At 52.8% G+C, this 71,188-nt stretch overlaps 1 protein-coding gene across 1 annotated transcript; it reads left to right on the top strand.

The window, feature by feature from the left end:
• The first annotated feature begins 12,019 nt into the window (after nucleotides 1–12,019).
• On the top strand, nucleotides 12,020–66,720 carry FSIP2 (fibrous sheath interacting protein 2). Its single transcript, XM_036428835.1, has 22 exons — nucleotides 12,020–12,100; nucleotides 13,313–13,414; nucleotides 13,894–14,033; nucleotides 17,593–17,734; nucleotides 20,619–20,729; nucleotides 22,159–22,266; nucleotides 22,893–22,902; nucleotides 25,666–25,755; nucleotides 27,702–27,817; nucleotides 28,669–28,714; nucleotides 30,793–30,944; nucleotides 34,129–34,188; nucleotides 35,734–36,042; nucleotides 36,157–36,761; nucleotides 36,834–42,374; nucleotides 42,435–44,878; nucleotides 47,092–50,471; nucleotides 50,964–56,972; nucleotides 59,511–59,885; nucleotides 62,324–62,421; nucleotides 63,149–63,237; nucleotides 66,584–66,720. Exons 1-22 carry the CDS (start codon nucleotides 12,020–12,022, stop codon nucleotides 66,718–66,720), a joined length of 20,145 nt encoding a protein of 6,714 aa, XP_036284728.1.
• The last annotated feature ends 4,468 nt before the right edge of the window (nucleotides 66,721–71,188 follow it).

Raw genomic sequence — 71,188 nt, 5'->3', positions numbered from 1 at the left:
TTATCTCATAGAATAGACAAAATAGACAGATACTGTTAAATTAAAAGCTGGAGGATCTATCAGAAAAGCATGAGGTAGTATTATACTTTAAGCAGAGCCAGGAACATTGGATCCATGTGAAAGGCCATCATTGCCAATTCAAATTATGTGAAAGCTATCCATCGGCCTTCTAATATTTGATATAATAATACACACATGGCAGGGCCAGGCGCCTTCCCCGGGGAACACACTCGGCATTTCCCCGTCAGGCCACCATGGACCAGACACAACCAGAGGGTTCTGCAAGGAAAGGAAACAACAGGGCGAAAGGCAACCATGGAATGGAAAAGGTATTTGCGAACCACACAAATGGGATCATGATCCAAACTACGTGAGTCCTGCCTCCAGCTCCACAGCAGAAAGATGACTCCCGGCTGGAGATGGGCTGAAGGCAGGAGAGGGCATTTCCCCGAGAAGACACCGCAGTCAGTCCACACAATAGAAGCCAAAGCCACCCTTAAGGTGAATGACCAGGACGACCGGTCACTTTGATGTGCACTGACCACCAGGGGGCAGTGGCTCAATGCAGGAGCTGCCCCCTGGGGGTCAGTGCGCTCCCACAGGGGGAGTGGCGCTCAGCCAGCAGCGAGGCTCACAGCTGGTGAGCACAGTGGCGGTGGTGGGAGCCTCTCCTGCCTCGGCTAAGGAGCAGTGAGCCCAGCAGTAAGGAGCAGTGAGCAGGCACGGGGTAAGGAGCAAGGGGTCCCAGACATCCCCCGAGGGGTCCCGGACTGTGAGAGGAGGGCACAGGCTGGGCTGAGAGACCCCTCCCTCCACAGTGCATGAATTTCATGTACTGGGCCTCTAGGAGGTATATACCAGTAAAAGATACTGAGTGTTACCAGTCCCCAGGGAAATGCAGTCAAAACTACAGTGAGAATCAGCTCACAACTGTGAGGCCATTAGCAAAATAATAAAAGCAAAAAGAAAATCAAACAAAAAAGAAAATAAATGTTACAGAGGATATGGATAAATTGAGAGACCTGCACTCTATTAGTGAGGATGAAAAACGATGTAGCCACTATAGAAAACAGCATGGAGGCTCATGAAAACATTAAAAATAAACTACTCATGACTCAGCACTCACTTCTGATTATCCTGAAGGATCAAAATCAGCACCTTGAGGAGGTACTCATGCTCCAAAGTGCGTGGCATCACTATTCACAACTGTCAAGGCGTGGGAACAAAGTTAATGTCCATCAACACACAAAGGTAAGAAAAATGTGGTGTATGCATACAATGAAACATCCAGCATGAGCGAAGCCAGAAGACAGTAGGCAATAGGAAGTGTCCGTCACGGGAGAGTAAACACAGCAGGTCACTTCAAGGAGGCCTCCGAGAATGGCAGCCCCAGGCTGGAGGTGGGGAGATGGGAGGTGCCCATCGATGAGCACAAGTTCCAGTGATGCCCAATGAGTAAGGTGTAGAGACCCACTGTGCACACGGTGCCCACACTCAGCCACACCGTGCTGTGCACGTGACACCTGCTGAGAAGGGAGATCTCATGTCTGGTGTCACCACCACAATAAGATCAAATTAAAAACCAAACCTGTGGGTAAACTGATGTTAACGAGAGAAAGACATGATAATTACCCATGTCAGAAAAGAGAAAGGGGCCACCAGCACACATCACAGAGGCAGGAAAGGAAAGATGCTGGCACTGCAGGTTATGCAGTTGTTGCAAAGAAAAGGTGTATAAACCTCATTCCCATCTCGTCAACAGCTCAGACACAGAGGACAGTGACAGGAGACCCTGTCCAGTTTTAGGAAGAGGGCGCCTTTCTCCCCCGTTCACTTCTTTTTATTTTCTTACTATATATATATATTTTTTTTTTATTTTTTTTTTTTTTTACAGAAGAATGGAGAAGAATAGAGTATTAGAAACATCGATGAGAGAGAAACATTGATCAGCTGCCTCCTGCACAACCCCTATTGGGGATGTGCCCACAACCAAGGTACATGCCCTTGACCGGAATTGAACCTGAGACCCTTCAGTCCGCAGGCCGACACTCTATCCACTGAGCCACACCAGATAGGGCTCCCCCATTCATTTCTTTGTTCAAGTGTTTATATTATTTATTTAGATTATTACGCAGGAATTTATATTATTCTATTAGTTCTAATCCTATTTAACTGTTTGGGGTTTTATTTGTTTATTTATTTAAATTGTTCCAGATGTGGCCCTTGGAAGGCTGGCACCTGTGTACGATGTAAATGTTTTCATCCTGAAATCCTGACATGACAAATCCAAGAGTCGCTTTTATCTACGTCTATTTGTTACAAAAACACTAAAATTTCACAAGAGAAAACTTTACATTAAACTTGAACTAAAGCTCCACAACGCACTTTTCTTTAAAGGGTTGTGTCTTTCAGAAGCAGATACTCCTGGTTGTAAGCCGATGGCTTTCCATCCGCTTCATTAACAGACTGAGAGCAGGTGCCTCGCTCACCCTGAAACAGTCATTCTGCATAGCAGAGAGCCCGTGTGAAATTACATTTCAAATTCATAAAGAGCAGAAACTTACCAAGAGCAAACAAATGGTAAAACTTATAAGCTTTTTAAAGATTCTCCAGACCCTCACAGGGAGCATGTGTTTAATTTGTTTCAACAAGATCATCTCATTGCTGTTCTCGTGTATGCATGTGCCTGAGTTTTAATATTATGCACACTTTTAGTGTCTTTTAACTTGTATTAAAGAAGTTCGATCAAGTGGAATAAAAACCCCGGATTGAGGATATTCTTTTCTTTCTTTATTAAAAGTAAATGGCTGCCAAGAGTCTGGATGAGTCTCTATCCAACAGGAAATCTTATTTTTAATAAAAAAAGACTTGATAAATCCCATGCTCAGAGCAAATTTCAAAAGCAGTTACTATAGCCACAGAGCCTTTTAGTTCCTGAACCCCCACGGGTAAGTCTTAATAACTTCCTTCTGGCCACAGGTTTCTGCCACTTCTCTGAAAAGAAGCAGGTTTAATAACTGCATTGTAAACTTGGCACAAAAAAAAAAAAGAAAAAAGAAAAAAAAGTATATTTGAACATGTCATGTAGAATTCGGAACTTTCCAGTTAATAAAATATTAATCTCATCACATTTTTGAACACTTCCAATTCTTCAAATGGCATTTCTTCCTCTGTCCTATGCAGCCAAAGGCAACGCCATAACGAAAACCCTGTGGGAGGGAAAGGAATGTTTGGGTAATATAAATAATTCTGAAGACCCCTTCTGTGCTTAATTGGTAGTAATGCTAAAACAATTATGTATTCCCTAAATATAAACATAGTGCCGTGAATAATTTAAACAAGGCAAACATCAGTTCTAAGTTCCCCAACCAGAATTTAAAAACAGGTGTTGTATGATTTCACGTATGTGTGGGGTCTAATGAACAAAATAAACAAACAAAATAGAAATAGACTCATGGAGACAGAACAGACTGACAGTGCCAGAGGGAAGGGGCCGGGGTGGGTGAAAAAGCAACGGGATTAAGAAAAAAACAGTAACTCACAGTATAGATAAAATTATGAGGACTGTCTTTGAGTAGGCAACTGAAAGTGAGTATCTGTTTCAGCCAGTTGTGTGATTTCAATAAAGGAAAGCTCACGCTATAGGTGACTAAACTACAAGTGCCACCTGCCTAAGAACTGCACAGCGGTTTCTATGAAGAATGCTGCATCGAATCAAAGCTCACTCTCCAAGAAGAAAGCTTCTGCATGTTTCCGGGAGAGTGGTAACTACCCATTTCCACAGGAACACGGTACCACGCTTTGTGTAACAGTTCTCATTTCCCTCCTCAGAAGAGCAATTTCAGATTTCAGGTGACGCGCCATTTTGCATCCCTCGAATTAGAGAGTGACTAACGGGAGTTGATGTGATTTACCTTTTAAACATTTCTTAAGTAGTTTTCCTAAGTTTCTTAGAGAGAAAATGTGTTTCACATCAAAAGTTATGCTCCACTCTTCCAGGTGTGGAGAATTGCTGTTCTGATTTTATTTCTTTTACGATAGATTTATGACAGGTAAAGCGGTATCTATAAACCTGTCACTTGATTTCACTCGGTCGGGTAAAGCTTATGTTTGAGGGGGAAAAATCCAAATATCTCAGTTTGGAAATAAAAAATACATTTTATAAGAGGAAGCAGTGTTAAATGTAAATTCTCCTCTCAGTCATCCTCTCCACTAAATGAGTGTTAGGTTTATGGTCAGACAGCACTTCTCCATCCCTTAGGTCATCGAGTAGGGCTCCCTGTATTTCCCAACACGTCTGCAATGTGACAGGGTTATGGGCATAGAAAGCCAGCCACTACCACTTGGCCTGAGGTGCTTACCAAGAGGAAGGAAGAAGAAATTACTCATGAAAGTTAGGTAACACTGACTGACTACTTCGTTATGAATACACAACGATTACAGCCACACGGCCAGCGAAGTCATTTTTAACTATTTAGCGCTATGGATTCAGTGTCCTTTCTTCCTTTCTCCTAGAAATGCCCATTGTCTTTGCAAATTCACTCAAGTGATGGATGTGTTCATTCACTGGACTGTAACTGTTTCTCAATGTATCCAATATATGTGCATCAAATCATCACGTGTACCTTTAAAAAATCAAATTCTAGAACACACCATTTTTACTTGTCAGTCATACCACCTCAATAAAGGTGGGGAAAACAATATAAAATAAGACCATAAATAAATAAAATGCAGATGGCTTCCAGAATAAATCAACATCAACAAGTGCCAAGAACTAAGCTAGGCATTTATTTGGAACTAGAGGCCCGGTGCATGAAATCTGTGCAGGAGCAGGCCTTGCCACCCCCACTGCCTCTGCCCTCGAAGCCCCGGCTTCGTCCAGAAGGTCATCTGGAAAGTCATCCAGACGGTTGTCCCACTGTTTGCCGTTCGGTCGATTTGCATATGATGCTTTTATTATTATAGATGAGTAGAATAATGAAATATTTTTCAAAGCCTGAACACAGATTTTTAATGATTGTTTCATGTAATTATTTTTGTTTCCCCTCTGTGAATTTAATCTGTGAAATGACTCTTATTTGAATTGAGTAAAAAAAACTTCTTTAAATGGCTTTTAAGAGACAGATCATCTAGAATATGTTGTGATTATTATGACAGTGGGTTAAACAAATCTAAATATTATCCTGCCATAAACATCTGGACATCTAGGCAAAACCTAAGAGACCTATTTTAAATTAAAACATGACCTTGTCTTAAAAAAAAAAAAAAAACAATAAAACCCCGTAAATTCCCAGTATCTAACGCCAGAAACCAGGGGGTTGCTGAAACTTGGTGGGAAGCGCTGAGCTGAGCTGAGCTGAGCTGAGCGCCTGCAGCCCTGGCAGAGTCCACGCCAGGAGAGGGTGAGAGCAGAGCGTCCCTGTTTTCCTCCATGCGAATACAGAGCGCCTATGTGCTGACAGACACGGAACCCGTACCTCCTGCAAGATCACTCCGGGAGGCATGTCCCCTCCTGCACGTACGGGGGGCCAGGGCCTCTGCCCCTGCACCCGGGGTGAGCTTACCTGCTCGGAGCTGCGCCTCCCTGCTCCGGGCTCTGGGTGCCTTTCAGGTGGAACTGGTTCCCATCGCATTTCTAAATGCCGGCGGGTGAGGGTGGTGCCAGCAGGTGAGGGCGATGCCAGCAGGTGAGGGCGATGCCGGGGTGAGGGTGGTGCCAGCAGGTGAGGGCGGTGCCGGCGGGTAAGGGCGGTGCCAGCAGGTGAGGGCGGTGCCAGCAGGTGAGGGCCATGCCAGGAGGTGAGGGCGGTGCCAGCAGGTGAGGGCGGAGCCAGGACACTGTAAGGGACACTCTACCCTTCCTTACTCCTATCTTTGGAGGAGCCACCTGACTGCATCCCACACTGAGTGACATGGCTGAGGCCTGGGGTGGAGCCCCCACAGTCCGTGCGCCGACAGCCTGGCCGGCCACACAGAGGACAGAGACAGAAGGAACTGGGGCTCTTTTCTTCTTTGGGGTGGGGGGAGGAGGGTCATGAAAATTTCCTTCTCAAAAGCAAACAAAGGAAGAAAATCACTCCTTTTTAAAAAATTAGTAAAAAGTACTTCTAAAGCCCCCTAAAACAACAGAATAAAGCTATTGGAATAAATCATCAAAGTTGAGGGAGGGTCAATGCCCTGCTCTAAGGGCGCTGTTCCTTTAAGAGAGGAGCGGAAGGCCTGAATGAACACCTGGACTGCACTGGGCCTCCGATCCCCAGGACAGGTGGGCAGAGGTCGGAAGGACTTGCTTCTCCCGTTCCTTTGATGCCATGACCTTGCTCTGCCCATTTCCTTTTGTAAGCCATGTGATAGCTACACAGATAGCATGTGGACAGTGTCACACACACACACACACACACACACACACACACACGTCCTGGTCCTGTGCTGATGAGGAACTTGGAATGAAAGAGGAAGACAGACACGGGCTGCTCTCAGGGATGGGGACCAATAATTACAAACGGAATGAGCGTGCAGTGACCTCCTTTCCCGGCTCCCGGCTCCCCAGCTCCCCAGCTTCCTTCTGGACAGAGAGCCGGATGGGAGGGACCCGCTTGTGAATCTACTCGTTGTCCTCAAGGGGACTTGTGTTCACGCCGTTCCTTTTTTTATGTTTATTTTTATTGATTTCAGAGAGGAAGGGGGAGGCAGTCAGTGAGAGGGGTCAGCATGCTACTTGGAACAGTACACAATTTAAAACTCGTGAGCTGCTTATTGCTGGAATTTTCCATTTAACATATTGGACTGTGGTTGACTGCAGGTGATTGAAACCACAGAAAGCGAGAAAGTGCACATAAAGGGAAACCACTGCACTTACGCCCATATAATAAAAACATGTGTCACGTTCGTTAAAACAGAAAGATGACTAGTGTATCTATTTCATCCTATTGGCCATCTTGTCGACCAGCTGAACGTACTTGCCTTCCCATGCTTCAGTGCCCGTCCTCCACACACCTTCCTGGCTGGCCTGCGGCAGTATTTCATGCCCCAAATACAAGGTCAGGATTGTGTCTCCCTCATCACTGCCCAGCCACCGTCCAAACGTGAGGTGTGCATTCTTGTACAACGCAGTGGTATGGTGAGATATGCGTATAATTTATAGAAATAAATTAAAATATAGATTACCTATCAGAACGCTCACTGTGGCTTTGCCAGGGGGGGAGGCTGCTCAGAAAGGTATGCGACCGGTAGAGTTAGGACACGGCGTTGTCTCTGAGGACGAGTGGCAGACGCGGAGGAGAGCGGTCAGGGCCGGTCGGAGGACAGAGCAGCGATCGGAGGTAATCACCGGCGACCCTGAGGGGAAGGCCTCCGACCAGGGAACTGCAGTCCTGCCTCGCCGCACCTCCGGGTTTGCCCTGGGTGGCCCGGGCCACCATCAGCCGTGCTACTTGGGGGTTCGGGGCCTCACCACGGACTCCCACGTGCCCGAAGCCAACATCGCCGCCACGCCGCGCCCTGGGGTTCCTTGGACAAGCCTCCTGCGCCCTCGTCTCCCGCCCGTGAGCCTGGGCACCCTGCCCTGGGCCAGAGGATGGAGAGCGCCTGGCCTTCCAGTCACCCTGTGCAGCAGTGCAGGCAGTGGGCAGGGACAAGTGCCCCCTTCTTGTGTGTTAATTTTTTAAAAAGAAAAATGAGACAAAGGAAAAGAAAAGAAACAGGAACACAAACAAAAACCCTATCTGGAGCGTTTGGTTAGTTCTGAGAGTCGGGACTGGGGAATGTCCATGGAGTGCGCTGAGGGAAACCTTCACTGTGAAGGGGAACGGAGAAGCGATTGTCAGGGCAGAGAAGGCGCTGCCGTCCAGGGCTCTGTTCCAGGACAGCCGCGTCTTCGACAAGTGGTCCTGGGATTTCAACCTCAGAAAGGCCGGCGGCCGTGGTACCAGCCATAGCCACCCCCCCGTGCCTCCCGCCGTGAGCTTCACCGAGCGATGGAAGCGTTTGCCCTGATTGACTCGCAGCCACAACGCTGAGCCATCTAACAATCCAGTGAGCACAGCAGCGATGGCCACGCCTCCCTCCCAGAGGTTCATCTCTCCGAGACCTGGGGAGGCCACAGGGGCCAGAGCACGTTCCTGTGGAGCCTACTGTTGCGTTTCTTTATTGTGCATTCCTGGTGGTGGTGTTTCAGGACATAAAGAAGTAACTTAGACTTTTACCAGGAGGACCCAAAAAATCAAGGAGTACTGTGAGGGGTTTTTTCTGAGTGGCAGAGAGCTCATTGGCACCCATATGTTTAAAATAAAGCTCACTTGCAGTATACTTTTCCATGAAATTCTCACAGGAAAAGTGCAGTCAGCACAGGAGCTTTACCTTTTCAACAGCAGTAACCCCACGCCTTCAGCAGTAACCTCCAACGGCCACCCATTACTGATCGATTCCAGAACCGCCTCATGCTGTAATAATATGCCAACTTAATTTCATTATTAAGATTTTTTTTCAAATAAATGGAAGTTGAACGAGAAGAACAGATGTTTTTAAATTACATCTTTAAAATATTCTCTATGTTACTTATATGCTAAGACATAAATAACACTAGAGGAGACTTTCAGAATATAATCATTTAAAATCCTCAGTATCTCTGGAATTTCTACAAAGTCAACAACATAAGAATGAAGGGTTAGCCGGTAAGCAAGCCATTTGTTTATCTGACAAATATTTATCAAGCGATATTGATCAGCAGGTTGTGTTCCAGGTACTCACAGGCCACGGCAAGCACCACGGAGAGTCTGGTCCCCTGCTCACAGCGGACAGCCCTGGGCCTCGGGGTGAAGAGCCTGCGGATCCCAGAGGGATCCACTCCTTCCGTTCACAGCTGCCAGGAGCCAGCACCTCCCACGTGCAGGCTGGCATCACAGGAACTCGGAGCACACATGCAATGTGACATGAAGCATGATGGAGAAATCCGGGTACAGTCAGATAAAAAAGATCACGAGCCAGTGGGTGGCTGAGTCGGTATTAAAACTCTCGTTTGTCGGCCAAAACCAGTTTGGCTCAGTGGATAGAGCATTGGCCTGCGGACTGAAAAGTCCCAGGTTCGATTCCGATCAAGGGCATGTACCTTGGTTGCAGGCACATCCCCAGCAGGGGGTGTGCAGGAAGCAGCTGATTGATGATTCTCTCTCATCAATGTTTCTGACTCTCTATCCCTCTCTCTTCCTCTCTGTGAAAAATCAATAAAATATATATTTTTTTAAATTAAAACTCCCATTTCTCCAATGCCCGTGTGTGCTCCTCCCTTAGTTCCTTGGTCGGCAAACCGCTGCTCGGGAGCCACATGCAGCTCTTTGGCCCCTGGAGGGTGGCTCTTCCACAAAATACCACGGCCTGGGAGAGTCTATGTTGAAGAAGTGACATTAGAAGAAGTTTAAGTTTAAAAAATGTGGCTCTCAAAAGAAATGTCAATGGTTGTACTGTTGATATTAGCTCTGTTGACTAATGAGTTTGCCAACCACTGCGCTAAACTAAAGCCATAGAAAGGTAAGTAGGTTCAGCTGGTCTCCATGATGGCCAGACGCACCAATGAAGACTCCAGCTAATCTAAGTAACCTGATAAAAATGCACAACCCCTCTAACCTGATTCCGTGTGGCATCACTTCACATCTGTCTCATTTATGCAAAGCAGTCACAGAAAACATGGTCAGAAAAAACAGCTAGTGCTCTAAAAGAAAGATATATGTTAGATTTTGCTTCACTCACACTTCACCCCATTTAGGGTTTTAAAAAATAAGCTAATATATACAATGTCTAGATCCCATGGAAATTAAAGACAACGTGAATGTGAGAAGAACTTCCTTTGATTCAATCTGCTTTTCTGAACAGATAGAAAACTACGTTTATCTTCTGGATTCCCCAGGTGTCTAGTCCAGAGAGGGTTGTACAGCTCACACGCAGAAAGGAGAAGAAACCAGGCCTTCCTCTCACATCCCTGCTTATTGTAGACTTCAGCTGTGTTACCAACCTTTCAAACCTCAAATCCGGTGACACCAATAAAGCACTGGTGCTGGGCTCATTAGTATCTAATGAATAACAGATTAGCCGGCCTGGGTTTTTCGTTTATGCTCTCTCCTCCCATGCACATCACGGAGCTACACAAACACAGCTCCGTGTGGCAGCCAGCTCTGCAGCGGGAACCGGAAATGGGCTTAGCACACCCAATGGCAGATCTATGTCCTCTGCCGCTAGCGGCCATCACACAGGACAGCGCGGCCCCCCAGGCTTCTCCCTCCGTCTCCTCCGAGCCGGAGTCACGTCAGCGCAGACAGCGCTCCGAGGGGCGTGAAGCCACTCGTTTTCCCCGATCTGCTTCTCCCAGGAACATCCGGTGCAGCGGAGGCCGGGTTCCTCAAACCAAAGCGGAACAGGACCCAGCCCCCCAGCCTCACTCTTTCCAGACACAACTAGGAAGCGGCTGCCAAGCCATGTCACAGTTTTCTTTTAATAACATCCATTGTCTAGTCAGCTCTTCCCGATTCCTTAGTGGAGCTCTGCAGCTCTGAAACACGATTTAGTTCTACATGATTTCTTTTTTCCTGAGTGTGAACAGATAGGACATATTTTATTGTAGCTTCTTAAGATGGGCTTATATTTAGTGTATTTTTAAATTACCTGACTCAGGGAAATTGCTCCTCAGAAACGGTGCTTTTTATTGCGTTCTCTCAACAGCTCGAAATGACAGCACATTGAAACGTGCTCCCTCTCCTTTTCATTTTGGTTTATTTTCTCGTTAAGAGTCACGAGGGTGTTGTTCGCGTATTTGCATTTCTTTTCTGATATAAAACTCAGATCTGCACTGTGCCACCGACGGGCATGCAATCCCACTGTTCTCACAGCGTCTGGACACAAACCTTGATGTCATCCTTAACCTCTCTCTCTCTCTCTCTCTCTCTCTCTCTCTCTCTCTCTCTCTCTTTCCCCAACCCTTCCCCCTCATAAATATAATTTTATTGATTTCAGAGAGGAAGGGAGGGAGAGGGAGATAAAAACATCAATGATGAGAATCACTGATCAGCTGCCTCCTGCACGCCCCACACTGGGGATGGAGCCTGCCACCCGGGCCTGTTCCCCGACGGAACAGAACCCTGACCTCCTGGTTCATAGGTCAACGATGCTCAACCACTGAGCCACGCCGGCGGCCCTTTATGTCTCTCTTACACACCTTATATCCCATCAATCAGGACATCCACTGACTCTAACCAAACACGCGCCCAGAACCCTACCATGTCTGGTCTCGCCTGCCAAGAGGCACCTTCCTCGTCACCACCACTCCACACCCCACAGGAAACGGGCAGCGCCAGGCCATTCCGCACAGAAACTGGAGGCCCAGCTCCATGACGGCCGGGGAGTCGCCCTGCATAAATCCCGGCCAAAGGGCGGAGAGTAGAAAGCAAAGGAGGCCGAGGAGGAGAGCTAGCAGGAAAAGAGGGAGACCATGGGAAGGAGGATGAGGGAGGCAGCATCCCCACCAGGAAGCCAGTGGACGGACATTATGTGAGGCCCGCATGGGAGGGCGGGGAGCCTGGGGTGAGTGTGGTCACTGTCTGTGAGGCACCAGGGAGCAGGCCTCTGGTCCTGGAACAGGGGGTGCAATCTCTCCTGGGTTTTTGTTTGTTTTCTGGACTCATAAACCAGAAGGAAGTAGCCTGCTCGGCACCAGCAAAGCCGCGTGTGTTGTGATTTGGGGTTTGGTCTTACTGTCGGTTTCGTGTTGGTTTCAGAGAGAAATGATATTTCAACAGAGGAACCCTAGACCAGGCCCTACAACTGACCGATTCCCCCGACTCCGGGTGCTCAGGCTTCACGCTTGAGGGGCCAGCTCATGAGGTTCTGCCCGTTGGGGCTTCCACATTCTGACTTGGAACTCTGCAACAGTGCGGCCCTGGCAACGGGACCCGGGCCACTCCTGGGCCCATCGGGGATCTGGCCACTCCTGGGCCCATTGGGACAAGGACGAGACGGCGAAGGCTGGGCTACGATGGAGCTGTACCTCAACTCCTGCTCTAAGGCAGCCAAGGCCACCTCGGCCAAGACGGCCGCCAGCAGCCTGGCTGACGAGGTGAGGGCAGGGCCTGGGTGTAGACGGGGCGGGGAGAGCCCCCCCAAGGGCCCCACTGGTAACCGGGCACGAGGGATGCCCTCTTGGGGCTGGGCGTCAGCTGCCACTGGGGGTGGGGGACCCCAGGCCCTCTGAGCTGTCTGCAGGGAGAGCCCTCGCCCTGGCTGTGTGGCTCTCCGTTCCTCTGGTTACGGTCAGGGTGGGCAGGCCTCGGCCACGGAAACACAGCCTCACACACAGAGCTGTCCACCCAGAGTGTGTGAAACCACCAGCTCTCACACTGCGTTCTTCCTGCAAAATGGAAAACAGAGAGGAACACAAAACACACGTCTGGGAGACGGGCACTCCGTGCAGTCCCGTGATGGTAGTGATGGGATCACGGTGTCTGCCTGTGTCCAATCCCATGGGGTCATACACATCACGTACGCGCAGGTCTCGTGTGCCTGCTGCACCCCAAGAAAGCTGTTCAACGGCAAGAGGCACCTCCCTCCGCCCGACGCCGAGTCTCAGGAACGTCCCAGCCTGGGCCTTCCTGCGTGCGAGAGGCCTGGCCCCGGCGGTGTAACCGGGGGAGGGTGGGGATTCCCGCTCCCACACGCCTCCCGGCACCGGACGGAAAGGCAGGACAGCAGGAGGAGATCCTCGCACAGAGGACTCGTTCCAGTGAAAACTGCCGTGGGATCTAAAGGAAATTGTTACAGTTTATAGATGAGTCTGGCAGAGTTCAAGAATCAGAGGTTAAAAGAGCAAAATCAGATCAGTCCTATTTTTATTGACAGGAGTTTAGTTTCTGTTTTTACATACGAGATATAAACGCTGGGGGGGGAGGGGGAGGGTGAATCTAGCAGAAAATGCCTGTGATCTTTACAATGTAAACTGCATGTCGAGAAGGACAGGGACTAAGGAGGATGTGACACGTGGAGGGGAAAGGCAGATACGGGTCCGTGTGGGACATGGAGGCCAAAGCCGTTACATTTCATCGGCCAGGCGCCGGTCTCAGAAAGAAACGGCATTTCTACCGACCGTGGGCCCCTCAGACCAGGCCTGGGGCTGATGTCCCCACCTCTGGGCGCTCAAGCCTCAAGCCAGGGGGCCGGCCCGCTGAGGCGCCGCCCTTTGGGGCCCCCACATTCCGCCCTGGAACTCTGCAACAGTGGGGTCTTGGAGACGGAGGCCCTGGCCGTCTCGGGTCCCGTCAGGACCGGGGACTAGGAGGAGAGGTGCCCAGCTACGATGGAGCTGTACCTCAACTTCTGCTCCAAGAAGGCCAAGGCTGCCTCGGTCAAGACGGCCACCAGCAGCCTGGCTGACGAGGTGAGGGGCAGGCCAGGGCCCTGGTCTCTGGTGGGCGGAGCGGGGAGAGCGCCTCCCCCAGGCCCCACGTGGTATCCAAGCGCTGGCGGGGCTCAGCCTAGGTCCCCTGGCCACCCTTCGACTGGACTGCAAGCCTCTCCGCTCCCTTGGGTGGTCGTGGGAGCGGGCAGGCCTCACCCACGGAGATCAGGCCCAGAGGGAGGCAACCGCTCCCCACGGGCCCACATGCCAGGCCCCGAGTGGCTGGAGACGGATGACCTTGTCCTTCCTCTTCAGGGGGGAAATGCGTCCTTTGGTTCCTTTCCCACGTCAGCGGTGGAGCTCGCCAGAACTGCCCTTTGGAAAGCACAGGGGTGTGCTGAGCACTGAGTAGGGAACGGGGCCTCGATGGGATGCTTCTTTCTGGTAAACCTTAAAAAGCACGGGACACACACGCAGAGGTGAGCGTGTCCGTGTGACACACGCTTTCGTTTGAACAGAAAATGCTTTCACGGCAAGTGAACAGACTACAGGACGGCCACCAGCTGGCCGGACATCCGGAGGTCACCCAGTTCCAAAACTGGCTGCTCATGGACCACATCCCATCGTTCAAGGACCAGGAGCGGCTCATTCGGCACCGGTGGGTGCGAGGGTGCCGTGCGTGCCGGGCACCAGTGAGCGGGGGTGCCGGAGGGACTGGAGCGGGCCCTTCGTCCCGGGTAGACACACCGAACTGCCTGCCGCCCTCAGTCAGAGAGGGAGGGAGCCTGAGAGGCACAGAGGTCGAGCACGGGGTGCCCGGGGAGGAAGGGCGATTCCACCAGAAACGATGGGGCTCCTGGGAGCCCCCAGGTCACTGGGCTGGTGGGGGGAGACAGAGGGGCACAGAGTGCTCGCTGCAGCGGGAGGGAGAGGGCGCTGGGGGGGCAGGGTGCTTACTGCAGGGGGAGGGAAAGGGCGCTGGGGGGGCAGGGTGCTTGGTGCAGCGGGAGGGAGAGGGCGCTGGGGGGGCAGGGTGCTTGCTGCAGCGGGAGGGAGAGGGCGCTGGTGGGCCAGGGTGCTTGGTGCAGCGGGAGGGAGAGGGCGCTGGGGGGGCAGGGTGCTTGCTGCAGGGGGAGGGAGAGGGCGCTGGGGGGGCAGGGTGCTTACTGCAGGGGGGGGGAGAGGGCGCTGGGGGGGCAGGGTGCTTGCTGCAGGGGGAGGGAGAGGGCGCTGGTGGGCCAGGGTGCTTGCTGCAGCGGGAGGGAGAGGGCGCTGGGGGGGCAGGGTGCTTGCTGCAGGGGGAGGGAGAGGGCGCGGGGGGGGCAGGGTGCTTGCTGCAGGGGGAGGGAGAGGGCGCTGGGGGGGCAGGGTGCTTGCTGCAGGGGGAGGGAGAGGGCGCTGGGGGGGCAGGGTGCTTGCTGCAGCGGGAGGGAGAGGGCGCTGGTGGGCCAGGGTGCTTGGTGCAGCGGGAGGGAGAGGGCGCTGGGGGGGCAGGGTGCTTGCTGCAGGGGGAGGGAGAGGGCGCTGGGGGGGCAGGGTGCTTGCTGCAGCGGGAGGGAGAGGGCGCTGGGGGGGCAGGGTGCTTACTGCAGGGGGAGGGAGAGGGCGCTGGGGGGGCAGGGTGCTTGCTGCAGGGGGAGGGAAAGGGCGCTGGGGGGGCAGGGTGCTTGCTGCAGCGGGAGGGAGAGGGCGCTGGGGGGGCAGGGTGCTTGCTGCAGCGGGAGGGAGAGGGCGCTGGGGGGGCAGGGTGCTTACTGCAGGGGGAGGGAGAGGGCGCTGGGGGGGCAGGGTGCTTGCTGCAGGGGGAGGGAAAGGGCGCTGGGGGGGCAGGGTGCTTGCTGCAGGGGGAGGGAGAGGGCGCTGGGGGGGCAGGGTGCTTGCTGCAGGGGGAGGGAGAGGGCGCTGGGGGGGCAGGGTGCTTGCTGCAGGGGGAGGGAGAGGGCGCTGGGGGGGGCAGGGTGCTTGCTGCAGGGGGAGGGAGAGGGCGCTGGGGGGGCAGGGTGCTTGCTGCAGCGGGAGGGAGAGGGCGCTGGGGGGCAGGGTGCTTGGTGCAGCGGGAGGGAGAGGGCGCTGGGGGGGCAGGGTGCTTGCTGCAGGGGGAGGGAGAGGGCGCTGGGGAGGCAGGGTGCTTGCTGCAGGGGGAGGGAGAGGGCGCGGGGGGGGCAGGGTGCTTGCTGCAGGGGGAGGGAAAGGGCGCTGGGGGGGCAGGGTGCTTACTGCAGGGGGAGGGAGAGGGCGCTGGGGGGGCAGGGTGCTTGCTGCAGGGGGAGGGAGAGGGCGCTGGGGGGGCAGGGTGCTTGCTGCAGGGGGAGGGAGAGGGCGCTGGGGGGGCAGGGTGCTTGCTGCAAGGGGAGGGAGAGGGCGCTGGGGGGGCAGGGTGCTTGCTGCAGGGGGAGGGAGAGGGCGCTGGGGGGGCAGGGTGCTTGCTGCAGGGGGAGGGAGAGGGCGCTGGGGGGGCAGGGTGCTTGCTGCAGGGGGAGGGAGAGGGCGCTGGGGGGGCAGGGTGCTTGCTGCAGGGGGAGGGAGAGGGCGCTGGGGGGGCAGGGTGCTTGGTGCAGCGGGAGGGAGAGGGCGCTGGGGGGGCAGGGTGCTTGGTGCAGCGGGAGGGAGAGGGCGCTGGGGGGGCAGGGTGCTTGCTGCAGGGGGAGGGAGAGGGCGCTGGGGGGGCAGGGTGCTTGCTGCAGGGGGAGGGAGAGGGCGCTGGGGGGGCAGGGTGCTTGCTGCAGGGGGAGGGAGAGGGCGCTGGGGGGGCAGGGTGCTTGCTGCAGGGGGAGGGAGAGGGCGCTGGGGGGGCCGGGTGCTTGCTGCAGCGGGAGGGAGAGGGCGCTGGGGGGGCAGGGTGCTTGCTGCAGGGGGAGGGAGAGGGCGCTGGGGGAGCAGGGTGCTTGCTGCAGGGGGAGGGAGAGGGCGCTGGGGGGGCAGGGTGCTTGCTGCAGGGGGAGGGAGAGGGCGCTGGGGGGGCAGGGTGCTTGCTGCAGGGGGAGGGAGAGGGCGCTGGGGGGGCAGGGTGCTTGCTGCAGGGGGAGGGAGAGGGCGCTGGGGGGGCAGGGTGCTTGGTGCAGCGGGAGGGAGAGGGCGCTGGGGGGGCAGGGTGCTTGCTGCAGCGGGAGGGAGAGGGCGCTGGGGGGGCAGGGTGCTTGCTGCAGGGGGAGGGAGAGGGCGCGGGGGGGGCAGGGTGCTTGCTGCAGGGGGAGGGAGAGGGCGCTGGGGGGGCAGGGTGCTTGCTGCAGGGGGAGGGAGAGGGCGCTGGGGGGGCAGGGTGCTTGCTGCAGGGGGAGGGAGAGGGCGCTGGGGGGGCAGGGTGCTTGGTGCAGCGGGAGGGAGAGGGCGCTGGGGGGGCAGGGTGCTTGCTGCAGGGGGAGGGAGAGGGCGCTGGGGGGGCAGGGTGCTTGCTGCAGGGGGAGGGAGAGGGCGCTGGGGGGGCAGGGTGCTTGCTGCAGGGGGAGGGAGAGGGCGCTGGGGGGGCAGGGTGCTTGCTGCAGGGGGAGGGAGAGGCCTCGGCACCCACCGAAGCAGCGGCTCGTATGGCTCATCTTCAAGGGCCGAGGGCACGAGTCTGGGGGAGTCAGTGCCACGTCAGACATGGAGGTTACTAGGCTGTCCTTATGCTAACGTAGAGGCGCACGGTCCCTCACAGAGGAGGTGCACGCTCTGCAGAGCCCCCTCCTCCTGTCCCTCCACTGCCATGCGGCGGCCAAGCATCTGAGGGAGGGAAGGGTTTATTGTTTGGGGTTCCGCCCTCCTCCCCTCCTCCCTGAAGGAGAGGTTCGGGCGGCCCAGCCTGACTCGTGGCCCGGCATTTACTGTGTGATGGTTCTGTAAGCACACGGCCTCCCCGAGACCGGACTCCGATGTTCAAGGCTTTGGAAGTCCCTGGGACCGGATACAACTTGTTCTCAGGAAACGCTGGTCTTTTTTCTTCTCTCTCTCTCTCTATGTCTGAAATAAGTTCTGAGTTATTCCAGCCTTCTGAGCAAACCCATATCCCTAAAGCCGCTGAGTGAGGGACAGCCCGGCCTCCCGGGGCTGCTCCCGGGGACCGCTGTCCGGGCCGCAGCAGACGGCAGGGTCACCAAACCGGGCCAGCAGCTGCAGCCGGGGACCGGCCGGCCAGGACCTGTACCCCTCCTGTGGGTGGGACCAGGAGGGAGGGCGGGGCGGGGCGGGGGGGTGCGGGGGGGAGACGACAGGGGGCCGCTCACACACCTGCGCTGCAGGTACCTGGACATGATCAACCGGGAGCTGGAGTACCGGGAGCGCCGGGCGGAGGAGCAGCGTCGCCAATGGATGGACCGCGAGGAGCGGCGGCACTGGGACCACATGCGCAGGAAGCTGGGGCTGCGCAGGAAGATCGAGGAGGTGAGCGGGCGGCGGCAGGAGGAAGGCGGGCTGGCCGGTTCCGTTCACAGCGGACTCCGCTGCCGGGCCCCTGGCGCCTGCCCGGCCTGAGTCACGTGCCCACACGCGTGTTCTCCTGGCCCCGCGGGCAGCGGCTGCACCATCGGGAGCTCACAATGCAGACTCCACGGCGTGTCCACCCGAGAGCCATGACCGTGAACGTTTTACTAGTAGACGCCGTTTGCTTCTATTTATTTATTTATTATATATATTTGTTTTAAGTTTTACGGGCGTTTTTATAATGTGTTTTTCGTGATTTCAGAAAGGATGGGAGAGGGGGAGAGGTGGAAACATCAATGATGAGAGAATCACTGACCGGCTGCCTCCTGCACGCCCCACACTGGGGATGGAGCCTGCCACCCGGGCCTGTGCCCTGACTGGGGATCCAGCCCTGACCTCCTGGTTCCTAGGCCGATGCTCCACACTGGCAACTGGACACCTCTTAACTGGCCGGAGCCCTCAGTGAGGAGGGAGCTTTGGGGGGAAATGCCAACTCTCCCCGCCTGCCTTCGCACCTGGCAGGAGGGAGGAGGCCCATTGGGGTCAGGACACACGCTCACCGCCAGGTACACGCTCACCGCCGGGCACACGCTCACCGCCAGACACACGCTCACCGCCGGACACACGCTCACTGCCATGCACACGCTCACTGCCAGACACACGCTCACCGCCATGCACACGCTCACCGCCGGACACACGCTCACCTCCGGGCACACGCTCACCGCCATGCACACGCTCACCGCCATGCACACGCTCACCGCCGGGCACACGCTCACCGCCAGACACACGCTCACCGCCGGACACACGCTCACTGCCATGCACACGCTCACCGCCAGACACACGCTCACCGCCATGCACACGCTCACCGCCGGACACACGCTCACCGCCAGACACACGCTCACCGCCATGCACACGCTCACCGCCGGACACACGCTCACCGCCGGACACACGCTCACCGCCATGCACACGCTCACCGCCGGACACACGCTCACAGCTGGACACACGCTCACCGCCAGGTACACGCTCACCGCCGGACACACGCTCACTGCCATGCACACGCTCACTGCCGGACACACGCTCACCGCCAGACATACACTCACCGCCATGCACACGCTCACCGCCGGACACACGCTCACAGCTGGACACACGCTCACCTCCGGACACACGCTCACCTCCGGACACACGCTCACCTCCGGGCACACGCTCACAGCCAGGTACACGCTCACCTCCGGGCACACGCTCACTGCCAGGTACACGCTCACCTCCGGGCACACGCTCACCGCCAGGTACACGCTCACTGCCAGGTACACGCTCACCTCCGGGCACACGCTCACCACCAGGTACACGCTCACCGCCATGCACACGCTCACCTCCGGGCACACGCTCACCGCCAGGTACACGCTCACCTCCGGGCACACGCTCACCGCCAGGTACACGCTCACCTCCGGGCACACGCTCACCGCCAGGTACACGCTCACCGCCGGACACACGCTCACCGCCAGGTACACGCTCACCGCCGGACACACGCTCACCGCCGGACACACGCTCACCGCCATGCACACGCTCACCACTGGACACACGCTCACCGCCGGACACACGCTCACCTCCGGACACACGCTCACCGCCAGGTACACGCTCACCTCCGGGCACACGCTCACCGCCGGACACACGCTCACCACTGGACACACGCTCACCACTGGACACACGCTCACCGCCGGACACACGCTCACCTCCGGACACACGCTCACCGCCAGGTACACGCTCACCTCCGGGCACACGCTCACCGCCGGACACACGCTCACCACTGGACACACGCTCACCACTGGACACAGGCTCACCGCCGGACACACGCTCACCTCCGGACACACGCTCACCGCCAGGTACACGCTCACCTCCGGGCACACGCTCACCGCCAGGTACACGCTCACCTCCGGGCACACGCTCACCGCCAGGTACACGCTCACCGCCGGACACACGCTCACCGCCGGACACACGCTCACCACTGGACACACGCTCACCACTGGACACACGCTCACCTCCGGACACACGCTCACCACTGGACACACGCTCACTGCCGGACACACGCTCACCTCCGGACACACGCTCACCGCCAGGTACACGCTCACCTCTGGGCACACGCTCACCGCCGGACACACGCTCACCTCCGGACACACGCTCACTGCCAGGTACATGCTCACTGCCGGACACACGCTCACCACTGGACACATGCTCACCGCCGGGCACACGCTCACCGCCGGACACACGCTCACCTCCGGACACACGCTCACCGCCAGGTACACGCTCACCTCCGGGCACACGCTCACCGCCAGGTACACGCTCACCGCCGGACACACGCTCACCGCCGGACACACGCTCACCACTGGACACACGCTCACCACTGGACACACGCTCACCGCCGGACACACGCTCACCACTGGACACACGCTCACCACTGGACACACGCTCACTGCCATGCACACGCTCACCGCCGGACACACGCTCACCTCCGGACACACGCTCACCGCCATGCACACGCTCACCTCCGGGCACACGCTCACCGCCAGGTACACGCTCACCTCCGGGCACACGCTCACCGCCAGGTACACGCTCACTTCCGGGCACACGCTCACCGCCATGCACACGCTCACCTCCGGGCACACGCTCACCGCCAGACATACGCTCACCGCCGGACACACGCTCACCGCCGGACACACGCTCACCGCCGGACACACGCTCACTGCCATGCACACGCTCACCGCCGGACACACGCTCACTGCGAGGCCTGGCTCGGTGGCGGGACAAAGACAGGGCTCGGGGCGCCCTAACCGCTCGCCTGCACCCCCAGGAATGGAAGGCCAAGGAGATGCTGCTGCTCTCGAGGATTGTCGAGGACGTGAAGCGGGAAGCGCGGATCGAGGAGCAGCGGCGGCGGAACCGCGAGGAGAGCGACCGGAAGGTAGGTGTGGCCCCCCCACATCGGGGCACAGGCGGGGCTGGTGGGGGCTCTGAGGGGCATGTGCCCCCAACGGGGTTGCCCCCGAATGGGCCAGAGGGCAGCTCCGAGTGATGACCGTGTGGACACCTGCGGCCGCTCTGCTCTGACCACAGGACCAAAAGCACCCGGGGTCTGGGGGAGCCCCCGCCCCACAAACCACACCTGTACCTCCCGCAGGAAAACAATGGCGGGCCTGGTCTTTTCTTAGAATCAGAATTTCCTGGGAAAAGTTCTCCATCTTCACCCATCCGTTAGTTTTTAGAGTCAGTGCCTTTAATTTTAAGTCAGATACAGTATCTTATGATTTCGAGTCTCAATCTGTTGTAAAGAGAAGGAGAGGATTTACGATCCCAGGACCACGCCCACAGAGGCACGCCACACACCCAGATCTGTGAGCGCCCAGGATTGACTCACTTCCTGTCTGACGGCTCACTTTCCTGCTCCTCTGTATGCTCAGCTGCCTCTGATCAATGCCCCATACCATGAACTTCACTTTTGGGGTGCAGAATCTTTCTCTTATAGATACTAATCACTCACTGCCGGACCCGTTTGATTGGTGAGGGTCTTGCTTTTTCAAATGCGTCTGATGGAGCCAGACCGTGTCTCACCTGGGACCAGTTACCCCCGTCCTGCTTCCTGCCCAGAGCACCGCGAGGACGTGTTCCCGGGGCGGCTGCGGGGCAGGTGGGCAGGCGGCCCGGAGCTCAGTGCTCCCTGACCCTCGGGCCGGCCTGGCTGTGGCCCCGGGCCGTCGGCCACACGCAGGTCCTGCAGCCGCTCTGCCAGGGAATGTCAGGCCAGCGGTCGGCAAACTCACGAGTCCACAGAGCCAAATACCAACAGGACAAGGATTGAAATCTCTTTTGAGCCACATTTTTTAAACTTAAACTTCTTCTAATGCCACCTCTTCAACATAGACTCACCCAGGCCATGCTCATAGGTCAACGATTTTTTTGTGGAAGAGCCACACTCAAGGGGCCGAAGAGCCACATGTGGCTCGTGAGCCGCAGTTTGCCGGCCACGGGGCTAGGAGAGTGGGCAGTTCCCCCTGTGCCGCGCCTGCAGAGTCACAAGGGGAAGTCACGGGCCACGGGTTCCATCAGTTTCCCTCCGGTCGGCCTCAGCACCCCGACTGAAGGTGGTTTAGAAACTCTGTGGCCCCCAGGATGCTGGGCGGGCAGAGCCCCTTGGGCTGACTGGGGACCAGGCGCCTGAACCCGGGCAGGGAGCTGGCCTGCGCCGCGTGTCCACCGCGTGTCCACCGCGTGTCCACCGCGTGTCCACCGCGTGTCTGAGCACCAGTGGGACAGGAGCTGTCGCCGGTGAGTGCGTGTGCTGCATCCTAGACGGCAAGACGATGCTCACCTGTGCGCTTTCCTCCGTGTTTTAGAAACAAGCTCTTCTAGAGAAGAAGATGGCTTATCATTTACAAAAAATGCAACAGAACGGCCTCAAGAGGGAAGACACGGGGAAAAACACGGATTACCGAGGGCTGGAGGTGCCGCGCCCCGAATGTAAGCTGAGGCGGGGTAGGGGTGTCTGCGGAGCGCGCCCTGTGTGCCGGCAGGAGACGCTCTGTAACGCGGTGTCTGCTGCGCTTGCTGAGCACCGGCCCGGCTCCAGACGTCCCCCGTTCCGCTTGCGGGGAAGGGTGGACACGGATGTAAGAAACACTCCAGACAGCCTTACCCCTGGCTCAGTAGACAAGGCTGCCCACACTGCAATCCTAACCAGCTTCTCTACGAAAAGTCCTGTCTCCTTTGCTACTCACCCTGAGAAAGCTGCAGGACAGAGAGGCCGTGAGATGCCGGCCGAGGCTTCTGCACTGCTGGCAGCACTCGGTGCCCGGGACAAAGCAAGGGAAGGCCGAGGGCTGGGGAGTTAGAGGGAGGGGTGGCGAGGAAACCAGAAGGGGGAAAAGAAGGACAGGAAGGAAGTTTAAAGAAGGAACATCAGGCCACGACCTGGCCAGGCCCGATCTCTACCAGATTCCTTTCATATATAACGTCATAAACTATTAGGGACTTTATCACATCAACTTAATTCATAATGTTAACTAATATTTCATGGCAAGAACACAAAGACGCAGACTCGCTTTAATGATCTGTGATTCTGCAGTATCAGGGAACACACGGTCACACACACACACCATACACCATGCAGCCACCATCACAGCATCCCGTCCAGCTGGCCTCTGCCCCCCGGCCCTGTGTCCAGGTGAGAGCCTACCTGTGTCACCCAGCAAGTCCCCACCTGGTCTCCACCGGCTCTCCAGGGGACCCACCTCAAACCCACTTCTTCTTCTTCTTTTTTTTTAAAACATATTTTATTGATTTCTTATAGAGAGGAAGAGAGAGGGATAGAGAGTTAGAAACATCGATGAGAGAGAATCCTCCATCAGCTGCCTCTTGCACACCTCCCAGTGGGGATGTGCCCACAACCAAGGTACATGCCCTTGACCGGAATCAAACCTGGGACCATTCAGTCCTCAGGCATACTCTCTATCCACTGAGCCAAACCGGTTTCGGCAAATCCCACTTCTAAACAGCGACCTCACGATGCTTAGACGCTCCTGCTTGTCTCTTATCCTGGCCCCACAAGTCAGGGAGCCCCAGGACCTCGCAAAGAGAGCTCTGCCTCCACAGGCAGCCAGCCATCCCATTGGTCACTGTCCAGAGCCCGCCCCGGGGCGCTGTTTTCCTGTGTTTCGTGTAAATCCATGAAGAAGGCAGCTGTGACCTAATCCCTAACATGTACAGACTCTTGAGCCAAATGCTGGAGGCCAAGCCCTGCTTTCACATGCCCTTACCATGCAAATGCTCGGACAGGTCACCTAACTGCCCACAGCCAGTGGTCGGCAAACTCCTTAGGCCACAAAGCCAAATATCAACAGCACAACGACCGAAGTTCCTTTGGAGAGCCTATGTTTTAAACTTCTCCTAACGCCACTTCTTCAACATAGACCCGCCCAGGCCATGCTATTTTGTGGAAGAGCCACACTCAAGGGGCCAAAGAGCCGCATGTGGCAGTTTGCCGACCATGGCCCACAGCCACGTGCTGTCATTTGGAAACAAAGCCCAGATGAAACAGCTCCTCTGACGTGTGTAAAGGCCCTGGCCCACAGTCAGCACTCAGGTCAGGTCCTTGTCCAATCACATGAGAGGACTGGCCGTTCCTAAAACAGGCATCCCCTCCCGTACTTCCCGGCCTCCCCTCCCCGACCGCCTCCCTCCGCCTGCACCGCCTGCTCACTCCCCAGACCGGCTGTAACCGGCTCCAGAGCGCCTGCCTGCACAGAGCCGGCCGGGGCATGCCTCTCCTTGGATCCCTGTAGCACTCGTGTCATTCTGTTTCCTTTTCGATGCATTCGAGCCGCACTGTTAGTTTATTTTTTAATTGACCCTAGAAAGAGGGAGGGAGGGAAAGAGAAACATCATGTGAGAAAGAAACATCAATCGGGTGCTTCCCGTGCAATGCCTGACTGGGAATCGAACCCACAACCTGGGCATGCGCCCTGACCGGGAATCGAACCCACCGCCTTTTGGTGCCCAGGACAATGCCTACAGGAGCCAGGGCTGCTCTCTGCCATTCTTGACACACGTATTACAGACCTTCACCAGCCTCACTCGGCAACCTCGGTGTTCCTTGGGCACCTGGCACTCTACGCATGTATGTAAGCACAGACTACACGTATGTTTGCTGAACGATTCAGCTCGTTGGGATCATGGCAGCAATGCCCCACTGCAGAAATCACTTCAGGAGCTACACGCATTCCTTCCTCACTTACTAGGAACAGGGATGTCAAGGGGGCATTGTAAGCCCTTGTTACCCCAAACCTCCCTTTGGGAAGAAGGAGGTTAGAGATGAACGTATGCTATGGAGGCGACAGGACGGGACAGGTTTCTCAGATGAAACGGGAGCATAGCTCCATAGTCATGTCACCCCCCCCACACACACACACACACAAAGCACCGGGCCCCAGGGGCACAGAGAGAGGCGGAGGAAGGGCCCCAGAGGGGTCTGATCCAGGGGGACCCACAGCTCTGCTGTCCTTCGTGGTGCGGACCCGGAACTAGCATCCGAGCATCGCCCTATGGAGAACCAGGGCTCGGTGCGGGTGGCTGCTGTGCAGGCGTGGGAACCGCTCAGGGCCGCAGTCGGCACCGAGGGCGGCTGGCGGCTGCCCAGAGAGGAATCCATGCTGTGCACACGAGCTGGGTGGCCTCTCCTCTCGGCCAGGAGGAAACGTTGGCCCTCGTTTATTTATTTTCATTTTTCAATTTAAATTTAAAAAATAATAATTAATGCATATCTCCCTCCCCCACCCCTGCCTCTGGCAACCACCAGCCTACTCTCTGTAGCTATGAACTTGGTTTATTTACCTACTTTTAGATCGCACACAGAAGAGAGATGACCTGATATTTGCCTTTTTCTGTCTGTCTTGTCTTAAGGAGTGTAAGGCTCATCCATGTGGTTGCAAGTAGCAAGATTTCATTTTTTAGGGCTAAATAATAGTCCATATTTTATATATATCACATCTTCATGTGTGTGTGTGTGTGTTACTATTGAAATATATGTGCTATTGTAGAAATTATTATAGATGTTTCCCATTTAGATGTCTCCCATTTACCTGCCTCCACCCAGCCCCCTACCACCCCAGGTCTTCACACCCTGTCGTGTAGGTCCCTGGGCTCTGTCCCTCCTTTGACCGGGAGGGCTACTCTTCGAGAGTGGTTGTCTGTCTTCCAGTCCACATCTCCCAGCTCCTCGCTGCCTCCCCACTGGCCACCGGCGATTAGCATAGGACTTGACCCTCGGGCCAGGAAAAGATGGACTATCTTGGGTAAGTCTGTCGTCGCCATTATTAAAAATAAGTGTCTTCTTACATTTCTTTAAGCTTACACTCCAATGAAGAAAAAGAAGACTTCTGAGGAAATAAAGACACTTTACACTGTCACCGAACAAAAGCCAAATAAAGGAGGCCATGGTAATTGATTAGTGAGATAAGAAATACTAAGTGGCAATTTGGGGAAAGACTGGCTTTAGATGGCCCCTTTTGCTTAAATGCAGACAAATCCTCTGTTCTCTGCTGTCCAATGACCGGCTTAGAGGGATTCTTACCAGAATTTGATCTCTAGCTACTGATTTAGTGTTTCAAACTTAACATGAGGGCATCCTTTTAGGAAAATCCCATGACGGTTCAGCGCTATTAAATGAACAGTACGAGAAACCTAACAAATTGCAACCTAATTTTATAATACTCAAAACGATTTTAGGAAACACTGGAGTGAGTCATAAATCAAGCGCATGAACGGCAAAGCCACCGTGAAGTTATTATTTCTCTCACACCGCACTGCGTCACGTGTCTTGTCAGAGCTCACCCGAACCCAGAGGGCAGCACCCGCGTCCTCCAAATCAGCGGGGCCACCGGTTGGCAACCACTGCTCCAAAGGTTCCATGATCAAAAGTACAGAATTGTTCAGATGGAACATTGATCCCCTCCCACTATTAAATTTCCAGGGAAAAGTAAAGTGTAACAGTTAAGTCCCTTTGTTCTTATCAGTTAGCATCTAAAGAATAAAGTCCAAAATCTTCCCTCCAAGCCTGTAATCTGATGAGTCTCATTAAGATTCAGAAACCTGGGAAGAGACAGGGCTGCCTTGGGGGCAGCTGGATGTCACTTAGAACCACCGAGGTCTCGAAGCTCCATGGATCCCACTTTCACTTTTTAAATATATTTTTAATTGATTTCAGAGAGGAAGAAAGAGGGAGAGAGAGAGAGAAACATCAATGATGAGAAATAATCCTCCACACCCCCTACTGGGGATCGAGCCCGCAACCCTGGCCTGTGCCCTTGACCGGAATTGAACCTGGGACCCTTCAGTCCACAGGTAGACGCTCTATCCACTGGGCCAAACTGGCTAGGGCGGATCCCACTTTTAAATTCCAAAGACTTTTGTATAAAACACCAAAGGGTTCTACACCACACTTAATGATGACACCACCGGCCCCACACCTACTGAAATGTAGATCCTGAACCTCAGTTCTCAATGTTTGACACAGTTATCTCACCCCCGGTGACCTTCTCAAACTCAAGGGTTTCATGTGGCCCAGGCTAGTCTTACTGATATTTATAAAAGCAAACTCAGTGGTATTGAATGAACGGATGCTGGATGGAAAACCTTGTTTTCAGCCTCCCCAGCTGCCAGTCCAGCTGGGACAACTGCCGGGGGATCCGACCTATAAATATCGGTCTAGTTGGAGGGCATCTCCCATGAAAAGATGAATGTGGGGAGTGCAGTGGTACCCATCAGAAACAGAGTGGGGTTGATCTATCTAGGCTCCACTCTAACAAGAGTGGCATATATTATTGATTTCAGAGAGGAAGGGAGAGGGGGAGAGAAATGGGAACATCAATGAGAGAGAAAATGCTGCTGCAAGGGTAAATGGTATGTAAAATGGTCAAACCATTTTGGAAAACACTTTGGCATTTCTTAAAAGTTAAACACACACAAAAAAAGGAACAAATTTTAATACATGTGACATTGTGTTTAGTGAGAGAAGCCAGGCCCCCCAAAAAATAAAATAAATAAATAAATAAATAAATAAATAAATAAATAATAGGAGTACATACTCTAGGATTCCATTCATATGAAATTCTAGAAAAGTAAAATAATATTGTGTGAGAGGTACAGAGCAGCAGTGTTAAGGGATGGTCAGAGCACTATGGATAGATTACAAATGTGGGTGAAATCTTTTGAGGGTATTGGGGATGTTATTTTGAGTTCAGTGATCGTTTCACAGCTGTAGACATTCTAAAATTGATTTTTAAAAGTATTCAAATAAGTGCAGTTTTTTATACTTCAGTCATACTTCAGTAAATTGTTGTTTAAAAAAAAAACTAGTGTTTTTTTTCTTTTCGTTTAATTTTAGAACAGACAATAGGTGTTCATCAATCTCCAAGTGGGTCCAAAAATGTTACCAGAAATTCATCACCTCCAACTATGTTCCAATCGAATGTACGCGATAATAATACTATGGAACAAAAGGTATAAATTTATGTCCTGAACTTTTGTATGGTGATCATTAATTCACCTAACTTTCACTTCTATGAACAATCTATTTCCCTCCTAGCAGGGTACTGACTATTTAGGAATATTAGATTCTGTTCCAGAGATCTGATCCTTCTCCTTGACACTGTTGTAACCTTTGTGCAGACTCATTCTATAATTTAGGAAAAACTCACCTAAATCAAACATTTATCAGTTATAATCGTAGCTACTACAATCATTGATTGGCTGCCTCCTGCACACCCCACTGAGCATCTCCTGCTGGAGAAGCTCTGTGCTGAGCCAGAGGCACGGGAGGAGGAGAAAACAGGGTCACATGGAACACAAAGATGAGACAAGCACCTGAGAACACATTGTCTAGCAGGCCAGAGAGACACAGTCAAATGCTTTTACGATAAAATTAGGTTCTGGGATGAGGAATTTTGTTTTGATTCTAAGCAATGTGTCCATTCAGCATTAGATGAGAGTGAACTGGATTGTCTTTCCCTGAAACAAACTGAGTGACTCCACTTTTAGAACTGATCACTGAACAGACTCCATGCTTTAAACAGAATATGGAGTATTGGGAGTATTGTATATTGTACATTGTATATTGTATATTGTATATTGTATATTGTATACTGAACTCAATTTCAAAATAGTTAGACTTGAGATTCCTGGAAGAGGTACCCGAGAAAGTTGGTAAGATTGTTGTTCCTGAAGCAATTATCACGAGAGAATTAGGAGACAAAGGGGTGAAAACAAATCTGTATTTGTTTCATAGAAGGAAAAATCTTCTCAAGTACAGTCACCAATAAATTTTTTTTTCTCTTTAATGTTGTACCACACAGAAAGATGGAATGTTAACTAAAAAACCAAGTCCTACCAATGGCAAAGGTAAGAAAATGAAAAATATATATAATTGTTTTGTTGCTTATTAAGAATATACAATAATTATGGGTTTCATCATAGTTTTTCAAGCTATTTGTTTTACCTGGTTACAAAAATCATGGTCATCTTAGAAAATAAAGCATGGTGTAAGATTGTTTATGATGATAGGTGTTATAATTAGCCCAAATATCTGAGTGATTGCTTTGGGAGTATGGCTTTAGAAAGTTGCCAGGTGTGGGAAGGAGGGTCCCAGATGGCTGTGTATCAGGACAGGCAGAGTAAGTTACTGACACTGTATGGCTCAGCAGGTTACCCTACAGACATCTGTCCTCAGGAGGCAGTGCCAGCAATTCCCCCCAGACAATACGCCAGATTTCCCAAACCCCCTGGAGTGGACTGTACACTCAATAACTATTGAGAGGGAAGGTGGGGCAGAAAGAGATTAACTAGAGATTAGCATTACCTATGACATAAAAAATAAGGTGTTGAAGGCCTGGGGCGGGGTGAGAACTGGGTAGAGGGGAGTAATGGGGTGGGGTGGGGGGTATCTGAAATACTCGCAACAATAAAGGTGTTTTATGTTTTTTTAAAAATACACTTTCATTGATTTCTTAGAGGAAGGGAGAGGGAGAGAGAGAGAGAAGCATCAATGATAAGAGAGAACCATTGATTGGCTGCCTCCTGCATGCCCCTACTGGGCATGAATCAAAGCTGGGACTCTTCAGTCCAGAGGCCGATTCTCTATCCACTGAGCCATATCAGCTAGGGCAAAAAAAAATAATAATAATAACAATAATAATAAGTTTTTAGGTGCCTTGTTAGATTTCTGAAAGTCCCTAAAGAGTTCCTTCTGTATACTTATCTAAATATACAAGCAGGAAACCTCACACATCTCCATCCAGGGCCAATGACTACCCCAAGGTCAATACAGTCACAGGCATCATCTTCCTGAGCCTTCCAGTTCCCCCAGGAACAAAACCCAGTTATCTTGGACTCTTCCTCTTTCTTGTAGTTTGCATCCCAAAGTTGTCGCTTTCTGTTCAATCTGCCCTCTTCATTTCCCGAGCCCTTTCCTCTGTTCCACTCCCACAGCTCCAGGCCTTGCTTCCTCCATCCTTTACAATGTTATTGCCCTCCCTCCCACCCTTCCTCCTCCTCTCCATCCACCATGCATTTGTTGTGGAAGCATTCTTCCAAGAAAACAGCCTTGGGCCCAGCTGGTGTGGCTCAGCGGTTGAGTGTCAACCTATGAACCAGGTCAGGGTTCGATTCCAAGTCAGGGCACACGCCCAGGGTGGAGTCTGCAGGATACAGCTAATCCATGATTCTCTCTCATCACTGATGTTTTTCTCTCTCTCTCCCTCTCCCTTTCTCTCCAAAATCAATATAAAGGTATTTAAAAAACAAAAAACAACAACAACAAAAAACAACAACAAAAACCAAACAGCTTTGGTCATTCAAGTAGTTGTAAGTTTCTCACTGCAGACTGAATGAAATGAAAAGTTTTTTGGCCATGGTCTGTGGTTATAGGGATTAAGCTGGCCATAACATTAAATAAGTTAGGCCATAACATTAAATAAGTTAAGGATTTGAGACTCCTTGGAACTGATGGTGAACCTCTGGAAAGCTGTAGTCAGTGATCATCCAAAAAGACTCCACTATCATTTTATTTTTTTTATTTTATTATTTTATTTTATTTATTTTATTTTCCATGCTATCCTTTTCCATACTTCCTTAAGTCAGACAAATCCCCCATATGGTAATCCAGCGACTGAGACAGCTCAGCAGGAGAACACTGGGTCAGTCCTCTCATTAGCGTTCACCCAGGCCTGGCTGGTTTGGCTCAGTGGATAGAGTGTCGGCCAGCAGAGGTTCAGTTCCAGTCAAGGGCATGTACTTAGGTGGGGATGGCGCATGTGGGAGGTCACCAATCGGTGTGTCTCTCTCCCGTCGATGTTTCTTTCGCTCTGTCTCTTTCCTTCCACTCTCTCTAAAGATCAATGGGGAGATACCCTCACCTAACAGTCACCCCTGCTTCAGCGACACTGCCTTCTCAGTGTAAACGCATCACTGTTTCTTTCTAGGTGTCCTGTACCCCTCAGCTCCAGAGACTCTGCTTTCCACTCAAACTTCACCCACGAGAACTTTCAACAGAACTTCACAGACGTTTATGGGGCCTGCAAAAGTTGAGGACTACAACATTTCTTTTGCCCCAAATACAAGCTTACTTAACGAGGTACCATTTGAAGACCCTCCTTGGTACAAAACACACTCCATCCACCACGTGACCGTACCGAGGGCGCTGCCAGAGCAGCTGTGGACGGCAGCTCAGCCTGCAAGGCGGGCCTGGGCGGGTGTGTGGGGACTTGCTTTTCCAGCATCCCTGCCTGACACAGAGCAGGTCATGTTTGCTGAGCACCTGCCTGGCGTCGGGGGAGCGGGAGCGTGCTCTGCGCGAAGTCAGGGCTCGTCAATAGAAGCCTGTGCGGAGTTTCCCATGGAGTCTCTTCTCCACCTCCCCCCCAGGACCAACCCCCACCTTCGGCCTGAACGCTGCACTCCTGTCCTGTCCTCCCGCAGGAGAGAGAGCCCTTGAGGGTGACCGTGGGTGGCGTTTCCCAGACCCCGCCCCTGCCTTCCCCCACCCCACCCCTTCCCCACAGCGGGCCTTTTGTTTGTGATAAATCTCAGATGTGGGTGCAAACACATTCTGAGTCCCGGTGGCTTAACAGGTCACCCGATGGGCGATGGGCGAGCGCTCTTACGGCCCTTCCAGGACACCAGGGTGCCCGTGTAGATTCTGTAAACTGCAGACCGCACACAGTGGGGGTGCCTCTTAACAACTGACCCTCAAGGGACATTCTCCACCCCTTAGATTTCTATGTCCAAGTGCGTAGGGTTAGTTAATGTTCTGACCCTGGGAGCCCTCTGAGGATGTTTGTTTGTTTTGTCGTTTGGGTTCCACAGAATAAAAGAGAAAGCAAGAGACTGAGCTACGACACAGGTAAGCACCGGCCCCCACCGAGGGGTAAAGGACGCCGTCTTTTCGTTCATCCTTTCCGCCCGCACTCACGGGGCCCGATCGATCGGTGCCAGGTCTGGGGAGTGAAAAAACCCGGGCTCTCACCCAGGGCGGGCGTGGCGGTGAAGTGAGGAGACGGCCCTGCCCGTGACGCCCCCACAGTGCAGTAAGCGTGGGGCGGGCGGTGCGTGTGCGGAGAAACAGGAGGACACTGACTGACGTAGCAGATGCTGAGCAAGGCTCCCGGGCGGCTAACACGCTGAAGGAGACCTAAGGAGGAGTCCTCACAGGAAGGCAGTGGGTCCTCCAGGCAAAGGACACAGCCCAAGGGCTCGGAGGCCTGTGGGAACTGGTCGTGTCTCTGTGCGTGTGGACCACAGACGACACCTGAAAGGCCAGCCGAGAAGACACTGGCCAGGGGAGTAAGGGCCGCAGAGGGGAGGGTGCCTGTAGCCTTATAGCGAAGGAACTGGCGCTTGGTGATGGGAGTTTCTGCAGACTCTCAACCGAGGCCGAGGCCTTAGAGGCTGAGCACCTACCGCGGGAGTCATGGCTGTTTTAGACGTCACTGGGGAAGGGCACCAACTATGATTTTCTTTTTCTGATAAACAGGACCACAGGCTCCTGAGCCAAGCCCAAATACTTACGCTCCTCACTTGTTCACAAATATGTAAGTATTCGGACCTCAGAGGGAAGGGAGGGGAGGGTGGGGATAAAGAAGTCCATGTGTAATTGTAAATTAGTATTTTTGTAATCACACAAGTTCCAGCCCACAGGGAGTGGGGAGGGGACCTCGCCCTTGGAGGGCCGCTGGGATGCAGTGAAGGTTCTGTCCCGCTCAGCACTGAGCTTCGATGCTGAAGTAGACAAGGGGATGTCCTTCCTTCCCCATCTGCCTCTCCTCCCGGGGGCCCCACACTTTCCCTGTGGGGTTTTCAGACGGATGTGTGTCTCATGCAGTTTATACAGATGACGTTTTATCCCTCCTCTGAGTGATAAAGCATGTCAGTACAGGAGGAGAAGGAGAAATGGGTTGACAAAAATAAAGTTTATCCTTCCTTTTGAGTTTCTGTAGAAAAACTCCCAGATATGAAGAGAAGACACTGGTTCAATGATCAGAAATTTTAGAAAAGGTTCCATAGATTTTTTTTTTGGCCTTAAGTAATAACTAAACGATCCCCTTTCTTGACTTTACAGACATCCGCATAACCTACAAAAAAAAGTACGTATCATAAAATCCATTGATAAAGTAGCCTATCAATAAGACTTTCTACAGTGTCATAATAGAGAAAGAGTTGTGCATCAAATAATGGGTCATCAAGTGTGGCTATTAGGCTCTCTCTTTGCCCATATTTTCTTCTTTAATGTTTCTTTTTGGTTAATTCTTGGATTTTGGAGGGGTCTAGAGTTCTCACCAAAGGGAATGCTGGCCCTTGCAGAAAGGAAGGGGTCTCGTGCGGCGAGAAGGGGCGGGGGCGTTAAGGGACCTGCCCATTATAAGGGCATCATCAGACACACGGGAAGCCAGTATGACAGGGCTTTGCAGACCTGACTGATGGGCCGGGATGCCTGGGTTTGTCCCTCACCATCTTCATAGGCTGAGAGCTCGTGACCCAGGAAAGTCACACGAAAGGCACCTGGTCACCCACGAACTGAGATGCGCGGCAGACAGACAGGAGGGCGGGTCTGTAAATCTCTCCCAGGCAGGAAGGAACGAGGGCTCGGGGGACAACACGTATCCTGACAGGCTTCTATCACATGGGCACCGGCTCAACTCATAGCAAGTGGCACAAATCCAAAAGCTTTGACTCCGGGACTATTTCTTAGCTTAGCATCATAATGGGATAGAATACACCTGAAAACTACATCCTGCTTTCCATATTTCACTACATGGAAAACTTTAAGGATATCTCTCTCTCATATCTCAAGGTTGGAAACACTCCCTCCCACTTAGCCAAAGAATGACACTGCAGATCTGTGACATATTATCTCCGGTTATAAGAAAAACTATATATATATATATATATATATATATATATATATATATATATATATATTGAATTCTTGGTTTGTATGTGTTATAGTGGATTAGAAGAATTACTTCCTCTGTGAGAATTTAGATTTTATTCTTTTTTAAATATATTTTATTGATTTTTTACAGAGAGTAAGAGAGAGGGATAGAGAGCTAGAAACATTGATGAGAGAGCATCATCAATCAGCTGCCTCTTGCGCACCCTCTACTGGAGATGTGCCCGCAACCAAGGTACATGCCCTTGACCGGAATGGAATCTGGGACTTTTCAGTCCACAGGCCGACACTCTATCCACTGAGCCAAACCGGTTTTGGCTAGATTTTATTCTTAATGTAGTTGATTTAGGATATGATTATATGAGGCAAGTATTATGCAACATATGCTCTCGTCCAACATATGTTGTACAATTGTACAATAAGTGACAAAGTATCTGTAGGGAATTAAAGTGATTAGAGCAGGGGAAAAATGATTGTCCCTGGGGTGCCTCCAAACTCTCTCAAATGCATCAGGAGAAAGGATGCTACATACATGTTACCTTTTCATTGAATGTTGGCCTGAAACATGGATAATGCCATGCTAACGTCAGGCAATGTTTGGGATGTGAACAGCCTCATTGCAAGAATCCTATGGCTTATCCTCATACCTATACATGCTTTGCTGTTAATTACTGCTTACAGCCTTTGTGTCTTAAAAGTAATAATTTAAACACAGTCTACCAGTTTATGACAGGCAATAAATTGGACTTTTGCAAGCCCAAAGGAGATTCTCAGTAATTAGAGGTATGTAGAATGTTCTGCTTCTACTCTTGGTCCAGTTCAATCAGCAACAATTCCACTGACCTCTGAGGAAACAGTCATCCTTCCATTTATATTTCCAGCTCAACACGAGGAGTTCTCTCACTCCCTGACCATGGCTCAGCCCTCCTGACTCTGACAGACCCAGTTCTAGCTCGGCCCTTGTTTTCTATCTAAGTCAGTGGTTCTCAACCTTTGTAATGCCTCGACCCTTTAATACAGCTCCTCATGGTGTGGTGACCCCCAACCATAAAATTATTTTCATTGCTACTTTATAACTGTAATTTTACTACTGTTATGAACCGTAATGTATATATCTGTGTTTTCCAATGGTCTTAGATGGCCCTACATTAGCAAAATTACAGTTATGAAGTAGCAATGAAAATAATTCTATGGTTGTGGGTCACCACGACATGAGGAACTGTATTAAAGGGTCGAGGCATCAGAAACATTGAGAACCACTGGTCTAAGCTAATGTTTCCTTCATTGCATCATCTTTTCTCAGCCTTCCTACCCAAGACACTGCACTGACACTCTCTGGTTGGGCACAAAGGCATTCAGTCTCCGCAAAGCATTCACTCTAGGCTTTCTACCAGAGAGCCCTTAACAATGAGCCGCAGTCCCTCACAGATCACAGGCTCATCCCCGCCTCCAGGGAGGGGGTGAAGAGACGAAACATCTTCCATCCTCACGTGGTAGCTCAGCAGGTGCGTCTGCAGGCACCCACGTGTTTTGACGATGTTCAGTTTTGAAAATACTTTGCTAGAAATAATATGGTGTCTTTCTAGAAATATTCTCGGTCATAGGCATGATGCTTCTTCTTGCTAAAATACTTGCATGTTAGGACTCTAAAGAGCAATTTGGTGGTTTTCTTTTCTTTTCTTTTCTTTTTCTTAATCAAAAAGTCATATATCCCAGAAAAGAGAAAGAATGTTGGGGTCGGGGAGAGTTCTGAGGGAATGTGAATCAAATGCAAACATACATGAAAATAGTTCACGGTAGGACAGAAATTAATCAGAAAGTCTCGGTAGGCTCTTTACCTGTTCTCTCTACGACCACGAGGAAAGGCAGCGGTGCCTGACCTGTCAGAAAAAAACAAGCAAACGCTGCCCTCTGTCCCCAAAGAGAGTGAGCGGCTCCATGGTTTCCCTTTCCTTCCCGCCCGCCTCCCGCCCAGGTGACGTCTGACGAGCTGAACAGGATTCTCCAGAACATCATGGCCTGGGTGGTGGCCACGGTGACCAGCATCCTGTACCCGGCCATCACCCGGTACGAGGAGCGGCTGCGGAGCCAGGTCTACCACGGGGACGCGGAGTCCGTCCTGTCCTCCGAGAGCTCCAGCTTCTGCAGCACCTGCAGCGAGGGCTTCACCTGCACCAGCTACGCCGCGCCGCCCCCCAGGCCCTTCCCCGGGTCGCCCCGCACCTTCTCCGTGGACATCGCGCTGCGGCGCCCGCCCACGCCGCTGAAGCCGCTCTCGGCCCACGTGGAGCACACGGTGGTGGAGAAGACCTACCGCGCCGAGGGGCCCCCCTCCTCCCACGTGGAGCGCACGGTGGTGGAGAAGACCTACCACGCGGACGGCCCGCCTTCGGCCCAGGTGGAGCGCACGGTGGTGGAGAAGACCTACAGTGCCCACGGAGGCCCGCCCGTGACCACGACCCTCACCTACAAGACGGCCACCGGCGTCTACGCGCACACGAGGCTCCGCAGCTGCAAGTCTGACAGCTACCTGCTGACCTCCTTCAAGGCAGGCGCCCAGAAGTCCAAGGACGCCACCACGGAGACGGAGAAGGGCGGGCTGGAGGCCCCGCAGCTTCCGAAGCCGACGGCCAGGGCCGAGATCCAGAACCTGGAGAAGATCTTTGTGAACTTCAAGTGCCACCTCAAAGGGGAGACGGAGCTGATTCTAGAGAGCGTCTTCCAGGAGATCATGTCCGACCTCACGCAGGCCGTCCCCGCCATCTCCTCGGTCACCGCAGAGGTGTTCGTCGACCCCTGCGAGCCCGAGCTGGACGAGGTCCCCTCCAACGTGGACATCAGCTCCGTGGCCTCGGACATCGTGGAGAACATGCTGGAGAAGCTGCAGACCGCCGTGGAGAAGAAGTGCGTGGAGATGTTTGTGCAGGAGGACTGGCCGGTGGAGATGGCCCCCTGCTTCCTGACCATCGGGGAGCGCCTCCTGCCGCCGCCGAGCGGGAGGCCGCCGAGCGGGAGGCCGCCGAGCGGGAGGCCGCCGAGCGGGAGGCCGCCGAGCGGGAGGCCGCCGAGCGGGAGGCTGCCCACCGCCCCGCCGGCCCACCCCAGGGAGCCCATGTGCGACGTGGCCGAGGACATGGTGCAGACCATCCTGGGGAAGCTGATGGCTCTGGCGGCCGGCAGGCAGAACGAGCTTCCCCACCTGGCCGCCGCGGCGAAGCCCCCCTGCCCGCCGCGCACCCCCGGCCCCGAGGGCACGTTCCTTCGGAGAGCCGACGCCAGGAAAGCGGGCCCCGAGCCCGAGGCGGCCGGCTTCCTGGCGAGAGAAGGAGTACAGGGCTTGATCTCCAGCATCTTCGCCCAGTCCTCGCTGGTGGGCTACATCGAGGAGGCCATCAGCACCATCCTCGGCTACGTCCAGACCGAGCTGAACAACGAGCGGCTGGTGGCGTCCGAGGAGACGGTGGTCTTCCTGCAGCTGCTGGACGACATCTTCACGCAGCTGCACCAGGAGCCGGTGAAGGCCGAGGCGCCGAGGGGCAGGCGCCCCCGGCCCAGGCCCCCGGCCCACGCTGAGGAGGAGTACCGGCTCGCCGGCACCACCATCGCCAGTGGCACCGAGCCCAGGAGGCCGCTGCCACCCATCAACGTGCCGGGCATGGTCCTGTACTCCGACGAGGACAGCGAGGAGATCGACAGGCTCGTGGAGAACGCGCTGGACTCCTCTCTGAGGAGCGAGAAGGGCAAGTCCCAAGACTGGGGCCCCGAGTGCTGGTTTTCGGAGAGGAGCACCTGTTTCGACAGGAGCAGCAAACCGCCCCCGAGGCCCGCTTCTCTCCGAAGCAAAGTGCTGTTTTACGAGGGATCCAAGACCGAGGCGCCGGGCGCTCACAAGAAAGAGGTTTTCAAGGGAAAAGTCTGCTCCACCAAAGACACGCTGACCTTCAGCCAGGACCAGAAGCGCCAGATACAGAAGGCCTCGGCAAGCGTGATCAAAGGCGTCTTGATGGAGATGCTCAAGAGCCTGTCCTGTCCCCCGGGCACCCCGGGCGGGAGCGCTGGTAAAGCCGCCGCCGCCTTCTCCGGAAAGCCGCCGGGACTGTCGGTGCAGGAGCAGCTGGACCAGCTGTTCTCCGTGTCAGAGGTTAACGAGGTGGCTCAGGACATCACAGAGGCCGTGATCGACATCCTCCACGCGGCCCTGGGCCGCATCCCCGACACCCCCGAAAGCCCTGTCCCGCCCTCGGGGCGCCACACTCTGCTGGACCACAGTCACACCCCCGACGTGGCCAGAGAGGCGCCACACAAGAAGCCGCTGAACATATGGTTTGACAGTGAGACGAAGATGAAGTATCTGTCTTCGCTGGACTTGGGCCCTGACACAGCTTCCTCGCCGGGGTCGCAGGCGTGGGAGCCGCAGCCGGTGGACGACATCTCGGGCGACATTGTGGACACGGTGTTCAAGAAGCTGAAGGGACTCGTCTACCCAAAACTGCAAGTGAGCGCCACCCCGCCCTGCGTGGAGCCATCCTCGCTGCACCGCCAGCTGAGCGCCTACGCGGCCAAGGTGGTGGGCATCGTCCTGCAGGCGATCCAGGACGAGCTGGAGCTCGGTCAGAAGAGCCCGCCGGGAGCCGCGGACGACGACGGCAAGCCCCTCGGAGGCGGAGAGCCCCCGGCTGACGTGGACGACGTGGACTCGCTTGTCTCAGACCTCGGCAAGGACTTTGTGGCCTCCCCACTGCTCTCCTGCATCTGCGAGATGTTGTCCAGCGCACATTCCGACCGGAGCAGCGTGTCCCTCTTGCCCGAGGAGCCCGGGCCTTCCGTGTCCTGTGGGCCGGACGGCATCGGCCAACCGCCCAGGCTTCCGAGCCGGCAGGAGAAACAAGCCTTCTGCCGGTCCTTAGCCACCCCGTGTGCCATCCACAGTGAGCCCGATGGGACAGACTGCAAAGACGGGGGCAAACTGCAGGTGCTGGACAGCATCGGGGAGACCCTGTTAGACATGCTGTGCCACCTCCTGGGCGCCGACCCCGAGGGCCCGCCGCCGGGCGCTCAGCCGCCCCGGGAGAAGACGAGCGAGAGCCAGGGGACCGCCCTGAAGCTGTCGCCTCACCTCCAGCACCTCTCCCGGACCATCCTGGACAGCATCCTGGCCAAGCTGTGCCAGATCGACGCGGACACCGGCTGCGCGGCCTCCGGGGCGACGGTGGCCTCCGAGAGCCTGGATATCGACAGCCCGTCCTTCAAGTCGATCATCGAGGAGATGGCCAAGTGCACCGACATCATCTCCGGCATCCTGTCCAGGATGCTGGGGGACAGTAGCAGGGAGGAGGCGGACGGGAAAGCCACAGCCGTGGCTCCGGGGCCTTGCAGAACAGGGAGCACGCAAGAGACGCATCCCAACAGGCTGACGGCCATGGCCGCCGACATCCTCAACATGGTGTTTGCGAAGCTGGAAGGGTTTGCCAGCGGGAGCCTGGGGGCCCTGGACCCCGTCCGCGAGGGGCAGGGACGCAAGGCCAGCGCCGAGGGGGAGCTGCCGGGCGGGGGCGCCGGCGAGGCTGTGGACACCTGCGAGGAGCTGCTGCTCTCGGCGCTGTACGCGCACGCCAAGAGGGCATCCAGCACCATCCTGAAGGCCATCCAGTCGGAGCTGGGCGGGAGCCCCGGGGACCGGCAGGCCAGTGCCAAGAGCCCATCCCCGGAGAGGCAGCTTCTGAAGAACGTAATCAACCTGATCATAGACGTGGTGTCCTCCGATGTACTCGCTGACGATGCCGAGTCCCAAGAGAGAGCCATGGAGTCCTGCGGGTACCGGCCGACCTACGGGAACTTCCTGCCCGGAGGGGCCGAGCCGGACCCGTGCCTGGAAGATGCTGAGAAGGAATTCGGGGCCGAAGGAACACTCCCGAGGGAAGAGATGCAGCCGGGTTCTCTGAAGCAGTGGGTTCTGGTGAGGACCCTCAACAAGATTGAAGGGAAGCTGAAGGAGCCGCAGAAATCGCCCATCGTGCCCATCATCAGGAACATTTTGAACGAGATTTTCCAGGGGGCTCTGGCCAACCAGCTCAACGTGCGCTCTCTCTCCCGCTCTCCACTGAGGGGCGCCCCGCACGACGTGGAAGGCGAGCTGCCGGCTTCAGCGTCGGTCCCATTCATAGACCAGAAGACGGGCCCTCTGGTGTCCGAGGCCGACGTCACCGTGGTGGTGGGCGATGTGGTCACGACCGTGCTGCACAAGCTGTACACAGCCGCCATGACGCAGAGGGGCGCGGGAGAGAGCAGGTACAAAACCATCACCTTCTCAGCCAACGTCTCTTTCCATGTCCCCGCCCGCGCAGAGCAGTCCTCGGTCGCCATGCTGGATGGGGACCCGTGTCCCGTCCCACCCAGTCTCACGGCCAGAGGAAATGTGGCTGAAGATATCATCCAGGAGATACTGACAAACCTAGAGACCTTCGCCACCTACAAAGTGAGATCTCTCTTTTGTCCCCAGATCCAGTTCACCGTCCCCATGCCTTTCCCCGCGCCGCCAGACAAGAGCATTTTGAGCAAAGCGCTGTCCGCCAAAGGCCTGTACCCGGACGATGGGTTTCCTCCCTACGCCACGGATCACGTTCTGGAAAAGGCCAGCGGGTGCCAACTCTCTTTGAATAAACTGAACTCGCACGCCACAGAAGTGGCCAGGAAGATTCTACAAGGCATCAAGCACGAGTTGGACAAAGAGAGGGAAAGCCCCTTCTTAGCACACAGCTTCGTGGTCTCGGAGGGCATCGCGAGCCAGATCGTGAACACGGTGCTGGGGATCGTCTCATGCAGGGGCAAGTGTGACAAACCTGACTCCGAGGAAGAGCTCCCCGCGGGCCTGCGGGGGGGCATCATCGAACGGCTGTTCAACAGGACCGAGTACCGCAAAGACCTCCAGCTCCAGATACAGGACATCATGGAGAGCATCCTCTGCGACATCTATGAGAAGACGCTGCACCAGAACAACCTGGCCGTTCCCGCACCCGTGCCGAGGGGCCTCCGGGCCGGCCAGCACCCCACCGCCACCGCCGCCGACATCGGGCTGTCCGTCGAGGGCGCCAACACGGTGGTCCCACAACTCTCCGTCCCCAAGTCGGACGTCATGCTGATGTCCAACAACATCGTGGACCTTGTCCTGCACAACCTCAACTCGGCCGTCATGCTCGGCGTGAGGCCAGAACGCGTGCCTCCTCCTCCTCCTCCGGCGAGACTGCCCCTTCCCTTCTGCGACGTGTTCCCACAGGCAGAGTGCCGCCTGCCTCCGCTCATGGGCCCGCAGAGCGACGGGAACGCAGAGTGCTTTCCGTCGTCCGAAAACGGGAGGGCCACGTGTGCCGACGTCGCGAGCCAGATAGCCGTGGTGCAGAGGGACGGCCCCTCGAAGCCCACCCCTGACCCCTGTGAGGAGAACGCTCACTTCATCACCACGACCATTGTGAACCAGCTGGAATCCTTCGCCACCAAGAGCATAGACTCGCTAATCACCCTGCCTCTCCAGCCCACGGAGGAGTCGTTGGTCAGCCCGGGGCTGGAGCCCGGCGAGCTGGAGGACGGCCTTTTTCGAGACCCGAGCCAGAGGGCGTCCGCCGGGAATGTCCTGAAACTGCCGGCGGAAACGGTGCTCCGCCACGAACTCGCAAGTCCCGCGTTTGCGAGTTACAGACAGACACGGGGGCCCCCCCTTCGCCTCCCCCACGCTAGTCTCCAGGAATACGCTGACGTCATCGCCAGTGTCATTCTGAAGCTCATTAAGAACGACCTGGACCTGGAAATCCAAAGGGCGCATCTCTATCCAAACAACATTTCTTTCCAGGAAAACATCGCTGTGAGTGAGATTGTCGACAACACCCTGAGGGTCTTAAACGCCAAGAGGTCGGTGAGGGAGATTCAGTTCTACGCGAAAGACCGCCCCGGTGCGTTTGCCCCGCTGGCCGGGCCAGACCAAGCGCTGCTGGGACAGAGAGAGCGGGACGGGAGCGCCACGTTGCCTCTGTTCTCCCAGTTCCCGTTGGAACAGCGGCGAGTGGAGAGGGAAAGCCAGAGGGCCGTGTTGGAGGACATATTTATGAGGGGTGGGGAATCCAAACAGAGAGAAAAGGACGCTTTGCTCGCTCCGGTGAAAGAAGCTTTGAGGAAAGTGTACCAACAGGTCATAAAGGTCAAAGGCCACTTGCCTCCGTTCAACGAGACCCCCTTCGCGGCGGTGTCTACCTCTAAAACGAAAACATCGGACGTCACACCCAAAACCGTCGTCCAATCACACATTACCAGCGCAGCCAACGACATCGTGGAGAGTGTCTTGGGGGAGATGTACGCGGTGGTGGTGACCTCCTTACACGGAAGTCCCCCCAAGGAAGCCTTTGAAGGCCACGGCGCCTTTCCTACACCACCATCCTGCGTGGGAGAAGCGGGGCAAGCGGGAGGAGGCAGTGATTCCACTGGGATCCTGGTGCCACAGGCCTACCCTTCCCCGGGCGACCAGAACACCGCCCTGCTGGACGGCGGTCTCCAGCAGCCCTCGCCACTGCAGGTGGGGAAGGACCTGGTCCAGATGGTTCTCGATAAGATCACACACTTTGCCGCCATGTACCTGGACGAGGCCCCGGAGAGATGTGCTGACGACTTGCAACCCCAAAGGCTCCAGAGCCTGAAGGTGACCCCGAAGGGCAGCCTCCAGCAAAGTTTTAAAACAAGTCTAAAGGTGAAATCCAAGGTGACTTCTCTGCCTAATTTGAAGACAAAACCGCTCCTCGGCCCTGCAGGTGCCAAGGCCAAAGGCAAGGCCAAGGCGGGGCCGGGGGAGAGGATTCCCAAGGGCAGCCAGTCCAAGACCTGCCTGGGGCTGCCGCACATGCTCACGGCCGGGGACGCCAAGGGCCCGCGGGGTGCCCGGCTGTCTGCCGCGGACCTGAGGGCGCACGCCGCGCGCGTGACCAGCGCGATCCTGGAGATTACCGTGACCGAGTTTGAGAAGGCGAAGCAGTCGCGAGCCATGGTCAGCGTGAAGGCGTTGCCACTGGACCAGATCCTGGCGGCAAGCAGGCTGGTCCGCGCCGTGCTGCAGGGGGTGTACGCGCCCGGCGCCCACGGCCTGGCCCCTCCGGGCGCGTTCTCGGCTCTGGCTCAGGGGGACCTCACGCCCTCCCCCGGACACATGCGCCTGGGGGGCTTCGCCGAGACACGGGCCTGCTTTTACCTGGAGAATGTCTCCTCCCAGCTCGAGCAGATCTTCCCTAAAGATGGGATATTTAAGAAGATGTTTGACAAGTGGCAGGCAGAAGCAAACGACACGGAAAGTGAAAAGTGCAACTTGCTGGTCGTGGCTGAAAATGTTTTGACTGTAATTTCCATGAAATCGAAGGAACTGGAATATTCTCTCTCCCTTCTAAACCTGACGCACCCCCAGGCCTGGGAGAGCGGGCTCCACGGCCTGGGTAAGGGGGCGTCTGTGAGAGCGGAGGCCACCAAGGCACAGATCAACATGTTCGCGAGGGAAATCGTGGAAATGCTGCTCGAGAAGCTGCAGCTGTGCTTCCTGTCCCAGATGGCCACGCCGGGCGGGAAGGAAGCCCCGGGCAGCAGGAGAGAACACGCTGCCCAGAGCAAGCTCGGCTTTCCGGCCAAGCACGCCCTCGGCAGCGGCGGCGTGCCCTTCTACTGCGTGGACCCCAAGGACCCGGCATGGTTGGGCTCTGCCAAGCAGATGGTCCTGGACATGGTGGAGAGGGTGCTGGGCATGCTGGAGTCCTTTGTGGACCTGCAGTTCAAACATACCTGCAAGTACGAGTTTTCCGAGATGGTGAAGATGCCCGTGGAAAACCTGTTTCCGGCCCAGCAGAGGCTGCTGAGCAAAAATATGTTGCCCAAGCCACAGTCGCTGAGAAGGCTGGCTGATGATGCCAGGTCAAATTCTATTATTTCCAAGGAAAACGCACAGAACGTTTTCCTACAGGTTCACGCATTCCACTCAGAACTGCTCACTTGCGCGGTCTCCATCACCAGGGACATGCTGGGTGTCATCAAGAGCAAGCTGGACGGGGAGATAGGCCAGGCGGAGCCCCCAGGCGGCGGGCTGCACGAGAACGTGGCCGCGAGCGAGATCATCGGCGCCCTGATGGACCAGTGCACGCACGTCAGCGAGTCTCTGATCACCAACCTCCCAAGTCTGTTCCCTGAGGTGGAAAACACCTACATCGTTAATCACCTTGCCTTGGCCACTGATATGAAAGTTCCCAAGGCAAAGGAAGTCCATTTTGGGAGCGCATCTCCGCAGGTTAGCGTTCCCGGGTTGGCGTTTTATCCTGAAGATGGCGTGAGGGAGAGGTGCAGGGCTCCACCCAGCGTGCCTCCCTATGCCAGAGGCCCTGGCAAAGGCCCGGGCAGAAGCCCCGGGCCCGTGGGAAGGCCTGACTCGGCGAACGCACCAACATCCTCTAGAAATAAGGTCCCGGGCTGTGGCCCCCAGGAATGGCCATTCAATCAAGCCGTGCTAGGAGCCGGCTCCCTCCCCGAAGGCAGCATCTTACAAAAGCTGTCCAAGAGGGTGACCGAGTCCACAGAAGAAGCATTAAAGCAAGGCCTGTCCTTCTTAGAAATGGGAAAAGCTAAAAACCCTAAAGTGTTTCATTATGGTACCCCAAAGCCAGCGGGCGCGCCTGACCAAACTCAGACAACCGTTTCTCCGCTCAAGATATGCTTGGCGGCAGAAAACATCGTCAACACAGTGCTGTCCAGCTACGGTTTCCCTGGTCAGCCACCCGTTAGTGAGCGCACGGAGACAATTAAACCGTTTTTCATGTCGGCGCCAAGCCCGGGAGGACACGGGGGTGACAAAAAGAGCGTGCTTACCATGTGGGGTCACAGGGCCAGCTGCATCCCCAGAGGAGGAAGCAGGAACCCGGAAGCCAGCAGGGAAGACTTTTCTTTACTGCAGAAGTGGGAAGTTAAGAGTGACCCAAAGGTCAGGACTGTGAAGGAATTTGAAGTCATTGCTTTTGCTGATCATGAACTGGGTCCAAATGAAATTAATTTGGTAGCAAGACATGTAACCACGTGTGTGGTCACCTATTTCCAGAACTTCAAATCTAGAGGTAAGCAAAAGAGAGAACTTCCTGTAAATGTTGATGTAATTTAGAAGGAAAAAAAAGATGTGTTTAAGGGTCTCTAGAAGGAGCTGCCTGGACCATCTTTCTGAAAGTGGGGGCGTGGTACTCCTTACTGCGTCAGGACCCTGGCAAAGAGTCCCACGTTCACGGGGTTGGAACGTGGAAGGGTGCGGTGGTCATTTCCCCGCAGCGCAGATGGAGGTAACAGATCTATGTGAGAGCCGGGTGGAGCACGGGGCATGGGCTCCAAAGAGTTTTTAACATTCTCATGTGTGGCTTCTTCATGCCAAAGCCACAGCTAGCTGATTGCAGGTTAGCAACTCGTGTTTTCAAGGTGTACAGGTGACATCTTTGCCAGTATTAGTCACAGTTTATAAGAGCAGTGGCATTGAACATCTGGGGTTTAATTGATTTTGTTTGTTTTTTTTTAATATACCTCTATTGATTTCAGAGAGGAAGAGAGAGGGACCAAGAGAGAGAAACATCAGTGATGAGAGAGAATCACGGATTGGCTGCCTCCTGCATGCCCCACACTGGGGATCCAGCCCGCAACCCAGGCATGTGCCGATGACCTGGAATCCAACCACGACCTCCTGGTCCATAGGTTGATGCTCAGCCACCGAGCCGCACCTGGTTTTGTTTACATTGTGGTATTCTTACATTTCTTTCAAGTATAGTACTATAGACATATTCTTACAAAGATAGTTTCACTCTCTTTCTAAGAATGCTTGCCTGCACATGTTAGTTTAACCACATGGAATAGCCATTCTTGCATGTCCAAACTGTTGATTATTGGCAATTGCATAAAATGGAATGTGATAATACTGTAATAGCCCTGAGCTGGATCAATAATTCCAGTTACCAGTAAGCTACATCAGCAGTCCAGAACCATCACTTGCCCAACATTCGAAATATGAGATCACATACCACCAATCCTGCCACCTGCGGGCAGAGGTCATTTTCCAGCCCTAAAACTGGCATTTTTCCGAGGTGAGCAGTTGTAACGGACCGTCTCCCAGTATGGCCTGACTGGACTTAATAGAGGAAAACAAAGCCACCCAAATCAGACTTCTTTTTTTCTTTTTTAAAAAATATATTTTATTGATTTTTTACAGAGAGGAAGAGAGAGGAAGAGATAGTTAGAAACATGGATGAGAGAGAATCATCAATCAGCTGCCTCTGGCACACCCCCCACTGGAGATGTGCCCGCAACCAAGATACATGCCCTTGACCCGTATGGAACCTGGGACCTTTCAGTCCACAGGCCGATGCTCTATCTGCTGAGCCAAACCAGTTTCGGCCAAAGCAGACTGCTGACTCCATCCCATTGGTGACCAGTGCCTTCCAGTGATCTCGCTCATGGTCCTCCTCTCATGTAGAGTTTCCTTCTTCGCTCCCTCCATCTCATCATGGGATCCTCTTCTCAAGCAGTCAAAGCTCAGCTAAACCACCTCCACAGAGATCTGTCTCCTTCCACACGCAGGGGTGGAATAGATGAGTACGTCCTGAGGGAGTGATGAGAGCCAAGACTGGCACCCTGACCAGCCCTCCAAGAAGCTGGCCTCCCTGATTTGGGTGTACGGTTTGCAGTAAATATGCTGTTGAGTGGAAGAGAGAAGGGAGTCCTCCACCTGGCTGGCTTGGCCTCCCATTTTAGTGACAACTTACCCTCTGGGGGTTAGTCAAGTCCTGCCATGGCCTCTCATCCCTTACACTTCCGCAGTGAGCACAGTTCTGCTCCGTCGTGTTCTTATGGCCTTACAACTCCTTGGTGTCCTGAGTGATAACACACAGCACACCATGAAATGGTTTGATGCAAAACATGTCCTCAGTAATTACACGAGGTCCCCCTTTGTCCCTGTGGACATGCGAGGATGTAAAACTCATCTCTTGAAACTCATGTTTCTGCCCCAGAATTTCTAACTTCTTAGAGCCCCTAACCATCTAAAGCAAGTGAAACACCAGCACTTGACTTAAAATTTTAAATCTTCAGTATTGATTCTCTCAACTTCCTGGCTAAAGCCATGATTCCACAAGGTGGGAAGTAAATACCAGAAGAAAACCCAATTTCTTTCTTGACTAAATTTTTCTTTAGTGAAGTGTTCCCAAGGTGAAATTCATATGTAAACAGTGACTGATATATTGAACTTTCCACACTTCTCTTAATGCATGCTACAAATTGTATTTTCCTTTTGAAGTGTCCAGTGAGATGATGGCAATTATTTCTGCGCTGTCAAGGAAAACGTATGCGTCAGAGCAGCGTCTAAGAAGCATATACGACGATTCTTCGCTTTGCCAACTTTGTGAACATCTCACCGAGTCTGTCATTTGCCATTTAATTTCGAGCATTTCTGATGGCATCCAATGTGGCAGAGAAAGGGAGAAGGCATGGGAAAGCCAAACTTCAGGCTATAACAAGATTATTTCCATTAATTCGCAAGTATTTGGAAACAGGTCGATTTCTATTGGAGATCTTGCTTTAAATATTTCTGAAATCATTACCAAAATCCTTTTCAACAGTAACATCATAGAGCCTGACATTGCACAACAAATGTTTTCTTCCCCAAAAAAGTACATTTATTGCCCAGGAGTCACTGCCACTGACTTTGACCATCTCTTCCAGGATCTCTTAATAGGAGTGATTCACGTCCTGTCCAAAGTGATAGGAGTAACTCACCACCTTGAAGGCAATGGAAGGAGTAAACCAGTGTCCATGCTCAGGAGCAACAGCGTGTCCATGTGCAACAAAACAAACACCATGAAAAGGCAGATAAGCTGCAGGAATTTGGAATCATCTACTCACCAAAATGAACATCTCATTCAAAAAGATAAATTGAATTACCTGGCATACAAGTTAGACAGAATCGTCAGTAGCCTAAAAACTCATGAATCCAAAGAAGTCGTCAATAAGGTCTTCAATATTGTTTTAGATCTATTTTTACCAGATGAACGCCGAGGTGAGCCCATGGATTCTTACGAAAAAGCAAGGAAGTCTTTATCATCCTCGAGTAATAACGTAGGGCTCACCCCAAAATCCGTTTTTCTTCTCAACATCGTGTGTGAGAAACTTATCAGGACGCTTTTGGAAAAATGCACCAACACTGTATTTCTTGATGATGGCCCTCCTTCTGATGGAATCTCTGCCGAAGAATGCCAGCTTTTTAAAATGCTTCAGGGTGTAGAAGACGAGGACTTGGGTGACTGTAAGGGGGCAACAGGCTGTGAACAGCTCCAAGGAGACTCTACGTCAGATCTTTTGGAAAATCTGGCAGAAATGGATCCAGATGTATTGTCATCAGACTCTATGCTCACCCTCATTTCCCACAGCTTGGTGAAGTCCCTGATGGACAAACTGTGTCAAAATATTCAACTCCCTCACAGCACACCTGGTACAAGCAAGCATTTAGAGGGCAGAACACAAGAAAGACAGCTGGGTTTTACAAAAGCAAAAAGGCCAGGATTCACAGGATTCAGACAAGGTAAAGGTTCTGCCGGCCACACCAGTTGTGACGGTCATGCTCTGACCGGACCCCTAAATCTCTCCAGCATGGTCCACCCAAAAACACAATCACCGTTTGGCAGGAAGTGCTCAGCGAGTGCCTCTTCTGCGTCACCACGTAGAAGGCAGGAAACAGCCATCCACAACAAGCTGCGTCTGGGGAGTGGGTGTACGAGTATTTATTCGGCCACATTTTTGGAGGAAATAATTTCGGAACTGTTCTTCAATCTCTCCACTTCCCTGTGGGGTGGCAATGAGAGCATCAGCGAGGCCCGGCTCTGTGAGATGAACACTCTGCTTGTCAACAATGTGGTGAGGGAGTTCGACCGCGCGCAGGTAGCCGTCCTGCGGAGTGTGGAGGAGAGGCTGTACTTCCCACCCGTCCAAAAGGCCCTGGTGCGCAGGGTTGTTGACTCGGTTTACCCCGATGTTCTCCAGAAATACCAGTTGAAAGTGACCTGCGGGGTGAACCTGGCACACGACTACACCTCGCTAGCAGGACAAATAACGAACGGCATTCTGTTAGAGGTCTTAGACTACCAGCTCCCGCCTTGCTTTCGGGAAAATCTCAGCCCTGGCTCCCCCTGCCCCCTCGAGGCGGACAGCATCCTGCGGAAGCTGCGGGGGTCCCTGAGGGAGTTTGCCTGCAGATCCAGGTCCTCGGGAAGCTACAGCACCCGGGTGCCGCACTCCTTTCTGGAGGACACCACCAGGAGGCTCCTCGCTCAACTCACTGCCCCGCCCAGCAGGGCTTCCTCGGCGCTGGGAAGGAAGGAGTGCGTGAGTTCAGATTTCAGCGAGATGTCCAACTGTATCATCAACAAGGTCCTCTCAGCCATTTCCAAACACAAAATTTGGTTCACTATTTGTGACAACCCACAGCTATGTGCAGGGAAAAACACCCAGAAGATGGCGGACGCAGTGTATCGTAACCTTACACAGATGTCTGACTCCCTTGTCGCCATCCAGAATGGCCTCGTGAGCCAAAGCCCAGGTATGGTGGACCGGATAGCCAGTTTTATCATCCAGGAGATCGTCGAGAACCATCTCCAACCATTTTTATGTGAGGAAGGCTTGTCCCGTCCAACAACGCCACTGGACGCAATCTCAAACATGGTGAAGCAAGTCCTCAGTGAGGTCACGGAGTCACACAGGCCCACGAGGCCTTTGCCCGCGGGCGCCCACCCTGGCACGTTCATAGGGGAAATTGTGGCCAAACTCTTAGCGAAGATTTTCAGCTCCAAGCAGAACACGGACACCGAGCTGGAAAACTTGGCACAGAAAATAGTGAGCTCCATAAGCACCCAGTTTGACAAAGCCACAACTCACATGCTCTGTGGCAGCAGGGAGGGCACTGGCCCCTCTGTGGGCACAGACATGGTGGATGAGCTCGTCTCCTCCATTTACAAAAACGTGTTACAGCAGCACGGGCTGGACCCCGAGGTGGACACCGAGTCCAAAGACGGGGAGACGTTTGTGGAAAATGTCACCAACCTAACCGTCGCAACCATCTCCGATTACCTCCTCCACCCGCTGTTCTCTGGCGACTTGTCCTCCTCCCGTTCTATCTCCACAGCTGAGAACGTCGTCAGTAACGCCAGCAAACCCTCCACGCCGAGCCCGAGTTTATCTCCGTATAACACCTTGCTGCCGTACACGTTTTTGGAAGACATGATCAGAGTACTATTGTCTAGAATCTTTTCTACCCCATCCGACTTTGTTCCAAGCACGGAAACTCTAAAAGACAGGCCACAAGTGAATTTCAACGAAATCGCTTCCAACATAATCAGTGACATTAGGATGAAAATCTCTCAGCATGACATCCAGTGCTCAAAGGACGAGGAAGAAGCCAAGCTTGTTTACTCAGAAGATGATGTCCAGCACCTGGTGGACAACGTCTTCGAAAACATCTTACAGAACTCCGAATCTCAGGAGTCGGTTGAACAAAATATCAAAAGCAGCAATAATGTTCTCATCGACAGAATAGCAGGTTTCATCATCAAACATATTTGTCAACAGCACCTGCAGCCATTTGTGGAACGGAAGGCACTGCCTTCCCCCACAGACACCCTCCCTGCCGTCCAGTGCAGGCCCTGGCCCCCTGCCGTCGAGGGCAGGCCCTGGCCCCCTGCTGCTGAGCGCAGGCCCTGGACTCCTGCCCCCAAGCACAAGCCCTGGCCCCCTGCTGCAGAGCGCAGGCCCTGGACTCCTGCCCCCAAGCACAAGCCCTGGCCCCCTCCCGTCGAGGGCAGGTCCTGGGCCCCTGCTGCAGAGCGCAAGCCCTGGCCTCCTGCCGTCGAGCACAGGCCTTGGACTCCTGCCACCGAGCGCAGGCCTTGGACTCCTGCCCCCAAGCACAAGCCCTGGCCCCCTCCCGTTGAGGGCAGGCCCTGGACCCCTGCCACCGAGCGCAGGCCCTGGACTCCTGTCCCCAAGCGCAAGCCCTGGCCCCCTGCCCCCGAGTGCAGGCCCTGGCCTCCTGCCGTCGAGCGCAGGCCTTGGACTCCTGCTGCCGAGCGCAGGCCCTGGCCTCCTGCCGTCGAGCGCAGGCCTTGGACTCCTGCTGCCGAGCGCAGGCCCTGGCCTTCTGAAAACGTCTACTCGGCAGCGTTTCTGGAAGACGTGATCTTCGGGGTTTTAAGGAAGATATTCCACAGGGTGTTGGGCATCGTGCAAACAAAACCAGCAAAAGACTCGGAAGACGAGCTTCTGGACAAAGCCAGGAAGCTCATATATCTGATAGCGGAAGAGCTCTCAAGAGCCCAGGTCCGCATCCTGGAGGACGCCGAGGATCAGTGCTGCTTGCCTCCGGTGGAGAGCGACATCCTCCAGAGCATCGTGGACATGGTGTTCAGCAAAGTGCTGCAGGAATACGAAATGGACATCCTGCCTGATTACGATTTTCTAAATGACACCAAGACCTTGGCAGCCAGGGTGACCAAAAGCATCCTGGCCCACACGTTTGATTTCCAAATTCACCCGAAGCTGGTGGGAAAGCTCCATTTCAAGTCGTACACCACACTGAACGTCGACGTTCTGATAAAGAAAGTCCATGGTTACATCACTAAGTCACGGTTCCAGAGACAGGCGTCGACCATCTATACCACCATGCTGTCGCACACCCACCTGGAGAAGGTCGTCGCGCAGCTGGTCTCGCAGGTGGGCCCGCTGGCCGCCAGCGCGGAAGGCAGGGGCACTTCCAAGTCCCAGTTAAGTGATTCCGTCCTAAAACTTATAAACGAGATCATGTCGATCATTTCCAAACACGCAATCTGCATCGTCAAACACGGTGGTCAAAAACAGAGCATGATGTCCGAGAGAGACATCCAGTCCATGGTGGATTCCATCTACGCCGAGCTTTCACGCTCAAAGCTCTACCAGTCTCTCACAAAGGATAAGAAAGGGATAAGTAAGATGCCTGTTTCGAAAATAGCGAGTTTTATCATCAAGGAAATATTTAACCATCACCTCCAGTCGTTTTTACCTGGAGATAAGACATGCCTCCCTGCTGTGGTTGACCTTGAGAATAAACAGATAGCAGCTGATGCTCGGCAAGGGTCGCTGGCTCTCGTCGTGAACTCAGCAGCCTTCCTGGAGGAGGTCATTGCCGAGCTGCTGTGTAAACTCCTGTACGCATTCTCCCACAACGTCCTGGCGGCCGAGGAGCCGGACATCATGAAAGGCAAAATCACTGACATCGTGACGACCTTAGTAAAATCGATTGTCCTGGAGTTCACCACGTCGGAGATCGTGGTTTCGAATTATTTGGACAATGACATGTGCTCTTCCGCAAGATACAAAGAAATGGTTCAAAAAACAGCCAACCTGATTTATGAGAAGATACTGGGCGAATACAAATCTCTGATTCAGGTCTACAAGGTCATGCAGAGGGACACGACTTCCTTTGGCAGGAAAATTTACCATTTACTGTTGGAAGAAATCTACGATCAGCAGGTGCAGTCATTGGTGTCGGGAGAACTGGTGTCCTCTTCCTGCGCGTCCCTCCAAACCGATAACATCATCCGAAACGTGCTGAACGTCATCGCCAAGGCCAGCCCCGCAGCCCCGTGCATGACGGTGCTGCCGCGCTCGCTGCTGGAGAACATCGTGTCCAAGCTCGTCGGGAGCATCTTCCCCCCCGCCCACCGGGCGCGCGAGCCCAGGGAGGAGGGCGCTTCCCCGGACGACGACGGGTTCCTGGCTGCAGCCTCAAAGCTGACGGATGACATCATCAAAGAGATAACGGAACATGAGGTCCGCCTCGCCACGGCGGAGGAGAATGCCGAGAGCACCCCGCTGGATGTGATCGAGAACTTGGTGAACTCGATATGTAACAATATCGTGAAAAAACCTGAATTTCAAGCTGAAGTGAAAAAGGACGCAGACAAAAAGGCAGGCTCGTTCCTCAGCAAAGCCGCAGGTTTCATTATGAAGGAAATCATGGACCACCATCTGAGGCCATTTTTGCAGGGCGACGGGGGCTCTGCACTCACCAAGCCTGGGAAGGAGAAGACTCAGACTTCTCTCTACTCAGCTACATTTTTGGAAGACGTAGTGGTTGACCTTGTTCGCAAGTTTTACTCCCTTCTAAGTATTACGGAAGAGCCTAAGGAAAAAGGGGCGCCAGAGACAGACCTGGTGGGGTTGGCTGTAAAATTCGCAAACTCTCTGATAGGAGAATTTAGGAAAAGCGAAGTGAAAGTTCTACCGAAGGCTGAAGAGGTCTTTGCTTTCCCACCGGTTGATAAGGAGACGGTGGATAAGATATCCAACTTTGTGTATGACCAGTTCATAGGGAAGTACGACTCGGATGACATTCAGAAGGATGAAGAAGGTCACGAGCTCATCGAAACAATTGCTGGACTAGCCCAAAAGGCAATCTCTGCCTTCAAAATCCAACCCCTGTTTTCAGGAGACTGGTCTTCCACCTTCTTCTCATTTCTAAACCCGGAGCCCATCACCCAAAGGGTTCAACACCTGCCACAGAAAACCGCTGCCCCGTGTAGCACGGGCCCCAAAGGAAACCAACTGGCTTTCTCAGTGCAATCCTACAAATACACTTCTCCCCCCTCGGGCCGGAAGCAGGCGCCAGGAACTTCAGAACCGGACAGAGGCACGGCAAACAGAAAGAGGAGTCTCCCGAGCGAGGAGATGCCCGTGAGAAAAGGCGAGTCCCCAGACCAGAAAGTGGCCTCTCTGACGAGAACAATGAAGTGTAACCTGGTGAGCCTGTTGTTGGGGTCGCCAGCAGGTGTGGCAACTAAAAAGAAAGAGAATGAAAAGAAAGCACAGGTTTCAATTAAAAGTTACACTGAGGATGCAGCAACGATTACCTCTCCGACGATCAGCGTGAAGAGTAAAGAGAGTGAGAAGTCAGATCTGAAGGGAGCACAGAAAAACAATGAGCCAGAGAAGAAAAGCAAGTCGGTGTCAACGGGCGAAGAGAAGCAGCACGCTGAGGTGTACACTCAGACCCCGGGAGCTGCCGTGGCGACCGAGTGGAAGGAGAAAACGGTTGGGCCGGGTTTGAACCAGAGAGGAATGGATACATTGAGAAAGGAGTATGAGCCCTATCTGTTTCCTGTGCAACTCAACACAGCAGATGCATCGACCACCACGGAAGGCCTGGTGACTCCAAAGCTGACCTTCGTGGACAGAAAAGGCAGCCGCCCCCTGGTCGATATAAACAAACAAGTTGCGGACTATGAATGCGTCCAGAGTATCACTGAGAATATTTACGACAATATCTTAGAAACCTATTTCGCTCCAGAATCAGAACAGTCACACGCCCAACATCCCCCTGGCGATAAGGTTCAGGTCCCCCAAGAGGCCCACAAGGATTTTGCCAAGTCTGTCTCCGTCAGGGACTTGTCCCTCTCGGGCGGCAAAGACCTCCTTGCCCCGGAGCAGGAGGAAGAAGAGTACAACAAGGGAGCGAGAGAGAAAGAGAAAAAACAAGGGGGAGGGAAAGAGAAAGTGGAAGCGAAGGAAACTAAGAACGAGCCCAGGAAACCGGACAGCGCTCAGAACCCTCCGAAAAGCAAGCCTGGGATCTTCCCCGCAAAACTTCTGGAAGACGTGATCATCGAGATGGTGAACAAGCTGATCCTTGGTGTCTTGCCCAAAGCACAGACGGCTGGCAGAGGCCAGAGTGCGGGTGGCGGCCGGCACCAAGCCGACCTCCATGACACGGCCATGCAGCTCCTGGACTCGATGCTGAAGGAGCTGTCCAAGGCACAGATCAAGGTGTTCAGGCCAGAAAGGGAAAGCCCGCTGGCCCCACCCGGAAGCAGAGGGCCGCCCGCTCCTAAAGGGCCTCCCGAGCAGAAAGAGCCCAGGGCGGCGGCGAGCGCCTCCCCTCCCGCCAAGCGCGCCTCGGCTGCCGGGAAAACGTCACAAGTGCACAAAGTGATGAAAAAATTCCCTCTGGAGGTGCTGTCCTTTCTGGATAGGATCCCGGCCGTCGATAAGTCATTGGTTAACAAAGTCGTTCACTCTTCCGTGTGCAGTATTTTGAAGGAATTCAAGTCTCCAGACTCCCTCCGCCAGACTATAAAGAGCAACGGGGGAAATATAGCGAAAAGACTGACCAGTGCCATGATCCGTGAGGCGTTTCAGCACCAGCTGAACTTGGAGCCCAGCGACCGGGTCCCGGCGGCGGCATGCCTGCCTCTGGAACGTAAGGACGTTGTCCGAAAGGTCCAGAAGGCGGTTCGGACGGCCAGCAAGGAGTGCCAGACGTCCTCGCCGTACACCATCCTGCTGCCCCACGAGTTTCTTCACAACGTGATCTCTGCGCTTCTGCATAAGATTTTCTCCATCGCGCCCAAAACCACAGCAGACGCCACCCCGGAGGGCGGGTGGCTCACGGAACTGGATTTCCTCCAGGTGAAGCTGCTGGGCATCGTCATGGCAGAGATCTCCAAGGACGAAGACATGACCATTCGGTACGTGGAGTCCCTGCACCCCAATGATGAGGAGGTCACCCAGCTGGTGGCCCTTTCTATCTACGAGAACCTCCGGTCCCAGTTCGGGTCGCAGGAGACCATACGCAAGTGCGTGGCCAGCGGCTGCCGGATCCTCTCGGAGTCCATCGTGGAGCTGGTGCTCCGGGAAGTGTCTGGGAACCAGCTGCAGAGCTATTTTTCGGGAGAGCTGACGCCGTGCCAGTGCGCGGAGGTGGACAGCATCATCGAGAACATCCTCAAGGACGTCCTCCGCAGCACGGACATGCCCCAGCCTCCGCCCACGCCGGCCCGAAGGCTGCATTACAACGTCATGGAGGAGATCGCCATCCAGTTCCTATGCAAGCTTTTATCGGTGTTCCCCAAGGTGGACAAGAAAAGAAACAAATCTCTGGAAACTGAAATGCAAAACATCATGTCCAAAATATTAACTTCCCTGCAAGAATTTATCTCGAAAAGCAAGATCAAGCTCATACCACCAGCCAAGGAACTGCCTACGGTGCCGCTAGCGGACAACAAAACGATCGAAAAGGTCGTGAATTCTGTCTACAGCCGGGTGTTAAAGCACTCCGGCTCCCACACGTCCATCTTCAAAGACTTAATGGGGAAGAGCAACGTCCTCTCTGACATCATCGGCTTCTTGATGGTGAAGGAGATTTCCAATTCTAAATTTCAGCCGCAAGGAGAGGAAGAAGTATCAAGCTCAGAACTGGTTCTGGAAGCGGTCAAAATTATGGAAAAGGTGGTCAAAATTGTCGATGAGTTTAAGCCCCAGGACAAGTCTTCCTCCAAAAAGGGTTCCACGTTGGATGCCACATGTTTAGAGGAAGCATTGGCCCTGTTCTTGGCCAAGTTAGTGAAGTTGCCGAGTGCCTCCAGCAAAGACGCCAAGAACTTGTCGAAGTCCGAGTTAAATAAAATTGCATCTCAGCTGACCAAATCTGTGACTGCCGAGATTTCCAAAAGCAACATTAGCCTCGTGGCCGCTGACTCTGAAGGGCAGGTTTTACACCCGAAAAGTATCGAAATGATCTCTCAGGTTATCGACTCCATCTACAGCAATGTGCTGATCCAGTCCGGGAGCTACAAGGACCTCTACTACGACATCAGAGGCACCAACAGGGTCTTCCCTAAAAAGGTGGCTGACCTAATCGTCCACAGCGTGACCGAGGTCTCCTTGGGCACGGACACAGATCGCTCCCAGAATCCCAACGCGGACCCCTTCGGAGACCTGGATGTGAACAGAATTGTTCAGAAGGCGCAAGAACATGCTTCCAACATGAGCCCTGACTTGAAGAATGAAAGTCCAGAACAAGTTTCATCTGGGGAGGATATGCCGATTAAAATTGTTCCCCACATTGGGAATAAGCCCCTCAAAATAGACCCCACCATTCTCTCAGAACACTTAGCGGTCATCTCAGTAAAAACTCTACCTCTGGAGAAGCTTCAGGTGGAGTGTCTAAGGAACACTGGACACAGCATTGCAGAAGTGAGGAGAGCATCCGTACAGGGGAAATGTCACTTCACCGCAGACACAACCAATGGGGAAAAGATAAAGAAAGAGAGGCGCACCTCCTTGACCAGGTCGGGGCGTCTAGACGTGAAACCCTTAGAGGTGAGTGTAAATGCAGCCACAGGGAAACAGGGTGAGGTCTGAGACGAGGGGGCTCTGTGACTCTCCCCCTCCATAGATATTTGGGATGCTTTCTGTTGGGTCAGCCCTGCAGGCATCTGACTTTCTGGGACTTCGACACAGGTGGTTCCCTCTCACGGTCTCAGGCTAGTGTTCCTAAGACAATCCTTTTAAACTGTTTTGTTTTGTTGCTGTTTTTCTGTTTGTTTGTTTTTAAATAGAAGGGGGATACAGGGACATACCCTTCACAGCACAAGCAGGCTGAAGATGGCTATAATCTTCATTTGAAGATTCAGAAGAAGCACAATCTCATGTGGTTCCTGTAGTTCTTACCATGGATGTCAAAAGGCATCTCAAAGGGACAGCCAGGCTATCAGGACACGTGAAGGTTCAAAAACTATCTAACATAGCTCAGGCTTACAGCTCCACCACCGTAGTAACCTTCTGGCTTTTAGCAACATGTCAACAAACAGTAGACGACAAACTCTTAGATTATACTTGTTTCTTACTATTCAACCTTTGTTACATTAGTCTTATTCAATTTCTTCTATACTGCAAAGAAGTACAGTTATTCCCTCCTTTCCCCTTTTCCTGGACCCAGCAGCCCGGATGCTGCCAGGTTTACGACCCCGAGTCCTCTTTCTGTAGATCTATCTCTGCCCTGCCACCCACACTTGGGGCCCACACATTAAACCTGGGACTATAAAATGCCAAAATAATGTCCTTGTTGCAAGGACACTGCGCCACTGAGGATGGGGTTGTCTGGCCAGTAGGGTGACGCTGATCCACTGCACATTCATTAGTCATCTGTATCAAAGCCATTGTTCTAATGGTGCTCGTTCACAGGATGACTATGTGTGTCCAGGCATGTAATCTGTGGTCTGGACAATGAGGTGGGGGAAAAACGTATAGAACCATGCTCCCTGAAGCACACACTGGAGGTGAACTTCCCAGCCCCACCCTGTAGCCCCCGGGACTCAGTCTCAGGTTCCGTAAACATGTTACCGAGGGCTTTATGTTTTCATACCCAGATAACCGAGTTTATCCTGGGCTGCGACCCTAATTTCATCTACTACATCCTAAACCTTTTGGACCAATCCTTTCTGGCTCAAACATTCCTGTTCTACATGGGTTCTCATCATTGCACTAGCGTGCAACTTGGTAGTCTTCCTTTACTTACAAGTACTCTCTCGGGAGCAAGAGGGTGTGAACAGACTGTGAAGTAACACTACTCAAAATCAGTTTTTAATTATCGGTAGAAATTTCTGTCACAAATAGTACCCTTAGTTACCAGCTCTCTTTGCTTAAGTCTTTATAGACTGAAGGAAGCAGGAAGAGACTACTTAACCCAAACAGTTACCCCGTCCTCTGTCCTCTAAGGGGAAGAAAAGCCATCCTAAACATAAAATTTACAAGTAAAGACGCAGACATAGTGAGCTCTGTTAAGACATGTGACCTGAACGAATCTGGGTATGACCAATACGGTCTCTCTCCGCATGGAGGAACCAAAGACAGAAGACAGAGACCCAGACCACTGTCAGCTCCACCTCCGGGCTTTCCTTTCTGCTTGGAGGTGACAAATTCCCACACATGAGGCACATACATTATTAAAACCACGCACAGTAACAAATCCCAAAGCCACATAGAAGGACTTCGGATTTTCTCAGCCACCAGTTCCCTCCACTAACACAGAAAATCAAAATGGATTGTTTTCATTTCCTAAGAAGCCAGTTTCTATATGTTGTTATATATTCTTTTAGGACACTATTTTCTGAAAATGAACTTACCACGTTGCAAAGGCATGTTGAGGTCGACGATTAGTAAGTCAGTTTAGAGGCTGTGTGGAATCATCAAAGGCTACAAAAGTGGGGAAACTCTTATTTATATTTAATCATCCATGTCTTTGACTGTCTTTTGACACGAATAGAAAGTGAGGTTTGGTGAGGGAGGCGAGAAGAGTGGAGATGTATGTTCTAAACATTCTTTTGAAAAATACATGTCCAGAGAACCAGGGGCAGAAGGATAGGGATCAAAATAAAAAACGTTCACAATTTTGGTATCAATCTTTTAAAAATCAAAACTAGATGATAACCAGGTTTTTACTGGGGAATAAAACGTTCCTCTGTGGTTTCTTATCTAGAATTTTTGAAAAATAGATTACCACGGCTACTTCTGTTACAAAACTTCAGAAGTAAGTGGATAAAAAGTAAATTATGCTGTAGCAAAATATCAAGTTTAAGAAAAAAAGACCTGTTACAGACCTTCTATACTCTGAAGTAAGTCGTGGGAGATTAATATGATCTCCGAGTGCAAAAGAGATGATGGCAGACACCAAGCATTTCTCATAATTTCCATTTGATTCTTCTTAAAATATTGCTAACATACAAGTGAGTGGCAGGGAAGGGAGCGGTATTTAAATTGAAACTATAAATCATGCTGACATGGCTCTAGGACCATAGAACGATAGGGAAAAGGGGCGGAGGCACTTGTTTTTAATATTTATTGTCACTTCCATTTCAGCCTGTTGGCCGAAATTCCTTTCAGAATGTAAGGAAGCCTGATATCTCCAAGGTGGAGCTTTTGAAAGATGTTCAGGGCAAGCAAGATCTTCTCATCCGATTAGTAGCTCATGATATCGAAGCTAAGTCGGAAAAGTACGTAGGTGAGGAGGCGGCGACTGATGACTATGAGTTTGTGCTGAGAAAGGACATCAGAGAAGAAAAGGGTGAACAGCTTTTTGATGACAAAGCTAAGGGGGCCGACACGGAGAGCCCAGAGCTGACCTGGAAGCCTCCCGGAGGGCCCAACGGGAGGGCCATCAAGCTGGACAGGTCCACCAACTCCACCATCATAGCCGTCACCGAATCCTGCTGGGGGATTGAGCCACAGTGCGAGGTGAGTGAGTGAGCAGGACTGCCCCGGGACCAGACAGGTACGGAGGAGGTAGAAAGCTTCAGAAACCCTGCCCAAAACACACCTTCCTTAGGCAGAGAAGAACACGAAAGTGGTTCCCACCGTCTCTGAGCCTGGTGATGTTCACAGGGTAAGAGAAAAGATTAACAGGCGAAGCCACAAAACTCAGTGGAGGGAGCGCAGGTCTCAGACAGAGCCCTGGGTTAGTTAGAAGCCCCCGGAGGGCAGACGGTGGGAGAAACTGTGTGGGAAAAATGAAAGCTAATTACTTATACCTGTTACTTAATGGACGCCAGCCTTTACTGTATTTTAGCTAATAAACATCCACTGAAGATTCTATGCAGGTAGGATATAACCAGAGGAAGGGCCAAGGCAGGGAGAAAATAAAAGATCCACACACATTCAGATTATCTAGATTTGCATTGAAAATTATTTGAGGAAATAATAGCTCCAAACATCCCTAATTCTGAAAAGGAAATAGACAGGCAGGTTCAGGAAGCCCAGAGAGCAGAATGAAGACCCAAAACAATAAAACTCCTTGCACCTTCCTTGGCACCCGTTGAAGATTCTACGTGGAGAAGCCTTATGCAGGTAGTATACAAAAAGCCTTGATGTTTGTGTGGGCCTGACTACAAATGCAAGGGAACAAAATAAAAATGGAAAAGTAAATGAAAGGGACTACAACAAAACAAAAGGCTTCTGGTTCAGTGAAGGAAACCATCCTTAAAACAAAAAGACAGCCCAGCCAGCATGGCTCAGTGGCCTATGAACCAGGAGGTCATGGTTTGATTCTTGGTCAGGGCACATGCCCAGATTGTGGGCTCAATCCCCAGTAGGAGGTGTGCAAGAGGCAGCTGATAAATGATTCTCTCTCCTCATTGATGTTTCTATCTCCCCCTTTTCCTCTCCCTCCTCTCTGGGATCAATAAAGAAAAGAGGACAACCCACTGAATGGGGGAAGATATTTTCAAATCATACATCCAATAAGGGGCTAGTATTCAAAACTATATAAAGGAATCATGCAGCAATAAAAAGTAAACCCAACTGAAAGTGGACAGAGATTCGGATAGACATTTTTTCAAAAGAAGACATACAGGTGGCCAATAGGTACATGAAAAGATGTTCAACATCACTATTTATTAGGGAACTTCAAATCTAAACCTGTAGAATGGCTATTATAAAAATATAAGTAATAATAAATGTTGGGGAGAACGTGGAGAAAATATGACCCTTGTATACTGTTGGTAGGACTGTAAGTTGAATCAGCCACATGGAAAACTGTATGGAGGTTCCTCAAAATATTAAGAATAGAACTACCACATAATCCAGCTATTATTCTACTTCTGGATATGTACATGAAGAAAATATGAAAACACTCATTTGAAAAGATATATACACCCCTGTATTCATGCAGCACTGCTTACAGTAGTCATGATATAGAAGCAACTTCAGTGTCCAACAATGAATGGAGAGATACACTGTGGTTACATATACATGAAATACTGTTTGATAATAAAAAAAAATAATGAAATCTTGCCATTTTTGACAAAATGGATAGGCCTTAAAGGTGTAATGTGAAATAAGTCAGAAAGAGAAAGAGAAATAATATGTGACTTCACTCATGTGAAAATTTAAAAAAAGAAGAAAGAAAGAAAGAAAGAAAGAAAGAAAGAAAGAAAGAAAGAAAGAGAAAGAAAGAAAGAAAGAAAGAAAGAAAGAAACCTAGTAGATGTCGAGGACAGATGGGCGGTGACCAGAGTTATGGGGTAGGACAGGTGATGGGGTCACAGGGGCCCATGGGATGGAAATGGAGAGTAACTAGGCTTTTGGGGGTGATCGCTCTTCAGTGTCTACACGTGTTGAATTATAATGTTGTATATGTAAAATTTACATAATAATATTTTTAAAGAGATATTGTTGTATAACATTAGCAAAAGTCAGAATATATTGCAAGTAATGTTCCCAGCGTAATAGCCTTGTTGGAGATTCTAACCAACGTCCGAATAAAGGTATTTCCGTAAAAGATATGGCCATGAAATTCACATGTGAGTCCCGCACAAGCAAATAGGAGAGCCACTCATAACGACTGGCCTGGCGAGCTTCCGAGTTGACTGGGAGTATGTCTATTCCTTTCATTCTTGAAGTCAGTAAAATCTGATTAAAACACTAGTGAAGTGCAGAAACGGAAAGCTAATGTTCTCCAAACATTGTGGGAGGTTCTTCGTTAAAATCCTCCCAGACGCCTTGTTAAAATGCAGGCCATCTTCCCTGAGCCCAGGCCGAAGGGTTACGCAGGAGAGAAACATTGAGTGGGGATGGCAGGGCTCCCCCGTCTTTCCCACCCTCCCTCCCTCCCTCCCTCCCACGCTTCCTGGCGCTGTGCGGGGGAGGGCCTCACACCTGGCTCTCCGCCTTTTCAGAAGGAAGAGCCGGAGCCCGGCGAGCCGATCCACCACCTCATCCACAGGATCATGAGCACATCGTCCTACAACCAGGAGGACCTGGGCTTGCCGGCCAGGTACACGGCCGCCGAGCAGCAGGGGGGCCAGGGGAGGGCATCAGGAGAAGGGCCTGGTGGCATGCAATGGCGCCACTGCTCAGCCCAGGCCTTCCCTCGGGCGCCTTCCTCCGGGGCTCCCCCGGTGGGTGCCTGCAAAGCCTCCCCTCCCCACATGACCCCCATTCCTGGGGGTGGGGGGAGGATGGCTAAAAGGGGGTACACACAGCCATGAGACCCTGGCTCAGCCTGTAACAGGGAGGCGATTCTGGGGCACGCTACAACACACGTGACCTTGAAGACACGGTGCTAAGTTGGTCACAGAAGGACAGACACCACATGATCCCACGTCTATGGGATACTCCATGGCCAACCAGGAGGCGGGGAGTAGAAGAGTGGGTCCAGGGGTGAGGCCAGAGAAGAGTGGGTGCCAGGGACAGGGGGCGGGGTGCCAGTTGGGGAAGATGGAAACGTCCTGGAGAGGATGGATGACGGCTGCCCAGCGTGGGGATGTGCGCAAGCACAGAGCCGTCCCCTCCCCGCCGGTCAAGGTGTCACACGGCGTGTGGTGTGGAAAGTGGGGAGGAAAGTCCATGTAGAAATCATAGCTGTCCGCTGGGAAACGCAGGCGTGTGGAGGTCAAGTTCGCTTCCACGGGAAGAGCGGCCGCCACGTGTCCTCCTGCTGAGTGACCCCTCCTCCCATTGGATGGGCAGACCATGGAACGCTCCTTTTCCTTTGCTTTCAGTGAGACCAAGGCCAGTGCCCCGGACACTCCTGCTAATGCCCCAGGCACACCTGATAATTCCCCGGGCACGCCTGCTAAAGCACCAGAAGGTGAGATTCATTTTTTAAAAATATATTTTATTGATATTTTACAGAGAGGTAGGAAGAGGGATAGAAAGCTAGAAACATCAATGAGAGAGAAACATGGACCAACTACCTCCTGCACACCCCTTACTGGGGATGTGCCCACAACCAAGGTACATGCCCTTGACCAGAATTGAACCTGGGACCCTTGAGTCTGCAGCCGATGCTCTATCCACTGAGCCAAACCGGTTTCGGCGTGAGATTCATTTTTTCACTTAAATTAGAAAGTATTCCAAAGAGGACTTTGTTTACCGCTTTGATAAATAGTTTAGTTATCAAATCTAAGGTTGATCATTTTTTTTTAAATTTCTCTTTATAGTTGGAAGTATTCCAGATGTCCCATTTTTCCCCACTGACCACCATCCACCCCACACTGGCCCCTCCCAGGCCGCCACCACCCTGTGCCCGTGTCCATGGGCTGTGCATATGTGCACATGAGCTCCGGGTTTGTTTTGGGTGTGTTTGTTTGTTTTTCTGTGAACTTGAACTACTTCTGGGAATAGGATCCTACATCCATCAGGGTGTTCAAATGAGCCAGTTAGCTTGTCTCGTCTGAACTGCTATTACATTTCCTTAATTTCTACGAAGAATATGGCATTCAATGAATTGCTATTTACCAGGCGCCTGGGAGACATAGCCACAAAATAAGGGTATGTCACTCCAAAGTTTCTATCCGACCCAGAACCCATGACGCTAGGATTTAACAATTTTTTGAGAGGTTATTCTTCCTGTGGCTTAGCCCTACAAAAAATGTACCCACAAAAAAGAGGGGTGAGGGGCTTTTAGAGCTACATTTATTTGCTGACATCATAATCTAACTAGAATGGCACTCACTTTTTTTCCAAAAAAAATGTATTTTTTATTGATTTCAGAGAGGAAGGGAAAGGGAGAGAGAAAAACATCAATGATGAGATAGAATCATGGATCAGCTGCCTCCTGCACGCCCCCCACTGGGGATGGAGCCTGAAACCCGGGCCTGTGCCCTGACCAGGAATCAAACTCTGACCTCCTGGCTCACAGGTTGATGCTCACCCCTGAGCCACGCCGGCGGGCTTAATGCCTGTCTGCTCTCCCGGGACCGCTCTGAACCAGGCCCCCTCACTGCACACAGCTGAGAGCTCGTTCCCGGGGAGCTCAGCTCACCAGGCTTTGGGGGAGTTTTCTGCTGGGAGAGGAAAGGCGTTCTTTGCACCTGAGGGTTCAGGAGGGGGAAGGGTGCTAGGAAGATTCCGGGAGCTGGACCAGAGCCCACCGAGGCCCCTCTCCGCTCTCTGAGCCCACAGTGTCCACTCTCCGCTCTCTGAGCCCACAGTGTCCACTCTCCGCTCTCTGAGCCCACAGTGTCCACTCTCCGCTCTCTGAGCCCACAGTGTCCACTCTCCGCTCTCTGAGCCCACAGTGTCCACTCTCCGCTCTCTGAGCCCACAGTGTCCACTCTCCGCTCTCTGAGCCCACGGTGTCCACTCTCCGCTCTCTGAGCCCACAGTGTCCACTCTCCGCTCTCTGAGCCCATGGTGTCCACTCTCCGCTCTCTGAGCCCACAGTGTCCACTCTCCGCTCTCTGAGCCCACGGTGTCCACTCTCCGCTCTCTGAGCCCACGGTGTCCACTCTCCGCTCTCTGAGCCCATGGTGTCCACTCCGCTCTCTGAGCCCACAGTGTCCACTCTCCGCTCTCTGAGCCCACGGTGTCCACTCTCCGCTCTCTGAGCCCACGGTGTCCACTCTCCGCTCTCTGAGCCCACGGTGTCCACTCTCCGCTCTCTGAGCCCATGGTGTCCACTCTCCGCTCTCTGAGCCCATGGTGTCCACTCTCCGCTCTCTGAGCCCATGGTGTCCACTCTCCGCTCTCTGAGCCCATGGTGTCCACTCCGCTCTCTGAGCCCACGGTGTCCACTCTCCGCTCTCTGAGCCCACGGTGTCCACTCCGCTCTCTGAGCCCACAGTGTCCACTCTCCGCTCTCTGAGCCCACAGTGTCCACTCTCCGCTCTCTGAGCCCACGGTGTCCACTCTCCGCTCTCTGAGCCCATGGTGTCCACTCCGCTCTCTGAGCCCACGGTGTCCACTCTCCGCTCTCTGAGCCCATGGTGTCCACTCTCCGCTCTCTGAGCCCACAGTGTCCACTCTCCGCTCTCTGAGCCCACGGTGTCCACTCTCCGCTCTCTGAGCCCACAGTGTCCACTCTCCGCTCTCTGAGCCCAGTGTCCACTCTCCGCTCTCTGAGCCCACGGTGTCCACTCTCCGCTCTCTGAGCCCACAGTGTCCACTCTCCGCTCTCTGAGCCCAGTGTCCACTCTCCGCTCTCTGAGCCCACAGTGTCCACTCTCCGCTCTCTGAGCCCATGGTGTCCACTCTCCGCTCTCTGAGCCCACGGTGTCCACTCCGCTCTCTGAGCCCACGGTGTCCACTCTCCGCTCTCTGAGCCCATGGTGTCCACTCCGCTCTCTGAGCCCACGGTGTCCACTCCGCTCTCTGAGCCCACGGTGTCCACTCTCCGCTCTCTGAGCCCACGGTGTCCACTCTCCGCTCTCTGAGCCCACGGTGTCCACTCCGCTCTCTGAGCCCACGGTGTCCACTCCGCTCTCTGAGCCCACGGTGTCCACTCTCCGCTCTCTGAGCCCACGGTGTCCACTCTCCGCTCTCTGAGCCCACAGTGTCCACTCTCCGCTCTCTGAGCCCACGGTGTCCACTCTCCGCTCTCTGAGCCCACGGTGTCCACTCTCCGCTCTCTGAGCCCAGAGTGTCCACTCTCCACTCTCTGAGCCCATGGTGTCCACTCCGCTCTCTGAGCCCATGGTGTCCACTCCGCTCTCTGAGCCCAGTGTCCACTCTCCGCTCTCTGAGCCCACGGTGTCCACTCTCCGCTCTCTGAGCCCACAGTGTCCACTCTCCGCTCTCTGAGCCCACGGTGTCCACTCTCCGCTCTCTGAGCCCACGGTGTCCACTCTCCGCTCTCTGAGCCCACGGTGTCCACTCTCCGCTCTCTGAGCCCACGGTGTCCACTCTCCGCTCTCTGAGCCCATGGTGTCGACTCTCCGCTCTCTGAGCCCACGGTGTCCACTCTCCGCTCTCTGAGCCCACAGTGTCCACTCTCTGCTCTTTGAGCCCACGGTGTCCACTCTCCGCTCTCTGAGCCCAGCAGGGCACTGGACCCGTCAGGAGTCAGTGTCCAAGACGGAGACCTCACTCCTCCTGTTTCCTCCCAGAAAAACCGCCTGAGAGTGGCTTTGCCGCCCACCTGGGGCGGTCAGTGCCCGTGTGTGAGTTCTAACCGCCGCCTGAGAGACGGCCACCCTGCCCTTCTCTGTCCACAGGAGCGCCGCGGCCCAGCGCATCCAAGCAGGGCTCCGGGGTGCTGGCCCGCGTCACGTCGGCGCTGTCCAAGGTGTTCTCCCGCAGCAGCAGCAGCAGCAGCAGCGCCTCCAAGGCCGCGGCCCCCGCCCAGCGCTGAGCCTTTTGTACCCAGACCTCTATCCTCACTTCCCGTTGAAAATAAATGATTTTTGAAGCATAGCCTCGTGTGCTGAGACGGTGTGTGCTACACGGGGCCATGGTGGAGAGCCGGAGGAAGGAGGTGGAGCCTGGGGGAGAGGGGGCGGGGAGGGGGCCCGGGGTCTGAGGAGGGGACGCTGCTACCACCCGGGGCCACGGGAGGAAGAGACGGGACGTGCCCACTGGCACGCTCAGCCCAGGTACAGCCGGAAGCGGACCTGAAGTTCTTTCTGTTAAATGTTAGAGGTGTTTGTATCAAAATGGGTAACCAATCAAGATGACACTGGAGCTGGAGTCTACCACGCCGCTATACACCCGATTGGTTCGCTGTCCTGTGTATTTGGATGTTGAGATCGGAGTGTTTGTACCGAACAGAGGAAGCCAGGTCTCCCACCTGCAGAGAGCATGTCATCCTTCTGTAAGATACCTCCCAGGCAGCCAGACCCGACTGTGGCTACAGCACCGCAGAGAAGTAAATAACAACTCGGTATAAAATACTAGAATGCATAAAGTGACCCCTGCAATGACAGATACCCTTTGCAGACACACTATCTTTGTGGACAAAACGCCATCAGCAAATCATGGGCCAGTGAAATTATTGAAGCCTTATGTAAATATTTCAACATGAAAATAGATAGCAAGGCTCCATTTATAAAAATAAAAAGTAGAAAGAAATTTAACAAGATGGATAAGCTGATACAGTGATCAAGAGCCCTAGCTGGTTTGGCTCAGTGGGTAGAGTGTCAGCCTGTGGACTGAAGGGTCCCGGGTCCAATTCTGGTCAGGGGTATGTACCTTGGTTTTGGGCTCCTTCCCCATTGCAGGGGAGAAATTTTTCAAAATCAGTTAACATAGCACTTTGTGATTTTAGCATGTTTGCCCCTAAAACCTAAGGACCTTGTTTAAAAGAGCCAAAAAGGTGAATCGGACAGTAAAGAGGACGCACGGCCATTGCTGCCTGCGCTGCGCTGGCTCGAGAATTTTAAGAAGTGTGGTCCCTCTTTCAGATCTAAAATGGTCTTGGTAGGAGCCAGTGCTAGAAACTGAAGCACCTGAGAAAATTCTCTTTTACCAAATTGCATTTCCTTTAACAAAGTCAGCTGGTGAGGGTGGGACAGGACGCTCCAGAGAAGAAGATGTGATTATAATAGTAAGACGTTTACATTCCAATGAAATGAAGTTATTCAATTAGTCATTTGGTCAATTCACAATAATCCCATACTTCATTTAACACTGAATTCTATTCTTCTCTCAGACAACCGTCAATCCTCTTCTTTTCTAATTTTTATTTTTATTTTTTAATTTCTTTATTGATTAAGGTATCACATATTTGTCCTCAATCCCCATTCCAATCACCCTCTACTCATACCTCCCACCCCCTATTGTCCTTGACCACTGGCTAGGCTCTTATGGATGCATACAAGTCCTTTGGTTGATCTCTCCCTTTTATCCCCACCCTCCCTCTGAGGTCCAACAGTCTGACCCATGGCTCCTTATCTCTGGGTCTGTTCTTGTTCATCAGTCTGTGTTGTTCACCATTTCCCCTAGATGAATGAGATCATGTCCTACTGGAAATATACTTATAAGATTAAAAAAATGAGACAAGCAATAGTTGTTATGCTGAGAGGCATATGAATCAGTCTGTAGTGAGTTTCTTTCTGGGCCACCAGTTCTTTTGAAACCCAAATTCAATGTCAAACAGTTCCTTATGTGTACATGTCAGCAATGATATTTCAGTTCTGGATGGTGGGCAAATGGTGGTGATGCAGGTGCAACCCTCTCTGCTTTGGTCCTGGGCAACCTACAGTGATACACAGCTGCTGACTGCTAGTATGGTAAGGTATCATCAGCGACTTCCATCTCTGGACTGCTTCTCTTCTGTCTTCATGGTTGGAGTAGTCCTGTCAATTCCTCTCTGTTGCCAGAATCCACATGGTCTCAAAGTTGTTTTCTGAAAATATACAAACATATTCTCGACCAAAAGTTAATAAAGGAATATTTTCTATAAATTTGACTTGGGATCCTTTTTCATTTTTTGTCCAAATGGTTTTCCTCTGGCTCGTTTTGACACCATGTGTGTTTTTCATGAGTGTCTTGCTGATAGCATTACAATTAATTTTCTAAAGTACAAATTTTCTAGATGTAATTTACTTTCAGGATATTTTTTCTTACATTATATTCTTCTACTTTCCCCCTTTTTTTATTTAAATATTAGGAGGCTCTTGAAAATTTCATAATGTAGTCTTGATGGCTTTAAATTTAAATTTTTTGCACTATAATATGACTGCTTTAGGTTCATTTCCTGTTGTGAGATTTTTATCCTGAGATGAACTAACAATTAAAATTTTAGTTAACACTTTAGGAACAGCTTTTTGACCAGTGCAATTAGTTTTTCTAGGATATTCGCTTATTTCAATTAGCCAATTTAAATTTAGCCTGAAAACTTATCTATTTTACTGTCAAATGTATTACTCTAAAACAATCTTATTTTACTGTGTAAATATTAAGGGAAAGGATTATTTTACCTCTTGAGTAGGCCCTGAGCATTCCTAGTGGTAGGCTGGATTTAGATATCAAAAACCCACTTCCCCACACCATGTTTACAAGACAACTCAAACAAGTCTTGTTGCAGTGAGAGGACAACTGCTGTCAGCCAAGTCTCTGTCTTTTACCCGGGTGCTGATTTGAACTGGGCATGGGAAGTTAAGCAGCCATGGGGGCAGGAGACTCCCTCAGCAGGGGTGAGGTTTCAGGCCCCTGCAAAGTTTTGGGGGTGAGAGTCTATCCCACCTCAGTTGACTCCCAAGTTCTCTCCTGATGGCCCCTCTGCGACTGTGCCTGCCTTAGGATGTTCCTTCCCTGAGGAATCTTACCCGGCTCTGGCTAACCAGCCATCCTCCGAGGCCAAGCAGAGTGATGTGAGGTTCAGTTCTGTCTCCTGGTATCCTATGCCCCCGTGGCCATGTCCAGCTCTTGCCTTAGAATCCCCTCGCCTGCTGGCGGGGCCCCAGCATTGATCACATATCTTGGGGAACCCAGGTTTCTGTTTAGTCATTGTTTTTCTTCTTGGTTGTTGTTAGTCCTCCCCTGAGGACATTTTTCCATTGGTTTTTAGAGAGAGTGGAAGGGAGGGGGAGAGACAGAGAGAGAGAAACATCGATGTGAGAGACAGACACATGGATTGGTTGCCTCCCACAGGAGCCCTGACCAGAGCCCACAACTGAGGCCCATGCCCTTGACTGGAATCAAACCCGGGACCTTTCAATGCACAGGCCGACCCTCTACCCACAGAACCAAACTGGATAAGGCCTGTTGAGTCACTTAAGATAAAATATATTTTATCTTCTGCTTTACGCCCAGAATTGTTCCATAAAACATAGACTTAGAAATATAAGTTCAAAGGCTGTGCCTTTAAGGTCTTGTAAAATAACGTCTGTGACTCAGAGTGCTGCCAGCACTCACAGGGCAGGAGGGAAGGATGGCTTTCAGCCTCGCTGCACATCTGGGCGAGGCTTCACAAACAAAGATGTGCAAACACACTATGTGTCCCATCGATAGGCGGCGAAGCACACCATCAGTCTACATGGGATTCATGCAGAATTGCTATGCCTTGTTTTTCACAAACCACAGAGTAATGTTGGTGAGACCCAATACTCTCACATAACACGTGGTAAGGGGCCTTGGGAGGTTTTTTAAAGGGGAAGTGATACTTTGGGGGAAATAATTTAGCAACAATCTGTAGAACTAATACAAGATGACCAAGGCTTTGTCTTGGCCTGTGGCTCAGCTGGTTGGAGGGTCGTCCTACATGAAAAGGACGCAGGTTCGAGTCCCCGGCAGGACACATGCCTAGGCTGTGGGTGGGTGGGACACAGACAGAAGAATGTTTCCTCTTCTCTTTCTCTCTCTCTCTCTCTCTCTCTCTCTCTCTCTCTCTCTCTCTCCCAGACCCTCCCTCTCTCATCTTTCTCTCTAAAATCAATGAAAGCATATACTCAGGTGAGGATTTTTTTTTAAAAAAGTATGCCCTTTAAATATTTTGTTTGAATTCTTTTAGTGTTGTATTTATTCTGTATCTGGCCTTATTTTTTTTTTATAAATCCAATCTACTTAAATTCTCTTTAAGCCTTATTCTTTTCCATTTTTGCTTTTAACTTAATATTGGAAGACATTGTAACTTCAAATAAAAATTAAAAAGTTTAAAAAAAAAAAAAATGTAGGAAGTACGAGTTGCGGCATAGAAACCGAAGCTCTGACCCAAAGGAAGTTCCGCCCTCGGATGACAGCGACGTGGGCAGCGCCCATGTGACATGTGACAGGTGCCCCACCTCCTTCCAGGGCCCGTTGGCACCAAAAGGCCTCACATGGTCTGGTCTCCGGATGAGGCGGATGAGGGATGAGCCGGGAGCCCGAGGCAGCACCCTCCC

Source organism: Pipistrellus kuhlii, unplaced genomic scaffold, assembly GCF_014108245.1.
Source record: "Pipistrellus kuhlii isolate mPipKuh1 unplaced genomic scaffold, mPipKuh1.p scaffold_m20_p_92, whole genome shotgun sequence".
In the NCBI taxonomy this organism is placed as follows: Eukaryota; Metazoa; Chordata; class Mammalia; order Chiroptera; family Vespertilionidae; genus Pipistrellus; species Pipistrellus kuhlii.
This window is presented reverse-complemented; position numbering and strand designations above follow the sequence as displayed.

Bases quoted from the DNA above. Each gene is read 5' to 3' on its own strand.
- FSIP2 (XM_036428835.1), top strand. From the start codon at position 12,020: ATGGAGCTGTACCTCAACTCCTGCTCTAAGGCAGCCAAGGCCACCTCG. The intron at 34,189-35,733 runs GTATCTGTAGGG...CCTCCCGCCCAG, and splicing joins ATTGTACAATAAGTGACAAA to GTGACGTCTGACGAGCTGAA. The intron at 56,973-59,510 runs GTGAGTGTAAAT...CTTCCATTTCAG, and splicing joins TAGACGTGAAACCCTTAGAG to CCTGTTGGCCGAAATTCCTT.